We start from the raw sequence: 72,089 nt of genomic DNA, 5'->3' as shown, positions 1-72,089 counted from the left end.
TCTCTCCTTAGGTGGGTCTCTGAGGTCATTTTCTTTAGTTTCTGAGTCTTGTGCGAGTCAGTAATTGAGGTGACACTCTCAGGAGGACCTTGCAAGAGAGTGGGCGAAGTGGGATAGGACAGGGCGAGAAGCTAAGCAAAAAGTATGGCTCCAGAAAACATCTAGGCACAGATTGTTCTCTTTGCAGGACCCTGGAGAGGGAGTCATACCAAGAGTTGTTCTGGACAGAGGCAAGGGGACCAGGCCATTTCACCCCTTGCACTGGGCAGTCATTGGCCCATGAGCTGTCTCTGGGGAAAGGGGCATAACACCCCAGACACCTTCTGTGGAGTCAGTTCCCCATCAGCCAGATAGTCTTCTGGAGAGGTTTGCAGGTATGAACTTTTAGGGCCAACACCTGAAGCAGGGAGGGGGTGGGTGCATGATGTGGTAAAGGGGAATCCGAGCAACAATAGCATCTTATGCATAAAAATAATGACCTGTAAATCTAAAGTGATAATGATGTTAATAATAATGAATAATCATATCACATTTCGTGTATGTCAGACACCGTTCTGAATGTTTCACACCTGTTCACTCATTTAATCCTCCCAAGAGCCCTATGAGGTAGGTAGTAGTATTTTCCCTATTTTAAAGATGAGCCAACTGTGGATGGTTGTGGTCTCAGAAATAATGTGGGAAGTGAGGGCAAGCAAAAGCCAGGCACATGGAAAACGTAGTCCAGGCAGTGTGTCTGTGGGTAAAGAATGGGATAGACCTGGTGTTTGCCCAGAAGGTGATGATCCAGACAGATGGGATTTTGATACAGGCAAAGGTTGGGAAGTACACTGTTAATAATGAGGCTATGGATGGTAACTTTCTGCTATTTGTGAACCTCACTTGCTAACAGTCTAATCAGATTTCCATAATAACCTGGAGAGAGAAAGAGTTTGGGTTTTAGAGAAGTAAAAATTAATAATTAGTGTTTCTGATAAACTCAGTGGCGCTGAGGAGAGGTGCCCCAGTTAGGTCTCCAGACCTGAGCTTTACTGTCCAGGTGGGAATGATTTCACCTGTTATAACTATAAGTAGAAAAAATTAAGTACGTTTGAAGAGTGTTAGGAACTGAATGGTATCTCTGCAAAATTCTGGTGTTGAAACCCTAACCCTCAGTTCAGTTCAGTTCAGTTGCTCAGTCGTGTCTGACTCTTTGCGACCCCATGAATTGCAGCACGCCAGGCCTCCCTGTCCATCACCAACTCCCAGAGTTCGCTCAAACTCATGTCCATCGAGTCAGTGATGCCATCCAGCCATCTCATCCTCTGTCGTCCCCTTTTCTTCTGCCCCCAATCCCTCCCAGCATCAGAGTCTTTTCCAATGAGTTAGCTCTTCACATGAGGTGGCCAAAGTATTGGAGTTTCAGCTTCAGCATCATTCCTTCCAAAGAAATCCCAGGGCTGATCTCCTTCAGAATGGACTGGTTGGATCTCCTTGCAGTCCAAGGGAGTCTCAAGAGTCTTCTCCAACACCACAGTTCAAAAGCATCAATTCTTCAGCGCTCAGCTTTCTTCACAGTCCAACTCTCACATCCATACATGACCACAGGAAAAACCATAGTCTTGACTAGACGGACCTTTGTTGGCAAAGTAATGTCTCTGCTTTTGAATATGCTATCTAGGTTGGTCATAACTTTTCTTCCAAGGAGTAAGCATCTTTTAATTTCATGGCTGCAGTCACCATCTGCAGTGATTTTGGAGCCCCTCAAAATAAAATCTGATACTGTTTCCACTGTTTCCCCATCTATTTGCCATGAAGTGATGGGACCGGATGCCGTGATCTTAGTTTTCTGAATGTTGAGCTTTAAGCCAACATTTTCACTCTCCTCTTTCACTTTCATCAAGAGGCTTTTTAGTTCCTCTTCGCTTTCTGCCATAAGGGTGGTCATCTGCATATCTGAGGTTATTGATATTTCTCCTGGCAATGTTGATTCCAGCTTGTGCTTTTTTAAGCCCCTGACCCTCACTGTGACTGTATTTAGAGATAGTGCCTTTAAAAAAGATAATTAAGATGAAATGAGATCATAAGAGCGGACGCTAATCCAGTATAACTGGTATTCTGATCAGAAGAAGGCACATCAGGGATGCACATGCAGAGAAAATGCCATGTGAGCACCACAGCAAGAAGTATCTATATGCAAGCCAAGGAGAGGGGCCTCAGCCAGAAACCGATGCTGCCAACCCATTAATCTAGCAACTCCAATTGCCAGAATCATGAGAAAATAAATTTTGTTGTTTAAGCCACCCAGTCTGTTTTATTTTGTTATGGAAACTCCAGCGGACCAACATGAAGACCACTGTTAGAGCTAATGCCTGAAACGGTCACCGCTAAGTACACGATCACATGCCTTTGAATTTCAGAATATAGATAATCGGTACATAGAGTTCAATCTAATACACTGACCATATTAATTTTCTAGGGCTGCCGTAATAACGTACTACAGACTAATAACGACAGAAATTAATTTTCTCACAATTCTGGACACTAGACATTTGAGATCAAGGTAAGGTTGCTTTTCCTGAAGGCTTCCTCCTTGGGTATAGACCAGGGCCACATGGTGTTTTCATGTGGTCTTTTCTGTCTGTATCCTATTCTCCTTCTCTTATAAGAACCCCAGTCATATCAGATTAGGGTCCACCCTATAGACCTCACATTAATTACCTCTTTAAAGATCTTATCTCTAAATACATTGTGAGGTAATGAGGGTTAGGCCTTCAATATATATGAACTGGGGGAGGGACACAATTTATACAAACTCAAAGTGCTTTTGTAGATGCAATGTCTCCTGAGAAAATTAGCTGCAGATGTTTTCTTTTGTAATCGTTGTCTTGCTTTGTACCAAATAACTGCCAAGAAATGGATAACTGATTGGATCAGTGGCTGAATCAGAGACAGTCCTGAAGAGGGCTGCCTGTTGTGAGAACTCTCCTTACTAGCACAGATTGCAGTTGAGCAGGGAAATCAACCCAAACATACTTTTTCTTTTGATGTGTTTGACTTCATAGCCTACCAAGGGACAGAAGTTAAGAACAGAAGGTAAAGCAGAGACAGAGAGATGCTGAATGAGGAAGGGGAGAGTAATGGCGCTGGGAGCCACAGTTGGCCCTCAGTGCTGAAATTTGCCTCTTTGCCCTCAGGTTTTCTGCCTGGCTTTCCCCTGCCCTGATCTGTATCACTAACTTCAGTTATGTAAGCTAGAGGAAGGCACTAGTGAGAGGTCTGACTGCAGGAGGAAGGGAAAAACCAAGGTATTTTCCTCACTCTTCTTATCTTGGTTGATGTATCAGGCAGAGGCTATATTACCTTCACAATTCCAGTTCTTCCTGAAAATATCTTCTTCAAGAGTCCCAGCTTCCATTAGGCAGGCTCACCATGGCTCCATTTCCCCCCGGGGGGCCACTCTCTGTGGATTCTATAACACCATATCCTCTCCTTTGTTTCTTCAGCCCTCAGTGATAGCAGATTATTGCTGTTTTAATGAATTTTGCCTTCCTTGTTGGACTCTTTATCACCTTTGTTATTTGTGAAACCAGTTACTCTATTAGATTCTTTCTACTTCAAGTACCTAGCATAATTTCTCTTTCCCTGATTAGACCACTGCTGCTGCTGCTGCTAAGTCACTTCAGTCGTGTCCGACTCTGTGTGATCCCATCCCTGGGATTCTCTAGGCAAGAATACTGGAGTGGGTTGCCATTTCCTTCTCCAATTAGACCACAATTCCATCTTTTCTAAGGAGATGAATTCTAAAATTGCTGTCAAGGCGCCATTTGTTTTATCCTAAACAGTTATGAATAGCATTCTGTTTCCCGCCTTTGGTGTACATTGTGCTAATGGTTTTGGAGGTTCTTTTCACCCCATAGAACTTTACAATGTATCCATTATTTGAAATAGATTGAGCAGATTTCTGATTCTTGCAGCCTGAAGGAGTCCAGCATAACTTAGGCAATGACCTATAGAGAAACAGCAATTTTATAAAAAAGGCAAATTGTTAAAGTGTCACAAAAAGGTTTAGGATAAGGGTCGCTCCCTTGATAGCAGTCTTCTTATCATTTACATGGGTGTTTTTCCTGTTTACCCATTTACCAGCTAGAGTTCTTAGACTGAGCCCCAAAAGGAAAAGCAGACTCTGATGAGAATGTGGACCTATTTCTTAGCTACTGTAGCATTTAAGATTATCTCCCTTTCATTACTCAAACAGTAGAAATGTTCAAGGTTATTTTTAATTATCCATATTCCTATAAAAGTCTCAGAGTTAATCTTATAATATTATTGCAACAGAACCATGAAAAATTCTTGAATAACTTGATCTGTTGAAAGAGAGCATAGGCAACCTGGGGCCAAGGCAATTGTAATTTTTTAAAAACCCCATAGTTGACTCTGATACACATTCAATGCTGAGAAACACTAGTATTAGAAACACTAGTATAGGTTGGTAGAATTCTAGTATATGTTAAAATCTAGTTGTTGTTGTTCAGTTGCCCAGTTGTATCTGACTCTTTGAGACCTCATGGACTGCAGTACACCAGGCCTCCCTGTCCCTTATGGTCTCCCCAAGTTTGCCCAAGTTCATGTCCATTGCACTGGTGAAGCCATCCAGCCATCTCATCCTCTGATGCCTTCTCCTTCTGCCCTCAATCTTTCTTTGCATCAGGGACTTTTCCAATGAGTCGGCTGTTCATATCAGATGACCAAAATACTGGAACTTCAGCTTCAGCATCAGTTCTTCCAACGAGTATTCAGGGTTGATTTCCTTTAAGATTGACTGGTTTGATCTCCTTGCTGTCAAAACTAGTATATGTTAGTAAATGTCTTTCAACATTTTTTTTTTTCCCCCTCTAAGAGTCATCTTGGCTGTGTGGGAGATTTTCATGCTCTAAGTTTACACATGATATTAGAAGCATATTTGGAAAAATAAATGTGATTTGGCATTGTTTCAAATTAAGTTCATGTAAAGACAGTGCTTCAAATTGAACGCACATAAAGGGATTTAACGTGTTCCATGGGATATTGGATAGAGCACAACACATAAATCTTAGACCAAAGTCCAGGCCAAGAAGAAGGTGGTCGTGTCACAGTCCCAGGCTGCCATATGTCAGAGGCATGAGTCCGGAGTTTTCTAAGCAGTTGCAGCATTGCCACTTAGAAAACATCCCCATTACATCAAATGATAGGAGTTTCCGTGTGGTCGCCTGGAGTATTGCTCGCTGACAGGTTTTAATGCGATGCTTCTTGTAACACAGCTCTGCTGGGAGGAGGGGGGCAGATCAAGCCATGTGCTGTACATCATGGTGAGTGGAGTCACCAACATGGAACTGAACAGAAGAACTCCTTTCAAGGCAGCCAGAGCTGTCTGATGGGAGAAGATGGATGAGGAGGAAGAACTAACAAATCTTCCCATGCTTGGGGTGGACAAGGGGAAGAGCACTGACTCACTGGAAAAGAGTGTTAGGTTTGATTCTTCACTCTGGAGGGAGACCAGCTTGGGTTGATCTTCTCTCAGTTGCAGACCAGTGTGGCAAACCTGGAGCGGGATAATGATGGGAGTTCTGGGTAGAATTTTACTAACATAGAAGATCTGAGTGCTTCCTGGAGACAGCACATTCTGAGGGAATGAGAGAATCAAGAAGTAGGAGGAACAAGAAATTCACCCCCGACGCCCCTGTTTGCATTACCCAGTGATGATGGCTCTGGGTGGGTTTTTCACATCGAGTCAGATTAGTGGCATCTCTGGGGAAAGGAACACCCAAGGGATGGTAGAACTGGAGATTCCAAATGGACAGAAGAGAGAGTGCCAGGAGAGTGAGCCTGAGCATTTTCACAAAGACGCTGGATGCCTGTTACCTTAGCGTGGTCAGTTTTGTTTATGTCCTTCTAATTTTTCAACTCATGCTTCTTTCTTACAAAAGGGAAAATGCAAAAATCATGTTCCTCAAATGATAACTGATTCCAATGACCTATTTAATGTTATTTCAATATTAATGCCATCATGGTGATTAAATAGAAAATATCTTACTGGTATTTTGGGGAATAGCTATTTGTGCAGTTACTTTATTAACATTTTCTATTTATGGTGAAAACTAGTAAGATAAATCATTTCAGTTGGATGAGGAAAATAAGGGAAAGACTGTAGTTTTTTTTTTTTTTTCTTGAACTTTAATACTTTCCATGAAAGGACCTCAAGGCATGTGCTTCTTTGAGATAAAATACATTTTACATCACTGTCTTTCCCCTCACATCATGGGTCTCTGCCTTCACCCCATCGGATGTTGGCTCAGCGGCATGTCTTATCTCTTCCTAACATGCATCCTGCCATGTTATATTTCTTAAATGAATGGAAACTTTGTTTAAACAGAGGAGAAGTATAATGATCACCTCACCTGTTTAAAATGGCTGCATGAGTATGCTTTGGTCATCGTCATTAAAAATGTATTTGCTTGGCAAGTTCTACGGCTGTATGAATTACTTTATAAGAATTCCCCACAATAGTTACTAGGAGATAGAAATAGAGTTAAATGACCACTTCCACACGTATTTTAAAATTAAAGGCAGCAGTTTAATAAAATGAAAAAGAGATACATTTTGGAGTTAGAGCTTCATTCTGGTTCTCGGTTTCCCATTTATTTTTTGTGTGACCTTGGGCAAGACATATGACTTTGTTAAGGCCTCCAGTGCTTCATCTGTAAAATGAGAACAAAATCCATTTCATTAAGTTATATTGGGAAAGAGATGCTACATGAAAACACCCGACAGAATACTTGGCATAGAACAGAAACATAAACATAATTGTTTGCTTCTTTTTAGGGCTTTCATTGTCATGTTTTTAATTCTACTTGAGAACTCATTGGTAAAACTATGTTATATAGATGTTTAAAACTGATTTTGTTATTGTCTTCCAAGAGTGAGTCAAATTTGCATTTTCTTAAGATAACAGAAAAGAGAAAGTTCAGTGAGGATACAGCTGTTAGGTTAGGGCAAATCATCTTAGCACTTGCCTTTTTGATCATTTTGCATTATTTTTCCATTTTACTTTTAAAACTTCCAAATGTTATCAAAATGAGCAGTTTCTAGTTCCATAGAAGCTGTTCAGATTTTATATTCTCAAAAGGACTAAATCGGTGACAACAGTCTGAATACTCAGAAAAACAGCTTGACAAGTTCAGTTGAAAGAGAAACAGACATAAGTAATGAGCATTAAAAAAAAAAAAACCTTATAGGGATATGAATTCAAGTTGCTTGATTTTTTCAGAATGACTAGGTTATGGTTTTAAAGGACCCACATAAAGAACACTTTCTATGGAGGAAAATAATGATATCACTCTGTCTGGCAAGGTCAGCTGGGACATTGGCTAGGTAGCAAAAAATACATTTCTTGGCTTCATTTCCTTCCAAACAAGGGCATATTCCATATTTTGCAGAAAAAAACTATCATTTCATAGCTGTAAAAAGAAATAAGGTTTAGAAAGAGTGTGATGTGGTAAAAGGAAATGAGTTTTGGAGTCTGATGTACTCAGCTGAGGTCATATGACAGCTGGACACATTTGAGAAAGTCATGTATCCATCTGTACCTCAACATTTGAAAAAATGGGGACAGTGCCATCCAATCTGCTGGCTGGTTGTGAGAATTTTAATGAGATAATGCATGTGAAAGTGCCTGGAATATATAAGACTGCTAATAAGAGTCACTGGGTATTTTGGCCACCTCATGCGAAGAGTTGACTCATTGGAAAAGACTGATGCTGGGAGGGATTTGGGGGCAGGAGGAAAAGGGGACGACAGAGGATGAGATGGCTGGATGGCATCACCGACTCTATGGACATGAGTTTGAGTGAACTCTGGGAGATGGTGATGGACAGGGAGGCCTGGCGTGCTGCGATTCATGGGGTCACAAAGAGTCAGACACGACTGAGCGACTGAACTGAAGAGTGACTGGATTTGTTTTGTTTTGTTACTAATGATATTCTAATTTAATGGTTAAAACCAACCAATCCTAAGAGGCCAAGAAAATTTAGAAATCTCAGAATTCTCATGAAGAAACCTTTTAAGAACTTCTATAAAATAATATCATGAACATATGGAGTAGATTTCCAACTCAAACACACTGTGGCCTCAGAATTAAGATGATTGACTTTTACCTACCCTGGAAACTGTGACAGGAGTTCTATGCATCTGAGCTCTCGCAAACCTAAGTTTGCCAAGACTGAGGAGGCACGAAGCATTCATTGAAGAAATATATCTGCTTCCAAGCCTTCAGAATTCATCTGATTTAAAGTTCAGGGTTACACGTACAACTCACCTACTGTGAGAATGACCATGGAGATTTCTTAATACTGTGACCATTTTAATTTTTTTTCTTCTTTCCTCCATTTACATTTCTGGTGGTGCTTCTCAGAGATTAAATCACTAGCTCAACCAAAGCATTTTCTCCAGTATTTTCTCTTACTCATTAGCTCATTCCCAAAGTTATGCTACAGTTGGATGAGGTTCAGTTGCTTCTGAGAGACTTGTTGTTTGACGTTTGGATTCCATTCACATGACTTTATCCTTCATAACTCATTTATGATCAACTCATAGATGATCATTTATAATAAATACTGTCAGGAGCATGCTATGTGAAAAGTCGTATTTAAGAGGCTCCACTCCTAAGGCAAGACCTATTAAGCTGTAGTAAGACATCGAAGTTACAAGGAAACTGATTGTTTCTCTGAAATATGCTCAATCTCTTTCTCAGTCTTTCTGATGAGGCCTTTCATCTTAATGTGTTTGTATAATAGAATTAGAGATTTGGAAAAGGTCAGAATTGAGATGTGAGGGTTAGACTATAAAGAAAGCTGAGCATCGAAGAATTGATGCTTTTGAACTGTGGTGTTGGAGAAGACTCTTGAGAGTCCCTTGGACAGCAAGGAGATCCAACCAGTCCATCCTAAAGGAAATCAGTCCTGAATATTCATTGGAAAGACTGATGCTAAAGCTGAAACTCCATACTTTGCCCACCTGATGAGAAGAACTGACTCACTGGAAAAGACTCTGATGCTGGGAAAGATTGAAGGCGGGAGAATGGGATGACAGAGGATGAGATAATTGGATGGCATCACTGACTCAATGAACATGAGTTTCAGTAAATTCCGGGAGTTGGTGATGGACAGGGAGGTGTGGCGTGCTGCAGTCCATGGGGTTGCAAAGAGTCAGACACGACTGAGCGGCTGAACTGAACTGAGAGTTCATTAGTCCAACTTCCTACTTTTACTGGAAGATAACTGACAAATTTAATGGTTTTTGTTTTCAAAACATGGAGGATAATGAGATTGTGTTGATGTATAAAACGATACTTCAGGCCAAGGCCAATTCTAAGAACAGGAAGCAAAGTTGCTTCTGTGCCCGTTGAAGGTTGGGGAATAGAGAAAACTATGATTTAGTGGAAAACATCACTCAAAGCTTCAGATTACACATCTGTAAAATAGTGATGTTAGTAGTGGGTCTAAGGGTGGTTGTAAAGTTTATGTGAATCAACTCATGCAAAATAGTCCAGTGCCAGACACCTGCTAAGAAATGTGTTTTCTCTCTCTCTCTCTATATATATATATATAGTTGTGTGTGTGTGTATATACACACAAACGTATAGTGGCATAGTATACATAACATAAAAGCTACAACTTTATTTTTAAGAAGTAGTTCAGTTGTATTAAATACATTGACACTGCTGTGCAGCTAGCAATGCCATTTATCTCCAGAACTCTTTTCCTCTTGCAAAACTGAAACTTCGTACCATTAATAATACCTCATTCCCCCTGTCCCCCAGCCCTCGGAAACTACAGCTGTACTTTATCTCTCAATGAATTTGAATTAGCCACTTTAGCTAGCTCATCTAAGTAGAGTCATACAGTGTTTGTCCTTTGAGGATTGCCTGATTTTACTTAGTATAATGTCCTCAAGGTCCATCTATCTGGAGCATGTAGAGAATTTCTCTCTCTTTTAGGTTGAATAAGATTCCACTGCATGTCTGTGCCACATCTAGTTCATTTATCTGCTGATGGACACTCAGGTTGCTCTCCTATTTTGGCTACTGTGAACAAGACTGCTACGAACAACAGTATTCTCAAGATTTGAGACCCTGTTTTCAGCTAGTTCCATTTTATATCCAGAAGTGGAACTGTCAGAATGCTGTGAGTTGAGAAGTGAAGAGGGGGTAAGCATGTCATGTCAGCACGGAGAAGGCTTCCAGAAGGAGAAGGAGAAAGAACACAGAAATCTAGCAGTAGCACTCACGTGATAGTGCACAGGTCTAGATGGGCACTGTCCACTGCAGTGGTGATAACGCCATTTGAGATGTGGCTGGTGCCACTGAGGAACTGATTTTTTAAAATTTTATTTAGTCTCAATTAATTTGAAGAATTGCTTGTGTCTATGGCACCCCACTCCAGTACTCTTGCCTGGAAAATCCCATAGACTGGGAAGCCTGGTAGGCTACAGTCCATGGGGTCGCAAAGGGTCGGACACGACTGAGCGACTTCACTTCAGGGGCAACCGTAGAAGACCCAGCAGAGAGCACGCAGTCCACGGAAAAAGAGGTCACTGAGGGGTATTGAGGAAGGTTTCTGTTTCTGGTTTTCTCAAGATATTAGAGACTTACAGGATTATACAAATGATGAGCACCAGGCAGAGGAGCTTTTGAAGTTGAAGCACAGGAACAGGGAAGTAATCAATAAAGTTTCTGAGAGGAGGTAAGGTTGATAAGATCTAGGGCAGGAGGAATTCTTCAGCCTTTCACAGTACACAAGATTATTATGATCCTATGGGAGGAGAGAGGAGGAGTATGATGGGGTTGGCAGTTGTCAGGAGTGTAGGCTGGTGGCAGGAAGCTGAGTGGGTTTCCAACAGACGGATTCCGTTTTCTTCCCAGGATGAGAATTGAGGTCATCTACTGCAAGGGAGGGAGAGAGTTAGTAAGCTAGAGATTGCAGGAGTTGAGAAGATTTAAAACAGCTTTGTGGAGAAGACAGAATGCTGATGATGCAAACCTGTACGTTTGTTGAGCAGTCCTTATTTTTCAGAAGGGGAAGCCAGACTTAGGAAGGTGTCCATGTCGCTCAGTTTCCTTCAAGTCCAGAAAACAGTGGAGCCTTGAATCTTTCTGAGTCCACAGATTCAGTTCTTACACTGCCAGGAAATTAACCTGCCTGTGCCAAGCTCCAGCGCCTTATATGTGCCTCTTCTGACACTTTTCACCTCCATCTTTTATGGTATTTATTCATGCAAAGGCTCTGTTTCTCTTAGTAAATTCCAGGTGTGCAAATCCATCGTCTTAAAACATCTTAGCCTCTCCACAGTGCCCAGCACAACTCCACACACACAAAGGAGGCTCAGTAAATATTTGTTGAGTGGTGCATGGCTGGATAAAGGGAGGCAAGATGCATGAGGTGGAAGAAAAGGCCCTTTCTCATACCCGGGTTCACCTTCCCCATTCTTATGCATGACTGACTCCATTCATGCTCTGCATTTCTGCCTTAGACGTAGCTGGAGCCTCTCCCCATTATCATGATGGTTTGGAGAGGCATACTTGAAAATCAAGTGAAGCGATGCAGTGTGAAAAAAAAGGGCTGTTATTTTTCTGAGATTTTTTTTTTCCTTTTTTAAAAATTATTTAATTAATTTATTTTGGAGTCCAGACGTGGCAATAAAGCTGACACTTGGGAGGTTCCTCTTTTCCCCAGTATAACTGACATCACAGAGTTCATGCCCTTATCTTTCATTCTCAAGGTTATAAACAAACATTGAGATTGGCCAGAGCCCTGACCTTGTGGGTGACTAAGGCCCCTTGGAGTTAAAATCTAACTAAGATTTCCCCCTGGGACTCCAATTCTATCATATTGTGCTATATTTACCGATGATGTTACACTTTATCTTAGCAAATATTTAATTTGTTGAGAGAAAACATGTCATGAATGTATTACTCATAAGTTTCCCTGTTTCCCAAAGATTCTGGCAAGTGGCAGAGCTGGGATTTCTGGGGTCCTATTCATACAGCTGAAACAAAGCCAAATGCCAAACCTTAGTGAATTCAAAGGAGAAGAGATGGGTGTTGTACCGAGGCTGGCAGCGCTATGCTGAATGATTTGATGTGGCCAGTTGATCAGTAGGCATTTCCCATGCGATGGTTAGCTTAATTCTGAAATCAAATGGAATTAGAAATAAATATCTAAGAATCAAGAAAATGTATCTGACTCACTGAAAATATGGGAAGCTCACTTTTATTTTCCCAATTCCATTGTCCTCTGTTCAGTTAAATATACATGTCACTGACAATGGGTAAATCTAAAGATTGATGCAATTTTGCATCACCAATATTTATGCTCATGCCAGAGCTTCTGAACTGAAACACCTCTGAGAGAATAAAATACCTGTTGGCATTGATGGTTTTGAGATTATCGAAACATATGCTATTTTAGAAAATCAAAATACGCTGTTTCAAAGAGGTTTTTTTTTTTTTTTGATAAGCATCCTTAAACCCTGGTTATTTGTACTGCGAGCTGAAACCTGACCATAGAAGCTGTTTTCTTGATTTCCCAAGTGACCTCATAAGGGGTTTGGACTAACTTTCTCTTAATTCCAAAATCCAACAAAAATAAATTTTATCCAGATGTTGGGCTTGGAGATTCGTGTTACATTACAAACATAACTGAATATTTGTTTTTGGAAAAATTTACTACTGTATATCATTTAAAGTAAAGGTTATATGTGTTTTTTCAATCTTGTCACAGCTTCTTATTCCTTTAGCCTCTGAAGCCACTATCCCATTCTGAGTATCTGACGTTTCTGTGTTTGTCGACAGTGCGCATGATTAAAATGATATTTTCATATTTCAATGTAGTTGGAGCTCCTTAAAGTAGAGGGTTGTAAGTGCAAAAAAAAAAAAAAAAAGAAGAAGAAGAAGAAGATATGCAGCTCCCTAATGGCTTATTACCATCACATTTGCAATTCAGATCAGCTCTAAATTGACTGAAATTTTTAAACACATAGCAGGCAGTTTAAACTAATGATTGTCTGGAGGTTCACATCTGACATGAACTAAGCTTCTGTTCAAAACAAATTGCAAATAATTCCTCCCTTAGAGTCAAAATGTCACTTTTAAAACTCCATGTTATTGCTAGATTTTTGTCAGTTACATACCAAAAAAAAAAAAAATCTGCTTTTATAGTGTGTTCTACCTTTGAAAGGACTGAGTGACACCATTTCCCTATTAAAATAAAAACCACACTACCACCTATCTATATGTATGGCTCTCCATCAGTTTCACTAGGAATCACCTCCCCCCTTTCCCCCTCTTCCCCTTCAAAAATCCTAATTGTAAAGTAAAACACCCTTGGGGCAGTGGTAGGCCCGGTTGCTAAGCAACCCTCAGCAGGTAGCGGGATTCAGCTGCAGATGTCCTGATTCTTTCCTAAGAACCTTCTTATTACTGTTTGTGTTAATCTTTAACCAGGCTTTTAAACCACAGCCTTTCTCTCGGATCTCTTGTTGTTAGATTGCGCAGGCCTCCTCAAATGTTGTCTCAGAGGTAATGGTATTAAGGGGTGGCTATTGAATGTTTGAAGAGTGATAAGCACTGAAAGGGATTAGAGTTGCATGTTCCAACCAACCTTATTCTACCGTTCTTAAAAAATATCGTGAAAATTGGACCCTAATAGGAACAATGGTTGGTGTTGACACACAGCTCTGAACCTGCTTTCACTCTGAGCTTGTAAATATGGTGAGGCCACCTCATGATAATTGTTCTTTTTAAAAGATCCACATTCTCCTACCAAGACCACGTATGGGATTCATTTAGCCTTTGTCGATACCCTTAGACTGAGTCCTAAGTCATTCGGTTTAATTACAGGAGAGCCAGGTACGGATGGGTTGATGGACAGACAGATTTAATACCGGGTTGAGAGAGTCTCCTTTGGAGAAGTGTTTCTGCCTCCACTGGGGAAGGAGGGTCTTCACAGTCCTGAAATTCTGTGATTGGGCTTGAACTTGACCAGTTCTTCAGGGCTGTGTCAGTGACATGTGAAAAGAGAGGTGCGTTTAACAGTGTGGAGATCTCTTCATTTCCTCTGCTGTGAGGTTTGGATAAATTTCACAGACCCCCCCCCCCCCCAATAAATGTTATTAGCCAATAGGAATAAGCTCATAAAACATGTTAAAATAAGCCTATTTCTGCATCCTCCTTACACAACACAGGGCAGAGTAAAGATGACACAGTTTCTCTGAGGCCTTTTCACTCCCTTTTAGTAGATTAAAAAAGTCATCACAGATGATTCACTCCCAGGACCTGCATTCTGTGTCATTTAAAAGGAATTCAGCCCTTTTCCCAACATAACATTTGCTTACAGACCTGATCCTATTATGCAACAGACTATGTGCCTATTAACACTGATTAACTGACTTGGAAATTGGAGAAAGTTCAGAGCAAATGTGAGATATAATATTTTTGTGTTTTCCAGACCTTATTGAAGTTAATCTATATCGATACAATCTTCAAATTTTGGATTCAGCGCACACACACTCATACACAGACAAATAAGATTTTAGTCTCCTGCTTTCTGAACTCCATTGATATTCTCCTTCGTTTGAAGCTATTTAAAAGATATTTTGATCTTAAGTTATAAAAAGAAAAAAAAGTATAGCTGCCTCCAAAAGGTTGACAGTTGATTGGTGTCCACTATCTCCTAGGTTGTGTGTGGACTAGTTCATTTTTTTTCCTCTCAGTCAGTTCAGTTCAGTTGCTCAGTTGTGTCTGACTCTTTCTGATCCCATGGACTGCAGCATGCCAGGCTTCCCTGTCCATGACCAATTCCCAGAGCTTGCTCAAACTCATGTCCATCGAATCGGTGATGGCATTTATTCCTCTAATTCCACCAGACATCAAACACTAGGAAAATACTTTATATTCCTGATGGGGAGACTGAGACAGGGAGCTTGTTATCCAGTTTTTGGACTGTCATGTTTGAATGACCCAAAAGTACCATGATATCAGATAAGTGTTCTCCAATGTATGGTGGCCTGAAGGCTTTCATGAGTTTCATTTTGCTTTTAGAAGACTAGCTCATTTTCTTTCCAGGAAACCTTGGACATACCATTAAGAAATGATAAACCTTTTCAATAATTTTGAATTGTCTTCTATTTAAGCTCCAACCTCTGTCTTTTATCTTTCTCTTGCTCTAAGAGAAGTGATTTTGTTACATGATGATTGGCCAAGTGGGTCAATTAAATTCTGACTACAGCTGGTGTTGATTATAATTCTGCTAATGAAAGTATCTTTGTGCCATCCTGAAGGCAACTTATAAAAATAAACTGTTTGATGAACCTAAGAAAATTTTAAAATGTCTACTCATAAGCATGTTGATGGATTCCATCCTAATCAGTCCAAACTTTGTTTGTCAAACAGTAGTTTGTCAGATGCCAGTAGAGGAGAATATTAGTTTAGAAAAGGGCAATTTGAAACAGTGTGCTCATGCCTAGATTGTAGAGACATTTTTACAGGGTTGGGTTTGGCCTTTGTCTCTGCAGGTAGTGGGAATATAGGCTCCACCCTTTCAATCACTTGCCAGGTCCAGGCAGCTACCTGTGTCTACTCAGGGCAGACAGATTCACGTACCTCACGGCTACTCCCCATTCACGTCCAGGATCTGTGGCTTCAAAACCATCAATCTCCATGCCAGAAGTATAACTCCAGCTGTGAAGGGTATGCCATTGGGGTGACCCAGTGTAGGCTCTATGATTTTCATTGTTGTTGTTATTGATGTATGAACACACACTTTTAATATTTCTAGTCCCCCAAATTCCTTCTTTTTGACTTCTGAATCTAGGTATGAATGAAAAGGGCTACCCTGGTTGCTCAGATGGTAAAGAGTCAGAAATGACTTAATGGCTAAACAGCAACAACAAATGGTTTACAGTAAGTGGTGAAGATTTGTTTAGTCCAGGGCCCCACTGATATTTGGGTATTACTGAATTTTGAACCTAACAGTTCTTTAGGACGAGGGCTGTCCTGTGCCTTGTGGAATGTTTAGCAGCCTTCCTGGCCTTTACCCGCTGGATTTCTCTCCTCATTTGTGATAAGCAAATGTGTATCTGGGTGTTGCCAAGTACTCCGTGGGAGTACAAAATCACCCCCTGTTGAGAACTACTGGTTTATTCCCTTGCCTCAGTGTGTAGTATTGGCTAGCGCATCAGCCTCACCTGTAAGCTTGTTAGAGATGCAGAAATTCAAGACCCACCCCAAACCCACTGAATAGAAATCTATGTTTTAATAATATCCTTGGGTGATATCATATGAGCGCTAATGTGTGGGAAGTGCTGGTATCATCTTGAACAAAAGTCTGGCCTTATTTATCTCTTAGGCTAAGGTAGCACAATTTCAGGAGTGGAAATGTGATCTCAGTGGAATTCTCATCCTGCACGTTGATGTATATACTGGCAGGTATATTTAGAACATGGTTCATTGAAATATTTAAGGAAAATCAAAGGGCAGTGACCAACCTAAAAATCTTTCTTTTCTCCCAATAATTATCATGTTGTTTTCTGTTTTGGCCCACTTTGTACCATATGAATGCAGATTAATGATACTTAGGAAATGTTTGCATCTCTCAAGCTAATCCATAAATAACACCAATAATAATAAATACTGAAATTCATCCTAGTGTTTATTATGTATTAAGTGCTCTATCAGGGTCTTTAATCCTCACAACTCTGTGAGGTATTAACCTTGTTTGACAGATGAAGAAGCTAAGAGAGAAATTAACTGCCTTTGTCTTTATGTCACATTTCTACAGAGTGAGGAGGGTCTGTGTTCTTTCCACCCTTTTCTTCTACCTTCCCATCTAAGGAGAGCAAAAACAATGAATATTTTTTCCCGCTTATTATGCTTAAACAGCATCCATGCAGATTCTCAGCCCCAGGAATAACAGGGGGAAAGAATCGTTATTTTTTTTTTTTTTTAAAGCCTCTTTTGTTCTATCTTCTTAGGCAGTGTTCTCATTATACCTTGAGAATGTCTGATTGTTGCCAACAGCTTGAGGTGAAGCATCCGCTCACCCTTCCCTCCCCTTGCCCTGAGAGAATTAGCGTCCAGCAACAACAAAGCCATGTGGTACATTGTAAGAAGCATTCTTGGAAAGGACCGTTTTGTCTCGTTTTTGAGATCTGCCCACTGATTGCTAGGACGAGGTACTATGGACTGATTCTGTAGCCCAAGGGTTTGATGAGTAGACACAAACAGAGAAAGAAAACTAAATGTGGCGTTCACATGATTTAATTGAAAACTAATACTTCAGTAATTCTTTATTTTTCCTTCATTAGAGAAACCCTCTGCTCTTGCTTCTGATCCTTTCTTTGGCTGAACTTCTGCTGTATCACCAGCCTATTTTTTAATTCAACCTATATTCTATCAGACGGTATTCCCAGCTTCCTTTTATCACCATGGTGACACCATACGCTTATGCCTTTATTAAAAATTTATCTTAAATAGATCTTCTAGGAACTAGTCTTTTAGGCAGTGACAGGTTTTCAGTTTCAAATCCACCATAATGTCCAGATACTGGGAATTTGTGTGCAAATATTATTCCACTATTACTATAAAGGGAAATAAAGCAAAATATTTAAAATTGGATAGCTACTATTCCTACTGGATGCTTATGCATGGAAAAAGACATTTTATATGCATTCCAATCTTACTTTCCAAGTGCACTTGGCACACAGTCTTTTTAAAGAAGAACTTAATGTAACCTTGAATTAGCTTATATGATCATCTACATTTGGTCAATTTTTAACTTTTAAACTTAATGTCAACTTTCCAGAAATATGTCCTATGAGAAAAATCAGAGATGCTGATGAAGATTAACATGCATATAAACAGCTTAAAATTACTTCTATATCCAGTAATGAGAGAAGAAATAATAATATAGTAATTTATACTTCTGATATAGTATATTATATACTATAAGTAACTGGTATGGTACAGTATCATATTATTGCTATACTACAAACTGCTCAACTGTAGTACTGACTGAATAATAAGCATTTCCTAAGAAAGATATTGCAAATAATTTTAGTAATGAGGAAAGGATTATAATGCAGTAATTGAGAATATACTAAATTTATTTGTGACACTGCTTCTGTCTTTATAGCTATGTCTATAGCTCTTTAGTTAATTAAACATCTTTAGTTATATGTCTATTTATAAAATTGAAAAAATGCCAAATACTAATAATGGCTATACCTGGTTGGTGAGTTTATGGGTGATTTTTATCTTTTAAAGCTTTTCTCTGTTTTCTGTAGTTTTTTTTTTTCATGAACAGAAAATACTTTTGAAATCAGAAAGAAAAAAGTGAATATTTAAATATGAAATTAAACTAATTTAATTCTACCTGGATTGTAGTAATATGATTAAGAGGTCCTTGGGATTTGCATATTTTTCTTGTATTTAAAGAGTTTATTGTTACAGAAACTACTCTTAACCTGATACTTTTGTTTTAAAAGAGGATTTCAAAACAATTATTCCAATTGAAGGACAGAGACTATTGTCTTCACCACAGATAATGAAAAATGAGTTACAAGGAGATAGGAACAAAATCAGGGGACATTGTCCCCAGTGTGTATAAATTAAATAGCTATTTTTTCAAAAGGTCATATCTGGAGTTTGCAGATGGGCTTGACAAAAGAAAAGATTGCCTGAATATTTTTCATTGTACTTAAAAATATTTAAGCAAAGTATAAAAAGATGATTTTTATAAAGAATATGATTAATGGGTGTTTTACGAGGAAAATCCTCAGAGGATGGTGCTGGATACTAAGAAAAAAGCACAGGATTTGATCACAGCAAACATGGGATTCTTGATTTAACTTTCTTTACCAAGACGTGGATAAATAATTTCATCTTTCTTGGCCTCCATTTCTTCACTTGTAATATAGAAGCAATCTAAAATCCCTTAGAGGTGAGAGTGTGCTTTATTCTACTGTTTTACATATCCTTGTGGCAGAGATCAAGTTATGGGAGTTAATATTTCTGAAACTTGGGTCAAGGTCCTGGCTGATCCTCAACAAGAACAACTGTGTGGGCATCTCTTGTGATGATAGGAATTCTTTGGTAGCCAGTCAGCTTTGTTGTTCTCACCGACTAAATGAAGCCAAGCAACATGGAAAGTAAGTCCAAGCACACAAAATCTCTTCTTGGTTTCCACCAAAACAGTGCTTTTTCTTTTGGAACACTCTTTCCACATGTGGAAGTGTTTCATCTTTCATAAAGTGCTTAATGTAAACTTGTGACTAGAAACAGCAAACGGTGATAATAGCTGTTCTGTTTTATGAATCCAAGTGTCTGTTAAATATATCTAACATATACTTGTGTATGTGAATGTGTGTATTAAAAAGACATTTAAGTAATCGATAATAATAGATAATGTATTAGGTTTTTAAAACAGCTTTATTGAAGTATACTTGATATGCAACAAATGGTACATATTCTAAGCACACAAGTTACTGTTCTGATGTGTGTATGTGTGTGTGGTGTATGCCCTCACCAAAACCCATAACATCACCCCCAAAAGTTTCCTTGTCTCTTTTTGTAATTTCTCCACAAACTCATATATGGTATGAAGGATAGGTGAGAAGTTTTTTTTTAAGGTTTCCATTTTTTGTCATTGTGTATATCCAATTCTTCCAGCACTATTGAAAAACTTCCCTTTCTTCCCCTTGCAACTGTTAAAAGTAAATTGTCCACATACATTTGGGGCTGTTTTGATTTATTTATTAATATTTGGCCATGCCACTAGCAAGATCTTAGTTCTCCAACCAGGGATTGAACTCAGGCCAAGGCAGTGAAAGAACCGAGTGCTAGCCATTAGACCACCAGGGAGCTCCTGTGGGTTTATTTTTGAAGTAACTATTTTGTTTCACTGATATAGTTCTTTGTTTGCTAATACCACACAGTCTAGATTGCAGTTTTATAATGAGTCTTGAATTTAGCTAATAAAATTTTAGGTGTTTTGAATTTTCATATGAATCTTAGAATTAGCTTGTCAATTTCTCCAAGAAAACCTGCTGAGATTTTTATTGGGACTGCATTGAATCTCTCAATTGATTTATAGAGAACTGATATCTTAAATTGTCTTTCCTGATTTATGATCACAGTATATCACTTCATTTACTCAGGTTTTCTTTATTTTCTCTCTGCAGAGTTCTGTAGTTTTCATTGTATGGGCCAAGTACATCTTTTATTATGTTTATACTTTAATATTTTGTATTTTTGACACTGATGCAAATGATATTCTTTTAATTTCAACTGATTATTCATTATTCAGCTATAAAAATACTCTTAATATTTAAGTGTTGATCTAGGATCTCATGACTGTTAAACTCAACTTTTAGTTCTAGTAGATTTGGGGAGTATATTTCATAAGGTTTTCTTTGTGGGTGATTGTGTCATTTGCAAATATTGACAGTTTAAGTTCTTTGTTTCCAATCTGGATGATTTTTATTTTGTTTTTCTTGTCTTATTACATTGACTTAGCACTTCAGTAAAATAATGAGTAGATGTGGTAAAACAGACATCATTTCTTTGTTCAAGATTTTAACGGAAAAAGCACTTAGTATTCTACCACTAAGTAGGATATTACTGAACCGAGGATATTAAGTGTACATTTTTGTAGATGTCCATTATCTTGTTGAAAAAGTTTCCTTCTGAGAAATGCTACTTTCCTGAAAGTTTTTTTAAAAATTAGGGATGGATTTGGATTTTGCTAAAAAAATTTTCCATCTATTGATAACTGTGTTGTGGGTGTGTGTTTAAATCAGCTAAAGCTTCCCTGGTGGTTCAGTCGATAAAGAGTCTGCCTACAATGCGGGAGACTCAGGTTGGATCCCTGGGTCTGGAAGATCTGGAGAAGGGAATGGCAACCCACTCTAGTATTCTTGCCTGGTGAATTCCATGGACAGAGGAACCGGATGGGCTACATGGGATCGCAAAGAGTTGGGTACGACTGAGTGACTTACACTTCACTTCACATGGTGAATGATATTGACCGATTTTCAGTGTGAAACCAGACTGGTATTCCTGGGATAAATCTCATTTGGTTATAATGCATTATATTTTTAAAATTCTATATCACTGGATTTGATTCAGTAATTTTTTTTTTTGCACCTCTGTTCACGAGGATGCTGCTCTATAGTTATTTTTCTTGTGTTTGTCTAATTTTGGATTTAGAGTAATGCTATTACAGAATGAATTGGGAAGTACTACCTTCTCCTCACCTAGTGGTGGTGGCTCAAATGGTAGAGAATCCTGCTGCCATTGTAGGAGACAGAGGAGATGCAGGTTTGATCCTTGGGTCAGGAATATCCCCTGGTGGAGGAAATGGCAACCTATTCCAGTATCCTTGGCTGAAAATGCCATGGACAGAGGAGCCTGGGGGGCTATATAGTCCATGGAGTTGAGCACTTGTAAGAATAATACCTTCAAATTTCTAGAAGTTGTGTAGAATGTTTTATTTCTTTCTTCACTGTTTGATTGAATTGACCAATAAAATGACAGGTGGTAACTAGGCTTATCATCACGATCATTTAATAATGTATGATAATATAAAATATAAAAAATATCTACTGTGTTGTATACCAGACATTAATATAATATTGTATGTTAGTTATAAATTAGTAAAGAAAGAATTGACCAATAAAGCCATCTATGTGCTTAGTCACTCAGTCGTGCCTGACTCTTTGTGACCCCATGGGCTGTAGCCCACCAGGCTCTTCTGTCCATGGGGATTCTCCAGATAAGAATACTGGAATGGTTGGCATGTCCTTCTCCAGGGGATATTCCCAACCCAGCGATCAAACCTAGGTCTTCCACACTGCAGGCGGATTCTTTACCATCTGGGTAACCAGGGAAGCCGCCAAACCCATCTATACATAGAGGGTTTTTTTTTTTTTTTTTTTTGTGGGAAGATTTTAAATTGCAAATGCAACTTCTTAATAGTGTTAGATTATCTGTATCCTCTTGAGTAAGCTTTAGTAGTTTATGTCTTTGAAGGAATTTGTCATTTTCATCTAGTTGTTGGATTTATAGGCATAAGTTTACAACATTCCTTTATTAGCTATTTTAGTTATCAGTTTATTACCTCTCAGCTCTGGATCCACTCTTTACCTCCTCTGTGATCTGTTGTTTAGTTGGTAAATCATTACCAACTCTTTTGCTACCCCATGAACTGTAGTCCACCAGGCTCCTGTGTCCATGGCATTTCCCAGGCAAGAATACTGGAGTCAGTTGTCATTTCCTTCTCTAAGGGATCTTCCTGACCCAGAGATCAAACCTGCGTCTCCTGAGATTCTTGACCACTGAGCCCAGCTGGGAAGCCCCTGCTCTGTTATAATGGAGCTTTAAGCATGTCTCCCTTGCAGCAAGCAGGATAATTTGCTTTGTCAGTAGAAGGCACGGGAGAACATTATAGAGGAGGGACTTGTCTTCCTTCTTTCTGGTGGGAGTCAGTGTTCTATGTATATTCTCCAGTTTTTGCAGTTAGGGCTTTTGAGCAAAAAACATTGGCACCTGGGTTGAAGGATGATTGAATAGAACCATGAAGATAAAGGCATCTGGAGAGAGACACATATTGATCTCTGCAGACCCATCTGTTTACATTTGTTTATATTCCAGGGTGGTAATGTAGAGGGGAGAGGATGGAATCCTTAGAGAGCATTTGCTTATGTTCTGGAGCCAAGGTTTCTTTAAAGAGGAGCATGGCAGGTGTGCCAACAGTCCTCTGTAAGCTCTGAGTTTCATAATGTTGGAGAGCCCATCCTGTGGTGCAAAACTCATTTTTATGCCTAGGGTACATGGGCTCTGCCACATCACACCCTATTCTCATTGGGAACAGTTTCCACACGTGGCAACAGAACGTGTGACATTCTCCTGCATCCCCCTGTGGGAGAACTGAGTCGTGAGGAAGGGACACACACTGCTGTGTATGTGAAAGTACTGTTCCCTGAAAGAGAGATTTTATGTGCATGCGCATTTACGCATGCACACACACACGTATCTACATCTATACCCGTGGCAAGCTTACTCGCTAGTTTGTGGATCTCATTGCATATCTTTCCAGTTTCAGGCTTAGTTCCAGTTTGCTGCTGTTCTGCCACTTCTTTGCCCCAGCTGCACGGCTGTCAGCAGGGCACTGACACATCCCGAGCACTCAGTCCCTCCGGGAGCTCGCCGCCCTGGCCACTGCACTCACTGTGGCCCCGCTGACTCGGATGCCACATGCTCCAGGTGCTGCTCTGTCCTTCCGGTCAACAGGCTCCCCATACTCCAACCTCCTCTGCACAGTATCCCACGGCCCTGACCCATCCGCACCCTGTCGGATTGTTTCTCACAGTCCTCCTGACATTGACACTGTTACTCCTGGCTGATACCACACCACAGCGAGTGTGCTCCAGTCACCTTGACTCCTTCTCTGCTGTGTGGTGTCACCTGCAGCTGGGAGAGGTTTTTAATTTCCCTATATATTTTTTTTCCTGCTTGCTCTGCACCTGTGGACCAGTTCAGGTTTAGCCAATGCAGTGAACTTCCCTGTTATGTGGTGGGCTGCAAGACCAACTTTTCTAAGGTCTTAATTCAACCTTGAGAAGGGCACCCCTTCCAATTACATTCCTCTCTCCCTCAAGTTTATATTATTCTTTAGAGATTTGTTTATACCTTTATTATTACTCTTCATTATAGTTCATTATTTTATGGGCTTTCCTGGTGGCTGAGACCATAAAGAATAGGCCTGCAATGCAGGAAACCCGGGTTCGATCCCTCGATTGGGAAGATCACCTGGAGAAGGGAACAGCTACCGACTCCAGTATCCTTCCCTGGAGAATTCCACGGACAGAGGAGCCTGGCAGGCTACAGTCTGTGGGGTCACAAAGAGTCTGACAAGACTGAGCAACACACACACACACACATTCCTTTTTATAGTTAATTTGACTTTACTGATAGAAGACTCTTATGAAATCAGTTGTATCATGCCATGCATTCATACAACAATCTCTTGCACTATAGGGGGGAGAACTCACAAACTCAGTAGTTAAGTATTCTTTATATCAAATCTTCTCTGCTCAAATCATCATGTGTTTATGTTGCCTGATGAGATTCTGACTGATATATTATTTAAGAGAACTGATTTGTATTCAGTATACAATAAACTGCACATATTTAAACTGTACAATTTGCTGTTTGATACATGTGTATACCTGTAATAAACTATCAGGATAATCAATGTATATTGTATATGTTACGTCTAGATGTTTCTTTATGTCAAATATTATTTTGGTACCTTGGGATCAGTTTATGGGATTCACGGTCACTTTCATGTATAGTTAAATCACTGCTGGTCATCCTGGTTTAGGAATGGTTTCTGGAATTATTTCTACTGACAACTACTTTCACTAGCATCTGGATAGGAAGGATCAGGGCCAAATGAACATATCCTGGGGTGCTGAGCATGGACCATGTGGCTAATGGAGAAGAAATAAGGTTTATATTAAATAAATATTTAGATTTAGAACTTTGGCTGTTAATTCACATGAACAAGGCTTGAGAGAGTTTTTCCAAGTTAACAACAAAACTTTTATTTCAATTTGCTAATAATGCATCAAGAAGCTAAAAATCATTGAAAAACTATCAGTAGTGAAAGAAAATAGATTTTGGTTAACTATGCTCAAGGAGAGTTATCTAGCATCTTTGCGAAAGGGACAGTCAAAGAGGTTGAAGCTAAAAATGTAGGCATAACTTATTGTAGAGGTGGGTCTGTCAGGTTATGAATAGAAATGTTTGCTCTCCTTCGGTTTATAATGTTTGTGGTATGTCAGTTTTTCTATGTTGAAATCTGTTGCCATTTATTTTTATCCCAAATAAATATTCAATTTTATATCCATAATTTGTTTTTTTTTCTTATAGTGGAATCTCCCGAAAATGCTTGGAGTCCCACAACCTGGATTTGCCTATGTCTCCGGCATAGTTTTTCCTTAAACACGTGAAAATATACATAAAACACTGACTCTCACCAGGAAGTAGTAAAAAGCAAGTCCCTCCTCTCTAATGTCTTCCAGTACTTTCTGTTCACAAAGCTAACGATCATGCTTGCTGCTAAGGAGAAATATTTAAAGCTCCATTCTCAGAGAGTGGGCAAAGAAGAGTGGATTTGGAACTGACAGTCAATAAATTGCCCAGTGTATGGAGATTTCTTATGGTAACAGAGACTCTATAGGGATTTTGAAAATATTGATGATGATGATGGTGGTGACAACAATGGCAGTGATTGATGGAGGTGGTAGTGATAATTAATGGCTGTTCCGTTTATTCTTATAGACTGAGCTAAATCCCCTAACTACTTTTCCAGATTTTTCCAGCATATCAGTATTTCTTTTTCATTCTCAAATTTACACCACCTATGGTTTAAACTTCATCTTGATCTATCCTACTAAAGAATGAGAACACTTGGCAGCATTTATCATCTATTTCTTTAGGTGGTCAATGTCTGTTAATAATTTATCAACCCCAAATCAGAGCACGCAGTTTTTCTAGTTTATACATTTCTAATATTATACAACATGATGTTTAATGCCTTATACAAGTAAGTATCCAGCTAATTTGTATTTATATTTATACTTAAGTAATTGCCTTTATTGTAAACAAAAAAAGACAATTGAGTGTATATTTTAAGTAAATAAATTTCACATGCAAATAAAAGGATATGAAAATTGTACTGGAAAATTAACAACAGTTTAGAAATGCTCTTGTGTAATATGCCTTAAGAATGATTCAACTTAGCATGAAGAAAATCATAACTATTCTTCTATTATATTTTATTTACTTCTGTGGCAAACGTGTTGGTTTTCAGATGTATGTATTTTGCTTTTGTTCTTCATGTGTATCTTCCTAGTTTGAATCAATGCCTTTCCGTCCTTTCTTAGTTTGTCATTTTTTTCACAGTTAGGTTGCTCAAGACAAAGAGCTCTTTGATAATGGGCAGGACAAAGGGTTAAAAGATGGTTTAGAACTAATTCAAGAAAGAACAATCCGATCCCACTTGGAGAAGGACAGAGACACTGAATCAGATGGGGCCGGGGAGCCTGGGGAGGAAATTGTGAGTATTTGCTCTTGATTGAGTATCATTATCCTCCTGTGATCTAGGGAGACGATTGTTATAATTAGCAACAAATGTCATGGGCAACTATAATTTACCTTTCCCTGTAACAACTGATAGTTTACCTTTTTCAGTGCTTTCTTCTGCCGACCCACCATGCCCTTCTCTCTACTCTTTCCTAACGATCAAATGCAGAATATTATATATTTGTCTTATAGTGTTGGATCTCAGTGTATACTAACAGTAATAATGTGACTATTAATTGAATGAAAAAGCCATTCAATAACTAGTCACCCCACTTTGGGGCTCTCTTAAAATTTCTACAGGGGGAAACTAGAAACCACAGTATCACATAGTAAGCATGCCGGAGACACTTTAGAGATATCTTAGGACTATTTCTTATTAATCTTTTTTCTAAGTGTAGTATTATATTTAGAAAGGAATATTATTTACTATATTGCATAGTGTCTTTTAAGTGAATTTTAATATTCTTTAGATTTTATTTATAGTATACTTTTTAATCTCATTTGAATTTATTGCAGTAATTCAGTAGAAGTACTTGTAACTCAAGTTGAGTTTTAAAAATAGAATGTAAACACAATACTTTATAAAACATCATGGAATTAATTGTGAAAAGTATTTAAATAGTATATACCTGTACTAGTTATTTGTTACATGATATCAGAATTGTTGAAATGCCTTTAAATGAAAGTAGCTCAAGTCCTCTTTTTAAAGTGTCCTATTATTTTGGAATTTGCACTAAATCTATATAAATAGGCCCCTTTGCAGATTTTAAATAACATAGAATATCATATTAAGAATAGTAATTAAGTAGTATATGCAGATGACACCACCCTTATGGCAGAAAGTGAAGAGGAACTAAAAAGCCTCTTGATGAAAGTGAAAGAGGAGAGTGAAAAAGTTGGCTTAAAGCTCAACATTCAGAAAATGAAGATCATGGTGTCTGCTCCCATCACTTCATGGGAAATAGATGGGGAAACAGTGGAAACAGTGTGAGACTTGATTTTTTTTGGCTCCAAAATCACTGCAGATGGTGATTGCAGCCATGAAATTAAAAGACGCTTACTCCTTGGAAGGAAAGTTATGACCAACCTAGATAGCATATTCAAAAGCAGAGATATTACTTTGCCAACAAAGGTCTGTCTAGTCAAGGCTATGGTTTTTCCTGTGGTCATGTATGGATGTGAGAGTTGGACTGTGAAGAAAGCTGAGTGCTGAAGAATTGATGCTTTTGAACTGTGGTGTTGGAGAAGACTCTTGAGAGTCCCTTGGACTGCAAGGAGATCCAACCAGTCCATCCTAAAGGAGATCAGTCCTAGGTGTTCATTGGAAGGACTGATGCTGAAGCTGAAACTCCAATACTTTGGCCACCTGGTGTGAAGAGTTGACTCATTGGAAAAGACCCTGATGTTGGGAGGTATTGGGGCAGGAGGAGAAGGGGATGACAGAGGGTGAGATGGCTGGATGGCATCACCAACTTGATGGACATGAGTTTGAACTAAACTCATGTCCATCTGGGACATAAACTCTGGGAGTTGGTGATGGACAGGGAGGCCCAGCGTGCTGTGATTCATGGAGTCACAAAGAGTCGGACATGACTGAACAACTGAACTGAATTAAGTGAAAAAAAGTCATTGAAATAAATAACTGATAGATCATCTGGCAAAGATGAATATTCCTAAAGCTGAGGAGAGTTGAAAATAGTATAATGATATGTTTTTATCATTATTATATGTGTAGCTGCTGCTCTGACATTTCTCTTTTACTACCACAGTTTTAGAATGAATGGTCAGCATTTCTCATCTACATGTCTACTCTGTATCCTTGTGTGTGTTAGTCGCTCAGTCGTGCCCGACTCTTTGCGACCCCATGGACTGCAATCCACCAGGTTCCTCTGTCCATGAGATTTTCCAGGCAAGGGTACTGGAGTGGGTTGCCATTTCCTTCTCCAGGGGATCTTCCCAACCCAGGGATCGAACCCAGGTCTCCTGCATTGCAGGCAGATTCTTTACCGACTGAGCTACAAGGGAAGCCCTTCGATGACGAATTAATTCTGTGTCTTCCCTGAGACTGTTCTAGAATACCATTCATACGTTCTTTTAACCGTATATGATGGCCTTTGCTCCGTGTTCGTTCTCTATAACATCTCTGTCGATGTTCATGTTTTAGATCACAGAGAGTCTTCCTGAAACAGTGTCTTTTGTGGCTTTGATTCTGGGTTTTCTTCTGTCATCTGGACTGCTCCTTATTTCACTATTTTTGTCCACTCTCCTAAATGCAATTATTTTGCTCATTTCTAGAACACCTGCTCTTTTCCTCCTTCTTTGGGAAATATTTTCTTAAATCTCATTTCTCTGAGGACAAATCCTTGAAAACTAACATTTTTCCATCTCTGGACTTGTTTTCTTAAATATCCTAGAGTCAAGGAAAATGAGAACTAATAAGATAAAGTAAGTAATTTTTTGGTTAAGATCATAAAACTATCTAGTTAGAGACCTAGAACTATGGAATTAATTTGAAAGATGAATCGTCTGTTAGTAAAACCAAAACAAAACTGGAGTTTGATTTTTTAGTTTTGGCTCTCTTTTGAAAGACAGTTTTTTAATTTTTAATATTTATTTTAAGTTTTTTATTCTTTATTTGTAAAGGTGGTCCTTGTATTGTTGCATAGCTTTTTGCTAAAGGTTAATAACATATGTACTATATCTAACAGTCTTCAAGTAATTAATTTAGGTGCTAAGCAAAAGGTGCATAGTTTTTGAGATGATGGGAAAATTCAGTTGCTGTTTATACTGAAAGTTATATTAAAGGCACTGGAGCAAGTCCATTATATTAACACCACTTGCCAATTTTGCTGACAGTGACTACAGTAAAATATGACAATAAATTTTATTTTTAAAGGGCTTTTAAGCTGTATACTTAGAGTACCTGTATCTCAAATGACATTCAAGGTGTCCCTTCCTTTGTATGTGGTTGATAATTTCACTTTCTCAGGCCTGTGTTTGCATAAGGTTCATTCTGCTGACTACTGGGATCACAAAGACCAAATTTACTGCTTGTGTTCAAGTTATCCTAGGACTATCCGAAAAAGGCTTGATTTTTTTAAACCATGTTTTTCTTGTATAAGCTTAGGATTTAACACAAGCAATGAGGAAAATGTAGAAAACTTCTGTGTCAATGTCCTAAACTAGAGCACAAATCAAATTTTTGTGTACTAGATAAAATAGAAGATAGAAGGCAATGCACCTGATTTTTTATATATGATTGTGAAATTAGTCTCATCTTAAATTCATACCTGGCTGTTCTTGTTACCATGGAAAAAAGCAAAGAATATTTTGCTGCCTAAAGCTTGGTTTTACTAATGAAAATATTTCTATGCCACCTCTTGGCTGTTAGAAGGCCTAAAGAGACCCCATAGTTGCTTCTTAGAAGTTCAAGCATATTTAGTTAAACAATTTAATTCTGTTCATATGCATTTGCTTTTTATTTTTTACTTTACTATTATTATTATTATTTACTTTACAATATTGTATTGGTTTTGCTTTTTATTCTCTACCAATTTATGTCTTTTCCAAAATGTTTGTATAGTGATTATTCAGCACATTTTTAATTTGAAGGACAATTTCACCCCAATTTTTTTTTCTCTTATTACCTCATCTTCTGAACTGAAAATATCTACATATCTGCATATGTCATTCAACATACTTGAAAACTGTAAAGAAAATGTTATACCAAGTGTTTGATGGAAGTAAGAAATAAAATCTTAAAGTGATAGAGCATATGTAACTAGACAAAACCATTACATGTTATTCAATATTTGTTATTAAAACATTGAAATAGAAAATTGATGCTGCTATCAACACTTAAAAATATGACTATATTGGAAATTTGGGGATTGAAATTTAAGGAATTTGTTTGAATATTTTTATTTGAACTATTCCTGTTAAACTTTTGTGAAATCTTCTATTCACATTCTTCCTGTTCAACCTGTGAGTAAATTGGAGTACTTGAGTTCCCAAATATTGTAAGACTTTTAAGAAAATCAGCATATTCATATTTTTGTTAAATTCATCCTACTGTGTTCTGGTGACTGCCAGAACATTTAGTAAGATTATGACAAATCTATTGAGGAGCATTTCAAAATGTATGTAATAGTTGAAGAAAATTATTTCTGCATGATATAGTGCAAAATAATGAAGATATTAAAAGTAAATACTTTCACAAATGATTCAAATTCTATTAAAAATGATTTAGGAAGTCCCATAACATGAGACTAATTTATATAGGTACTAACATTTTTGAATTTGGTTCCAACTCACAATTAGACTTTTCACAAATAGTTTTAGATAAAACAACAGTAGCAGCAGCCCCTCCTTCTCCCTCAAAACTCTCAACACCTTGAAAGAAATCAATTTAATTTTATTTTTAAACTTCTAAGGATATTTGGGAATGATGCCCACATCACTAACTCTGTTCCAAACTAGTAATACAGAAGTCCATTTTGGGGCTTCTCTGGTAGCTCAGCTGGTAAAGAATCGACCTGCAATGCAGGAGACCCCAGTTTGATTCCTGGATTGGGAAGATCCCTTGAGAAGTGATAGGCTCCCCATGCCAGTACTCTTGGGCTTCCCTGGTAGCTCAGACAGTGAATAATCTCCTTGCAGTGCGGGACACCTGGGTTTGATCCTTGGGTTGGGAAGGTTCCCTGGAGTAGGGCATAGCAACCCACTTCAGTATTCTTGCCTGGAGAATCCTCATGGAGAGAGGAGCCTGGTGGGCTGCAGTTCATGGGGTTGCAAACAGTCGGACATGACTGGGCAACTAAGCACATGGTTTATTTATTTTCTCCTCCTCCAAATGTTAGACTAATTATATGGTTAAATATGGTTTAGTCATCTGATTAAAAATGTACACCAGATTTGTTTTTTTTTTTCAATAAAACAGGTATTCAATCCCGTATTTTTCCTGAAGACAAAACAGGTTTTGACAAGTCCATTATACTACTGTAGATTTAGATGAGACTTTAAACACAACAAGAAAATAAAACATAACAGTCAGAATAAATTAAAAATAATTTAAACTTTAAAAGTTAAAGACAAACAATGATAAGGTTATAAAATGAGTGTTATAGAAATCTCTACACTGCCTTAAGTATTAATCAACCAAAAATCAGCACTAAACTTTTCAACAATTGACTGAAATATTGTAATCTGAAAAATTCCATAGTTCACAGAGTTGATGTGTTTTAAAAATAGACCAATTGTTTAAGAGGTACAATTATTTTGTATACTAATCCCAAAAAGAAATTTCTTGCAAGGTTTCTCATTGAGGATAATGTAAGTAACGTCCTGCATGATATTCCTAGAGAAGAGTTCAGAAGTTCTATTTTTTTAAGAATTATATGCTAAATATTGAATATTTATTATATATTTAATTTGTTATATATAAATATGATGATCATGTAAATATATTAAATACATGTAATATTCTCTTAGAGTATTATAACAAAGCAGAGAGGTAACCTTATTTTCTATAAGAGTGCATAGTATAAGTACCATGAACCAGCAGTGGCCTTGGTAGACACCTGCTGCTGCTGCTGCTGCTGCTAAGTCGCTTCAGTCGTGTCTGACTCTGTGCGACCCCAGAGATGGCAGCCGACCAGGCTCCCCCGTTGCTGGGATTCTCCAGGCAAGAACACCGGAGTGGGTTGCCATTTCCTTCTCTAATACATGAAAGTGAAAAGTGAAAGTGAGGTCGCTCAGTCGTGTCCGACTGCTAGTGACCCAGTGGACTGCAGCCTACCAGGCTCCTCCATCCAGGAGGATTTTCCAGGCAAGAGTACTGGAGTGGGGTGCCATTGCCTTCTCCATAGTAGACACCTAGCCATGCAGTTTGTTGCCAGGCAGGAGGTTTAGGTGCACCACTCCAAAACAAAAGTCAGTAACTTGGCAAGTTATCCACATGCATGCATATGTGCTCAGTCATTCAGTAGTATCCGATGCTTTGTGACCCCATGGACTGCAGCCCACCAGGCTCCTTTGTCCATGAAATTTTCCAGGCAAGAGTACTGGAATGGCTTGCCAGTTCCTCCTCCAGTGAATCTTTGTGGCCCAGGGATGGAACCTACATTTCTTGTGGCTTCTGCATTGGCAGGCAGATTATTAACTGCTGAGCCACCTGGGAAGCCCAAGCTATCCATTCAACTGCCTTATAATTTATGATCTTATGTGGTAAGTTAGCTCATTTAGTTCTCCTGGCATGTATTTTGTAAACAGTGCTCTACAGAACAGCCTGCTATTCAAGATTAACTACTCTAAGGGTACTTTCCTGATACTTAAAAAAATAAATACGACCAAGGAGTAGGTGTGATACTGGGAAAGACTGAAGGCAGAAGGAGAAGATGGTGACAGAGGATGAGATGGTTGGATGGCATCACTGATTCAATAGACATGAACTTGGGCAAACTCTGAATGATATTGAGGGACAGGGATACCTGGCATGCTGTAGTCCATGGGGTTGCAAAGAGTCAGACATGGCTTAGCAATTGAACAACAACAACCTTCATTTTCAGGCTAACTCTTTTTGCAACCATCTACTCTTTCATTCTTGCCTGGGTAATCCTGTGGACAGAGGGGCCTAGGAGGCTATAGTCCATGGGGTTGCAAAGAGTTGGACACTGCTGAGCATACACTCACAACCTTCTGCTGCAGAACTTTGGGGAATTTTTGGTCCCTTCATCTGCATATGCAAAATTACATCCCTACGAATGTCTTACATCTTCTCAGAGGAAGAGAAAGCCTTTCTGTGCACCCTCCATACTGTTGGGCAGGCACACAACTCTTCTAAAGTGAAAGTGAAAGTTGCTCAGTTGTGTTCGACTCTTTGCGACCCCATGGACTATATAGTCCATGGAATTCTCCAGGCCAGAATACTGGAGCGGGTAGCCTTTGCCTTCTCCAGCGGATCTTCACTATCCCGGCATCAAACCAGGGTCTCCTGCATTGGAGGTGGATTCTTTACCAACTGAGCTATCAGGGAAGCCCAACTTTTCTAAAAGTCCATCCCAGTTTAGGTATAAGATTCCAAGCTAAGACAAAGCATCGGACACTTGTGCCTCAGGTCCATGTTAAGGAATATCACCTTAAGGTCCGTGCTGCACCAATTTTATGAAAAACTCACTTGAACAGAAGTATATTTGTAAACACACACACATCACTGTAAGAGTATGTGGTCCAGCTGAGAACTGCATTAATTGACTTCTTTATTGCTGTGACCACTCATATAATTGCTTTTATTGAGTTACTTCTTTAGTGCAATGCCCCAGCCTACAGTGAGTAATTTTATAAGGAAACAGTCTTATGAAACTTAATGCTATATCTAGTGTAAGAATGTTGAGTTTGTTTCATCACCCAGTGCCATCTTTATGAGGACCCATGGGAGAAGAGTTTCTTGGATTTCTAAACTAGGAATGCCTGCCCTCAGCCACATGTGCCCTCTTCATCCATGTTGTTAATAAGGTACTTGACAGGGCCACTTCTGAATCCTGAACTTCCTGGCTCTGTCCCCCAAGGCCTGCCCTGGCACTGGATTCTAGAAAAGCTAGGGTCAACATATGGCCTTCTAGTGAAGGTCCAGATCCATAGGAAGCTTACGTATTTGTTTCAGTCCTGGTATCCACTAATTTCTTCTAGTATTGTTTTTTCTTGGTTTCATTTCTTTATCCTCTTAGTTGAGATTTTATTTTTTCTTAATATATAGATTTTGAGAGCTACGTTAAATTTATGGAAGTGAGGGTGAGAGTTTGCAGAAGAGTTAAGGCCTTAACCTTTCATTCTTCTGTGTCCTTTTGAGTCCAGCGATTCCTGTGTTCCTTAAGCTGACTCTCTGTGTAGTCATGCTGCACTCCAGATTTGCTCACTGTTCCATCTATAGGGTTTTTTCCTATCAATAAAATGATATTATACCACTTTCCCCATGGAGGACATGAAACATGGTTTGTGTGGAATGTCACGTGTGCTATGTTCTTTATGCATATAAATTTTCATATAAATTTTAATGCTTCTTGGAAGTATTGAATTTGGTGAGCTCAATGTTTTTGATGACTCATATTGTCACTCAGTTTCTTGGGTGATTTAATAAAAGATCTGAACTCTTCTCTGAAATGAACATGCTCAATTAAAAAAAAGAAATGTTTACATAATTATCTTGATAGGAGTTGACAGTAAAGCAGAAATTCTGAGAAATGCTAGTAAATATTGTCAGTAAACTCATTCCTCCATTGTCTGAAAATACTTAAGTGGCACAGCAGACATTCAGTATATCCTGTGATTCACTTTACCATTCACATTTTTTGAATAACTAAGAGGAATGTAGGCAAATCTTTTTGATTATGTTGTCATTCATTCACTCGTCCACTTATTCCTGTTGTTAGTAACTACTCTGTACCCTACACTATTCTCAGTATTGAAGATACATGAAGAAAATTAAAAATCCCTTCCCTTGTAGAACTTATATTCTGTTAATCGCTAGGGGAGACATAATAAACACGCTAATAAATTCATAAACAACCAAATGATATAATCTCAGATGGTTTTGGATACTATGAAGGAAAAGAAGTGGCTAAGTGTGGTGATGACTTTAGTGAGAGGAATCAGGACAGGACAATGACCTTTGATAGGAGACCCAAACGTTGAGAGGGAATCAGCCACACAAAGATCAGGGAAAGAATCCTCCAAGCAAAGAGAACAGCTGGTGCAAAGGATCTGAGATGAGAAAAGGGTTGCATGCTCTGGGTCCAGGGAGAAGGCCAGTGTGCTTTGAGCTGAATGTGGTAGACCAGGAGGATGATGGGCAGGCAGGTAGTGGGTCACTTGGGGTTGTTAACTATTCATGTCTAGTTGTCCTGTCTTAGTTTCCAGAAGCAAATGGGGTGGATTAAAGCTCCTTCATAGGCTTGTTTGTGAAGATTTTGTGTGTTAATCGCTGGTAAATGCTCAGGAGCATGCCTGGCACTTGGTAAGAACTATCTGTGTTGTCTACTATTCTTATGTGTATGTGCATGGGACAGTTTTCCTCTAGCTAACAATTTATTGTCCTGATAGACTTTTAAAGCAAGTGTAGGTCTTAGTAATCATATCCAGTCTTGATGTTTTACAGATCATACGTTAGCTCAAAGAGGTCAAATGGACACGCAAACTCCCACAACTAGTGAGTAAATGTTTAGACAAGAATCTTGGTCTCTTGACTCTCAAGCCAAGAGCTTTCTCTGTTAGATTGTGTTAGCCTTCAGTTATCAACCTAACGGACATAGAATTGTTTTCCTTAGTATTTGCCTTATAGGTTTATATTTAGAAATGTATAATTAAACCTGACTTTCTTTGTATAGAGATCAAGATAGTTCCCTGAATTTATAAGTTAATGACTTACTGATAATTGAAAGATATTTGGAAATAATTCAAATTTCAAATGATTCTAACGAATTAGCTGCAGATTTAAATATTCCATTTGTAGCTTTAGCATTTACACTTTTTTGAGTAAGATGGATCTAGGAAAATAGTTTCATTTCATTCATTCATCTCAGCAACTCCTCTGTGCCTATACCCAATACAAAGTGCCTGCCCTCATGGAATCTGTACTTAAAGAAGCAAATAATAAACACATGAATAAACAAACACATGACTAAAAAGGCAATTTCAGAGAAGTCCCCAAGATACTTTAAAATGAGGAAATCAAGTAGTCAGTGATTTGTTATTATGATAGATAAGAATTTTGTCACTAAAATTGGAAAACCTAATCACACTTCAAACCCATTAAAAAACATTTTTTTTTGAGCACTTCTTACCGGTAAACAGATGAATGGTTTATGTAAATTCAAACGTAGTTATGTACATGGTATTATTGAACAGTGGCATTTAAATTAATATGTAGCGTAGTCTTTGTTAAAGCATCAATTTATAGGGCTACATTTATTTTACCCAAAATGTATGATTTGGTGGCTTAGAATAATTTTAAATTTTAACTTGTCTCTTTTTACAACTTTGTAAGTTTTCCTAGTCATAGGAAAATTAGTTTTGGGGACATTTTTTTCTCCCTTTGCTTGCCTTTTTATAGGAGATCCATTACCTGGGAAAGAGTTTGTTCTGAAAGTTCATTTGTAAACCATTTTGAACTCATTTGTCATAGAAGCAGGCTTAACATGATGTTTAGTTTCAAATGCCAGTTCACAAAAATTTATTCCTCATTTTTGAAGCTGAGTGTCTGTAGTTATGATGCTTCCGTGAGTTCTGAGCCAGTTTGGTTTGGAAGTAAACAGGGGAGAGACATACTTTTCTCCTTCTCTGAGCTCGGACCTTGGACCTAGTCCATTCCTTAAAGCTGAGAAGCTCTCCCCTTTGCTCCTTACTCACTTCCTTTCTGCACTCCTGCCTCCTATGGCACCCTTCTCTTTAGGCTCTTATAAAATTAAAAGGATTTTTTTTTCCCAGTAAGAATACGTGTTCCTTACTGTTTTCCATTTCATTTGGAGTCATACAAAATTGATAGTTGGGTACACAAAATGAGTATTTGATTTTCAAAATACCAAGCATATATTTCACACTGTTGAAATGATTTCTTTTAACGTTTGTTCAGATACCTGTTTTTAGGAGCTAAGAACTTATATTCTCAATGTTATCTCCTTTTGCTCCCTAACAGCACTGTCCATTCAGTTAGAGCTGCAGTTCACACATCCTCAGATGTTCACAGAATGTCCTTGTTTTTTGCTTTGAGATGGTGTGTTTGTTGTTGTTTAGTCGCTAGGTTGCGTCCGACTAGCACTTGCAACGCCATGGACTGTGGCCTGCCAGGCTCCTGTGTCCATGGAATTTCCCAGCAAGAATATTGGAGTGAGTTGCCATTTTCTTGGGGATCCTCCTGACCCAGGGGATTGAACTTGCATCTCCTACATTGCAGGTGGATTCTTTACCACTGAGCCACCGGGGAAGCCATGAGATGGTATATAGGATTTGAAAATTTAAGAGATTTCACTGAAGGCAAGCTTAGTCCTGTAAGGAAAGGCTGACAAATTATAGCAGTATTATTCGATTAGTTTGGGTCTGCCCTGCTTTTGGCATCTGCTTTGTTTTCTATATTGTCTTTGTGCCCTTTGCTGTCAACTTAGAGAAATAGACTACATGGAATCCTTGCCGAAGCAGAAACCAAACGGAAGTGGTGAGTGTTTCCTGCTCGACTCTAAGGACAGTGCATAGGTCTGTTGCCCGCCAAAAATAGATGTAGTTCATAGTATGTTCAACTCCATGGCTCATATTTTTTCATTTCCTCTTCCCAGATGAATAAATTGGGAGGAAAGAGAAAAAATTACCCCCATAAAAAGTACATTTTCCCCTCTATGTTCAATTATGGAGGGACATCTATAAACACAGGCATAGAGCCCAGAGGAAAGGAGATATTTTCGAAATGTTGTCTGAGAGTCACTTTAGCTTCCAAATAAAAATTGTTTGAAAATACATTTAGGACATCTAAGCAGAAATATTGACATATGGTATGGGATATTTGGCTGAGTTCGTGGATGATATATGGGCCTGCCTGAAGGAGTTTGCTGGTAATAGTATAACCTAGGAAGAGACTGATTGTCAGAAACACAGACATTCAAGGATCTGTGGAAACTTAATGGTCATGTAGGAGAATTTATTTGGTGATTAAAGGAGTGTAATTTATACAGAATAGAAATAAAATTAATGAGACTTTTTAGAAATAGCTGAACTATTTAGTTTCTGTTTTTGCAAATTCCAAAGGATGCTATTTGCTAGGTCTTCAGGAACCACAGCAGAAATGTGCCCTTTGTCAATATCTACTGTTGAATTCTGCCTTTCAGGCTGTTTAGGGTATGGCACGCATTTGTCCATTGCAGTTTTGCCTCTAAAGCACAAGTCATATATGCTTGTAGCATATTTAAAGTTATACAACCAATAGATTTATGAGAGACAGCAAGGATTGCAACAGTTCATGCTCAAACCTGTATGTACTTGAAAAGTAAAGTGTCAAAGAGATAGTATAGTTTATTGGAATGTACATTTAGTTAAACCTAGGAAACTTGGTTTCTACTTTTGCCATGGAGTTTTATGAGTTTAGATAAGTGACATAACCATTCTTGGATTTATTTATATATCTCTAAAATACTACATATATATATCTAAAATATAAAGATAAATATATATCTAAAATATTAAAAAGCAGAGACATTACTATGCCAACAAAGGTCTGTCTACTCAAAGCTTTGGTTTATCCAGTAGTCATGTATGGATGTCAGAGTTGAACTATAAAGAAAGCTGAGTGCTGAAGAATTGATGCTTTTGAACTGTGGCGTTGGAGAAGACTCTTGAGAGTCCCTTGGACTGCAAAGAGATCCAACCAGTCCATCCCAAAGGAAATCAGTCCTGGATATTCATTGGAAGGACTGATGCTAAAGCTGAAAGTCCAATACTTTGGCCACCTGATATGAAGAACTGACTCATTTGAAAAGACCCTGATGCTGGGAATGATTGAAGGTGGGAGGAGAGGGGAATGACAGAGGATGAGATGGTTGGATGGCATCACTGACTCAGTGGACATGAATTTGAGTAAGCTCTGGGAGTTGGTGATGGACAGAGATGCCTGGTGTGCTGCAGTCCATGGGGTCGCAAAAAGTCAGATATGACTGAACAACTGAACTGAACTGAAAATGGGAGGAGAGTCTAGTTGATGTCCATGGTTTCTCTCTTTTCTGACTATCAAATGATTCCCACTGGGATCAAAAAACCTGGAATAAAAAAACCCATTTTCCATGCCAAGAGTAATGGCTGCAAAATCTATGAAATTATATAAAAAGTATCTAAATCAATGATCTGTTTCTTTTTTTAGTGTTATGGAAATATAATTAGAAAATAAAATTGCAAGATATTTAAAATGCACATGATGATTTAAATAGCTATACATTATGAAAGGATTTTTCCTATCAAGTTAGTTAACACATTTATCACCTCACCTATTTACTACTTAAAAATCTTTTTTGGTGAGAACATTTGTTTTACACTCTTTTGACAAATGTCAGTAATACATTACAAACCATCATCACATCACTATGTTATATATTAGATCCTCAGACCTTATTCATCTTAGAGGTCAAAGTTTGTACCCTTTTACTAAATTCTTCCTTTTGTCATTGATTTTTTTAGCATTTATTTTTATGTGATCTGAGACATATTCTTATATTTATGGTTTTGAATTTAGGAAAAAAGATGTCCCCCTCCTGTTGTAAACACTTTAGTGATAGGTCCTTGAGGAACCATCTTTATCTAGCAGCTGTATCATAACCACCTGTATCATTGTCCAAAAGCAAGATGATTTACACAGGTAAGGAAAATAAAGAGAGCTTAATGGACTTAAGCAGTTATTGGAAGTTGTACTAGAGTAAAGGATAACTGAAAAGGAATAGCAAAACCTGTTGGAGACAGGCAAGAACAGGGAGTGATGAGCACATTTAGGTCCACAGGATAAAGGAAGAGAGCGGAGATTGCAGTCTCTAGAGAGACTTGTATATAGCTGCAGCTGAAGGTGGAGGCCTCTGACCAGGGCTTTGGTCTTCAGTGAAGAAACCTGGCCACATCTCAGCAGAAGAGGAATCAGGAAAGAATCAAATCTACTAATCTCTTTCTCCACTGACTCCAGTCTCTTGCTGCTGCTGCTGCTGCTGCTGCTGCTGCTAAGTCACTTCAGTTGCGTCCGACTCTGTGCGACCCCATAGACAGCTGCCCATCAGGCTCCCCCGTCCCTGGGATTCTCCAGGCAAGAACACTGGAGTGGGTCGCCATTTCCTTCTCCAATGCATGAAAGTGAAAAGTGAAAGTGAAGTCGGTCAGTCGTGTCCGACTCTTAGTGACCCCATGGACTGCAGCCCCCCAGGCTCCTCTGCCCATGGGATTTTCCAGGTGAGAGTACTGGAGTGGGGTGACATCGCCTTCTCCACCAGTCTGTTGCTAGTGTCTCCCATTGGCCAAACTCCAGGAGAAGTCAAAGGTTGGGGAGCCAGAGGGATGCAGTCTGGTCTGGTCAATCTCCAAAGGTTCATGACATGAAAGAAAATGCTCAAGAGTGGTTCTAGAGGCACAAAAACAGAATATCAGATAACTCATCATTTCTACATGCTAGAAATGTTTTCTTTATCCTGTAAATGTAGTTATACTTGATTTTGATAGGCCTTTAGAATGACCCTTGTCATGATTAACTGTAATGGGAAAGGTCAATTTCTTTGGCTTTGACTTGGGTATTTGTCACTATATTGGTGTTGTGATAATATTATTACTGGGACCCCAACTGACTGTATTGCTGATCTACTTACACCCTTTGAAGAGATAGGTATGTGACCAGACTTAGGAAGGAAGGGACTAGAAATGTATCACAATGTATTTTTATATATTGTTGGATTTAGTTCAGATTACATGCACATTCCGTTCTGAATGAGTATGCTTTCTGTTTCAACAAACTGGAGTATGCTTTCTGTTTCAACAAACTGTAAGTCTTGTATCTCTTCATTATTTCTCGTTACAAATAGATGTATATAATGATACCTATACTATATTTTACTTATTCTTGTAGGCCATTGCTCTGCTTCTGTTAGGACCTGAGATTTGAACCCTTGAAAAAAAAACAAATCTATTGTAGAGTTTGAATTATATTGCAGTTATCTGAATTGATGGAATAATAAAATGACTAATGATGATTACTTATTTCAACTTACAAAATTTTATATATACATATGAAGAGAGATATTCACATATAATTTTATTCTCAGCCCCTTGTGGTATTCTGAGAGCTTTGGTTTAAATTATATGTAAAAGAAATTATTTTATTATGACAGTTAAACAACTGTGGTTGTTATAATTATGTGTGGGCATACTGAATCCATTAGTCCACGGGCCGTAAAATTGCATGTCCTCATCCCTTTGAGAAGAGAATAATAGCATTTCTATGACTCTTTATCTCACTCATTTAATTTATACTTTGTGTATATTTTTAAAATATCAAAATATATTAGAATAGCAATGCATATATAATATTTTTGCATTATACAATTTGAGTCACTGACAATGTGTTGAAAAATGAAAATAATTTGGAAATTAACTCTTTTGGAAACAGAAAATCATCAAAATTTGCTGCATAAAATGTTACTTAATTTGGGAGTAGTGTAGTTTAGAAAGTAGTTTGTTAGTTGCTCAGTCATGTCTGACTCTTTGATATCTCATGGACTGTCGCCTGCCAGGCTCCTCTGTCCATGGAATTCTTCAGGCAAAAATACTGGAGTGGGTAGCCATTCCCTTCTCCAGGGGATCTTCCCAACCCAGGGATCAAACCCGGGTCTCCTACATTGCAGGCAGACTCTATCATGTGAGCCACCGGTAAAGCCCAATTTACCCCCAAATTGTTTATGAAATCACTTCAACTGAAGAGAGGGAAAATGTTCAAATTAATCATGTTTGCATGAGTTTGCATAAAGCCTCAGAGATGGAAATAGTTTTGAAGTTGGGCAGAAGAGCAAGAGATTGGATTGTACAGGGTAAACCTTGAATCTGGAATGTAAGAGAGCAAGTTTGCTGCCCTCAGTGGGTTCCTCCTTGTTTTTTTAAATCACCTCCTTTTCTTACCTTTACTCCCTAAATCACCTCCTCTGCTTTACTATTTCTTTTTCCATAGTACAGATACAGATCGCCTGTTAGCATACTATACAGTGTACTGGATCCATGTTTTTTGTGGGTTATCTGTCTTCCCCAGCTAGCATATAAGTTCCATGAGGACCAATGTCTGCCTGCCTTATTTACTGATGTAAACCAAGCACCTATAAGCATGCTTGAGTCAAGTGGGAATTACGAAAATATTTGTTACATAACCAATGGCTGAGTACTTTGGGCTTCCCTGGTGACTCAGACGGTAAAGAATCCACCTGCAGTGTGGAAGACCTGGGTTTGATCCTTGGGTTGGGAAGTTCCCCTGGAGGAGGGCATGGCAACTACTCCAGTATTCTTGCCTGGAGAATCCCCAGGAACAGAGGAACCTGGAGAGCTACAGTCCATGGGGTTGCAAAGAGTTGGACATGACTGAGCGACTAAGTACAATGTAGCACAGCAGAGTACTTTAGTGACTGAACAGCAATAGTAGTTTCAGAATTTAGAGGTTTTTATTAGCTATTGTAACGAAACTGTTCTGCAGTTAATGATGCAAGGTTAAGGCATGTTTCTGTTTTCTTTATCAGCATAAACATAAAGTACATTTGGAGATAAGGTTTTAGACACAATATGCTAGCTAGAATGTACCTTTGAAAAAAAACCAAACAATGTTAGTAGAGGTGCTTTCTTTATCAAAAAATAAGTATATTCCTTTAAGAAAAGTTTCTGTATATAGGTGTGTGTACATTTGTTTATACATATATGTATATAAACCAATGTTTTAAATCTATGTTTTAGATATAAAACATAGAGATTGTATGATCATCATACATCTATAACATATATAAAGTTATATTAGTTTCAGGTGTACAGTGTAATTATTTGATATGTATATATCGCAGAATGATCACCACAGTAAGTCTGGTTAACATCTGTCACAATACAGTAAAAAGATTTTTTCTTGTGATGAGAATTTTAAGATCTCTTAGCAACATTCAAAAATGCAATAAGTATATTCATTTTTCAATTTAGTGCGATTAAGTGGGACAAGTCATTCCGAGTCTTAGCATCAAAGAATCATGTTTGAATAGTCGAACTGAATAAGATTTCTCAGTTCTAATTCATATTGAGCTTTCTTGAAAAATCCACCCCTGATTAGGCCCACCTGGCTCCCATCACACTTGGTATGGTGTGTAGGCAGAGATCTGTCTTTAAAGCATATGTTTCTTTTCTACTTGTCCATGCATTTCTGCCTCAACATCTTTCATTGCCTCATCTGTCTTCCTTGTGTTTATTATCAAAATAGGTTATAATTATGGCAGAAGATGTCTAAGTAGCTAGAGTTTCATCTGCTGCCTACTGGGCATTTTGGAAAGAGGCTCAGAGGGAGTTCTTCCAATATTAGAGTTTTACTTTCAGGAGATTAGAAAGATTTTCACTTTCAAGAGTCCATCAATGTGAATATTATCTTAGGACTGAACACTTTTAATTATTTGATTAGTGATTAGCTGACCTTCTGCTGAAAGTAAGACAATGAAGGGATAGTAAACAAGGGTGGATTCAGGTGAAAGGAATGAGAAACTCTTGGGGGAAGTAGACACATGTTTAAGGAGGGCATTACTTACGTTTTGTTTAGGATTTGGGTCAGTTTGGCTCTATAAAGGAATGGGTTGTTTTCATTTTATTTCCATTCATCCTGTATGCTTTACAGTGTATGTCTTATTTAAGCATTGGAAGGGTCCAGTGACTTACTGCTTGTTATCACTGGGTAGTCGTGCTTTGGTTCAGAGACTTGTGGAGAAGGCAATGCACCCCACTCCAGTACTCTTGCCTGGAAAATCCCATGGGCGGAGGAGCCTGGTAGGCTGTAGTCCATGGGATTGCTAAGAGTCAGACACGACTGAGCGACTTCACTTTCACTTTTCACTTTCATGCATTGGAGAAGGAAATGGAGACCCACTCCAGTGTTCCTGCCTGGAGAACCCCAGGGACAGGGGAGCCTGGTGGGCTGCCGTCTACGGGGTTGCACAGAGTCGGACACGACTGAAGTGACTTAGCAGCAGCAGCAGCAGCAGAGACTTGAGTGTACTTACTTCTGTGATTTGCTGCAGTGACTTAACATTTTTTGATGATTTCTGGTACAGAGTGAATGAAATACAGGAAAATAAAGTTCAGATGCTTTTGGACAAAGCCTTAGTTTATCTCCTCCCTTGTCTCTGACTTTCCAGCCATTTATTTCCTCATCTAGGCCCATGTTCTTGGATGCCTTTTGACTCTTAACGTCTGCCTCATTCTGTCTGTGTGGTTAAGGCCTATTTCTTTTCCTGTGTCTTTCCTATCCTTTGCTTCTTTCAGCTTGGCAGAGCCCTCTTTGATTTTCCTTTAGTGTCATAATATTCCCAGCTGTTTCTGGGCTGCTGCTTTTTCTCTATGAGTCTCAACACCCACAACCTGTCAGTACCAGTTAATGTTTCTTTTTGTCAATTCTGGACATACTGCTCTCTTGCACTAAAATGTCCTGGTTTCCTGTTGCCTTGCAAAATAATCACAGACTCTCCAATTTGGCATAAATGATCCTCCCTAATGCATAAACAATCCTTATGGGATTTTCTCCAGTGTAACCCTACAATAATGTATGTAGCACATCATGGCAGCATAATAATGAGAGATGTATGTGTGTTGAAAAAATGAATGTTTCTTGTGTTTTTGTCAGACTTGATTATCACTGATACCGTATCAGTTCAGTTCAGTTCAGTTGCTCAGTTGTGTCCGACTCCTTGCAACCCCATGAATATTGCGGCACGCCAGGCCTCCCTGTCCATCACCAATTCCTGGAGTTCACTCAGAGTCGCATCCATCGAGTCAGTGATGCCATCCAGCCATCTCATCCTCGGTCGTCCCCCTCTCCTCCTGCCCCCAATCCCTCCCAGCATCAAAGTCTTTTCCAATGAGTCAACTCTTCACATGTGCTATATATATTAATATCTCAGCTCCTTTGCTCCCTGATGTAGTAGATATGTACATCATAAGATGATCCTAAATGAATTGACAGGTACTCTTCCTATTTTTGCATATTAATATCCCATCAGTCTCTCAAAACTCCATCATACAGTTATTACAGTGGTGTTACTCCAAAAACTCCTTGTTCTCACATCAAAATGGCTCCTAGCTGGGCTTCAATCCATTGGAACACCTTGTTTGACATCACTTCTTATCCTTACTTTGCTCTGCCATCAGTTCAGTTCAGTTGCTCAGTCGTGTCTGACTCTTTGTGACCACATGGACTGCAGCATGCCAGGCTTCCCTGTCCATCACCGACTCCTGGAGCTTGCTCAAACTCATATCCATCAAGTTGGTGATGCCATCCAGCCATCCCATCTTCTGTCATCCCCTTCTCCTCCTGTCTTCAATCTTTCCCAGCATCAGGGTCTTTTCCAGTGAGTCAGTTCTTCACATCAGGTGGCCAAAGTATTGGAGTTTCAGCTTCAGCAGCAGTCCTTCCAATGAATATTCAGGACTGATTTCCTTTGGGATTGACTGGTTTGATTTCCTTGCTGTCCAAGGGACTCTCGAGAGTCTCCTCCAACACCACAGTTCAAAAGCATCAGTTCTTCGGTACTCCGCTTTCTTTATGGTCCAACTCTCACATCCATACATGACTACTAGAAAAACCATAGCTTTGATTAGACAGACCTTTGCTGGCAAAGTAATGTCTCTGCTTTTTAATATGCTGTCTAGGTTGGTCATACTTTTTCTTCCAAGGATCAAGTGTCTTTTAATTTCATGGCTACAGTCACCACCTGCAGTGTTTTTGGAGCCTCCCCCTGACACCCCCAAATAAAGTCTGCCACTGTTTCCATCTATTTGCCATGAAGTGATGGGAACAGATATCATGGTCTTCGTTTTTTGAATGTTGAGTATTAAGCTAGCTTTTTCACTCTCTTCTTTCACTTTCATCAAGAGGCTCTTTAGTTCCTCTTCACTTTCTGCCATAAGGGTGGTGTCATCTGCATATCTGAGGTTATTGATATTTCTCCTGGCAATCTTGATTCCAGCTTGTGCTTCATCCAGCCCAGCATTTAGTATGATGTACTCTGCATATAAGTTAAATAAGCAAGGTGACAGTACAAAACCTTGACATACTCCTTTCCCAATTTGGAAACAGTCCTTTGTTTGGTTCTAACTGTTGCTTCTTGACCTGTATAAGATTTCTCAGGAAGCAGATAAGGTGGTCTGGTATTCCCATCTCTTTAAGAATTTCCCACAGTTTGTTGTTGTCCACACAATCAAAGGCTTTAGCAGAGTCAGTGAAGCAGAAGTGATGTTTTTCTGGAATTTTCTTTTTCCATGATCCAGTGGATGTTGACAATTCGATCTCTGGGTTTCTCTGCCCTTTCTAAATCCAGTTTGAGCATCTGGAAGTTCTTGCTTCATGTACTGTTGAAGCCTGGCGTGGAGAATTTTGAGCATTACTTTGCTAGCGTGTGAGATGAGTGCAATTTTGTGGTAGTTTGAGCATTCTTTGGCACTGCCTTTCTTTGGGATTGGAATGAAAACTGACCTTTTCCAGTCCTGTGGTCTGCCATATAATATAGTAATTTTTGTGTTTATGTTATTCTTTCTTTCTGCACAACTTGAGAGCCATCTTCTGGAAAATAGAGATTTTTTTTAAAAGCTCAGTTAAGTCCTTGTTGTCTCCATGACACGTGATTTACTAATCTAATTGGTCACTGAACTTTAGGGTTTTTCATTTTTTCTTTCCGTTCAATAACCACTGCTACTGTTCTTGCTATAGCAGGACCATTTCTTCAAGTGCAATCTTACTTTAAATCTGTAAAAGAAGGAAAAATCGATGCACTCTGTATAGCAGGGGAATGATTGTTAGATCCACCCCCAATATCCTCTTTTCAGCTACTCCTTGGTGTCTCTACAGAACACCTATGACTCTGCTCAGTATTGTCTGAAATCTCTAGTATTCTGTTTATATGTCATGATCAAGCAGGGAGACACCTTTCAATATCACCACCTGTGTTGTTGATCCAGAGTCTTAAATTTATACTTGGAATAAGCTTTATAAGAGATGAATACATGAAGACGTGAGGGCTATTGGTGAGTGTATGTCTCCTACAATTGCTTTGTTCCCCTTTATTGCCAAATTTCTCCTCTAATAAATACCATCTTCTTTGCTAGAATACCTAGACATTGAAGGAAAGAAACTTAAGAGGGTCACACAGTGAAATTAGATATTTCCAGCAATAAATGATTTGGAAAGTGCATACAGGTCTTTCCCGTGATCTTCTGCAAGAAAGATGGCATTTTGCATGCATGCAGGAGCAAAAGGAGAGATTAATAGATTTTTTTGAGGCAGAGTATTCTCTCATGTTCTGAAAGGTTTGGGTCATCACAGCTAGTGGCAGGAGCAGGACTCAGGCAAAGATAACCCTGGCTTTGAGGGAAGAGATTGATTTTGCTGGACAGTGTTCCTGTATATGTGTGAAGGGTGTGTATTTATGACGGTAGGAAATTTCCCTAGATTCTGTGCTGAAGAGGTAACAGATTTTGTTCATCCCTAGAACTATGTCAACTCAATTAGTAGCAACAAAAGAATACTCCTAATACAAAGGAAAGTTTCAGAAAAAGAGGAGAAAAGAGAAAGTGGAGGTAAAAGGAGAATTTGAGATGATATTTACTCTTGGGGTATAAAAGTTAAATCATATATATATATGCTGGTGCTGCTGCTGCTAAGTCACTTCAGTCATGTCCAACTCTGTGTGACCCCATAGATGGTAGCCAACTAGGCTCCTCTGTCCCTAGGATTCTCCAGGCAAGAGTACTGGAGTGGGTTGCCATTTCCTTCTCCAATATATATATATGGGTCTTTACCAAATACACTATTCTAGTATTAATAGCATTTAACTCTTCAAAACCCAAATCTTTTATTCATTTTCCCTCTTCTGCTTTTCTTTCCTGTCTTTCTCTTTCCTTCCTCTTCATTCCCCTTTCCCTTCTACCTTTTTATTTCCCATTGTCTTGTTTACTAGAAATTCCTGCTAAAGCCATAAAGATACTGCAAAACCAGCCCAGCAACACTACGGACTTCTCAGGAGAGCTAGCCAAGAGATGGGCCCTCATCACAGTTTGTCTGGAGGCAGTTGAATAAGGTGAGCAACCCTGATTTAGTCACGTCTTTTTAGTCTCTATAGAGACTTAGTATGTTTGGAGGGTTTTGTAATTCAGGGACCTGTAGGGGATGTTTGTAAAGCTAAATAATTATTTACAAAGATAGTTACTATAAAAGGAGGAAAGAATGGTATCTCACTCCTCAGGTAAATGTATCTTTATGGATCCAACTTTCTGATCTACTCTATGTCTATGTGACCAGACAGAGAATTGTCCAGAGACCTCAGGAAAGGGGTCAGATGCACACTAGTATTTCTACCATTCAGTTGTTTGGAATGTTTATGATACATGGGTTTCCTGCAGGTCAGCTAGTGGGTAGCTGACTTCAGGCTAATTAGTTTTCTCCAGAAGGTTCTTACAGAGCGGGGGAAACAGAGAGGCTGTGGTGACTACTGCAGGTGGGGAGCTGTGGGTACCAGAACATTTCCCCTGATTAAAAAAGAACATATAAAGTCCGATATCTCCAACCTGTGAATGTCCGGGAAAATCACAAGGGTGCCCCATAAGAGGGACATTTGTCAGTCAGGGGGAATCCCAGGTCAGTCCCTCTTGACCACCAAAGGGCTACTACAGCACCATGTAAGTCAGTGATGTCAGAATTTTCCCATCTCATTACCATCTACCCTGTTCCAACATGGCCCCAGGAATGACGATCCAGAGAGGGAGAGAGAAGGAACCTTGCAGAAATGGACACAACTGCACTTCCTGGTAGGTCCCCTGGGCCTCAGCAGGGGAGAGGGAAACACTGAATAGGCTGAATATGAGGTGGAGCTGACACTTGACTGACCTGGACTTGGGAAACCCAGAGTGATGGAATGTGTGGAATGGCTGCAAGGTGATGCAGGAGATGAGGATGCAGTGGAGTGTGGGTGACGACAGCCCCTGGAGGAGGATGAGCCAGTTCACCTTTGTATCTGCTATGGTCTCAGCCTTTGTGTCCCCCAGAAATTTCATATGACGAAACCCTGATTCCCATGGTTATGGTAACCCTAGGTGGGGCCTTTGTGAGGTGATGGAGTTACAAGGATGGAGCCTCTTCAATGAGATGAGTGCTTTTATATATGAGAGACACACAGAGCTCCCGAGCCCTCCCTTCGTGTGAGGATACAGTAAATTGTGTGTGACCAGAAAGGGCCCTGCATGACCACGCTGTGGAAATCCATTTCCATTGTTTTTAAGTCTGTGATGTTTTGTGATAGCAACCCAGAAGGACCAAGACAGCAGCCTAACAATCTTTAGACAGTTCAGTAAACCTCATGCTTTATACAAAGGTGCGAAGAACTTATCTTGTCTGGTGTAACACTGTGATAGTTGGCTGACAGTTCGTGGCTGGCTTTCATAAAGAATCTTGAGAATTCCATCTTTTTGGCGGCATGACCAGAATGATGAACAATTGTCTAATTCTTTGATTCTAATAACTTGACCAGAATAACTGGCTGTGATTCTTAAGTAATCTCTTAATGGTCTTCTTTGTAATGCCAGCTTCTGTTATTTGTGACTAATTCTAATAGGAGTTTCATTCTCTCAATTGTAGGAGTGGATTTTCTTTTGATTTTCTATTAAATGAAGATAAGAAATGTTGACAAATTGCCTTCTTAGATTTTGACATCTCTAGAGAGTCTGTGTTTATTTTTTTAAGAGGAAACCCATTTCACAGAGCATGCATTAAAAAGCTATAAAGGTCAAAGAAACTTGCTATGGTATAGATCATTACAACCATCTCAGAGCTGGATGGGATGGATGTGGATTTAGCACTTGTCATGGAGGAGTCAGCATGCCAGGAGTTTGGTGTAAATGTCAATTTTTCCTGAATCCCTACGCAGGCAGTGGAACAGGTTAAAAAATGCAGAATGACGCCTGTCTTCATTGCTTGACAGCAGGGATGAGAGTCCTCACCAGTGTTAGCTTAGGCCATCTTCCTCTTGACTGTAAGAATAACCTGAATGCCCAAAACATAATGACCTCTTTTGTGTTTTATTAGTATTTGCTTATCTTTGTCCCTTCTGATTATCAAATTAAGATTTGGGGAAGACACACGAATATAAAACTCTCTGGATATGGATTTTGGAGCCAGCCTATAAGAAGCCTATTAGGAATCTAAAATGTAGAAACATAACTCAAGTTTAGTTTTAACTTTCTCTTTTCTTCCTTCCCACTCTCATCCTTTGATCTGAGGAGAACAGAGAAAGAAGACAAGTGGAACTTCAATAGCAGATGTCCTGGGTTACTTTGAAGAAAATGCTGATCTTGGAAATTCTGTTCTCTAGTTCTCTTACTCTTGAAAACATTTCAACCACTGGTGCCCAGGAAGAGGCAAACTTTTGGTGAAATTGTGTGCAATGCAGGGAAGGCTGCCCATGTCAAAAACTGCAGTGAAATTCGGATTCCTTTACAGTAGAATCTATCACTATGAATGCCTAGGTTCCTGCTTTATGTAGTAGCAGTCTAGAATATAGAAGTCATGAATCTTTTTCTTACAAAATGAGATATTTCAAAACTCCTTCCGCATTACAGAGGTCACCTCTTTTGTTCATGAGCAAAACAAGAAAGCCCTCTACAGCATGCTCACCTGGCTGAACACCCTCTCTATGAGTACTTGAAGTTCTTTCACTTTTTTCACATTCTCTCTGAGGCTTGATAGGATAGCATCTGAAACTTCTTTCATACTCCGCAGGTTCGTGACTAGGTGGTACAGAGGTTCATTCCAGGAGTAGAGTAACATGAGTATCCACTTACTAAGAACTTCATTCTAAGCAACCATAAGAAACAGTCTCATTAAAATAATCATAATTCAGTGGTTTTGGTAACATGTGATCTTTGCTCAGAGCAGTTGACCTAAAGAACTCTTGGTTATTCCTATGTGTATGGCAGAGATTTTTGAAGGTAGTAAAAGTTGCACAAGTATAAAATGTAACCTATTAGTTCACACTTCGCTGAATTATTAAAAATCTAGGTTATTTTAGGAACTGATTCTGATATGTTCTAATTTATAACATGAAGAATTTTCTTTTTTCCTCTGAAATTCTACCACCACTCAGTGAGTTCTTTTATGTTTGTATATTTGCGTGAGAGAATCTAAGTATTTTATGGCAAGTCAGTACGTGCCTACAGTGCCTGACCCAGGAAAGAAGGATTCCATCTGTGCCCACATCACTGTCACCCAGTGATTCATTTGTATTAATGAATCAGATGAGTCCTTCATATTGATTTTTGATTGGTAATTTATTTTATGATATTACAACAAAGAGACAAGGAAGAAGACATGACATTCCTAAACAGGCTTCTCTCCTCAGCTGATCCCAACACCAGTCCCCTGCTGACTCAGAAGAGTCTGTTTTGTTGATATGTGTCCAGGCAGAAAATGGTACAGCGTTGTCTTTAGTAACAGCATCAGTGGGATTCACAATGGAGGGTTTCCCCCCTAGTTCACTACTACTAGCAGAATTGAGCATGAAAATCCTGAGGGCTGAAGATCTCTACTTAATATGCTTGATTTCTTTACAGCCATGAACTGTTTTACTGGTAAAGAACAGAAAACTGAATAGATTAAATATAGTAATGCACATAAAGTGCTGAGTAAAATGTGAAGCCATGTAGTAACTCTCAATAAACTTTAAATTTAAGCTTATTGACAAATCTCTCCTCCTCTTTGTCTTTGACCTTTTTCCTTTACTTGATCATCCTCATTATTAATGAGGTTAACAGAGGAAAAGAATGCTGGTATCATTAAGAAAGTTGTAGAGAGAGAAGATAGTATTTTAAAGGGAGATGCATGTGAAAATATTTTAAATAATGTTAGGAGGAAGGATAATGCAGGAAATCAGAAAGGAGAGATTATAATGATGAAAGTTTGGAGCCGCCATAAATGATTGAGGCTTGATATGTAAACTGTGTTGTCCTCAGAACAGAGGCAATCGTTGCGGACATGGGAAGCAAAACAATGTTTTATAGGCCATTGTGGGGAGACTTACAGATTAAGAATAAAAGGTGACAGAGGAGTCATTGAGAATGACGAATGAAGGTGTCAGAGAAGTAGAAGCAGAATCAGGAGAGCCTTGAAAGGCAGATGCGGGGGCTCTGGTGGTGCAGTATAGGACTCCCACATAGAACTCACTAGTAACAGGGAGTACGCAAAACTAGGGTGTGTTTCTTACATATTCATGAATTTTGCAATCTTATATTTTACCCATGGAAGTTCATTCATTTCATGTTTTGATACAGTATAATAGCTGCAATCCTGTGTCTAATGCATTGGTTGAACTAAAGTTGTCTGCATGGACAATTTATAGATCTGTTATTTATTTTGCTACTACAAATGTTTAGTCATCCCTTGATTTCACTCATGCTTCATCAACTGCATAATATAATTTCTCTTCAACTCTGATGGTTCTTCCACCTTTCTCTGCATGTACAATTACCATTGCCTCTAATAATCTGATTCTTGGTAACATCTGTATAGTGTCTCATTTGATCCAGTGAAAAACCCAGGGGTAAAAGACTCACGTGCATGTGCTGGACTTGTTCTTTTTCTTCAGGAGCATGGAGGGAAGTGGTGTGGCAGCTGTTGGTGGTATTGATATAGTACTATCTGCCCTGGGCATACTGTTCATCCTGAAAGTGATCAGGTAATTAGTTAGGGTTGTTGGGCATTCACTAGATGAACCCATTACCAGAACATTAACATGTTTGATAGATGTGTAATTTTTTTTAATGGGTGGGGTCACAAAATTTGAAAGTCATTCTTTTCCTACTTTTTCTCTACATTGTCTCTATAAAAAATGATTTTACATCTAACTTTTCTGAGTTCAGCCTCTGTTTTATTATCTTTTTTTTAAAATTTAGTATTTGACCCAATTATAGTACATATGTAGGGCTTCCCTGGTGGCCTGCAATGCGGCAGACCCGGCTTCAAGCCCTGGGTCGGGAAGATCCTCTGGAGAAGGAAATGGCAACCCACTCCAGTATTCTTGCCTGGAAAATCCCATGAATGTAGCCTGGTAAGCTACAGTCCATGGGGTCACAAAGAGTTGGACACAACTGAACAACTTCAGTTCATAGTACATATGTACCAATATTTGGTGCTTCTCAGGTGATGGTAGTGGTAAAGAACATTCCTGCCAACGCAAGAGATAGAAGAAGACTCAGGTTTGATCCCGAGGTGAGGAGAATCCCCTGCAAGATGGTATAGCAGCATACTCCAGGATTCTTGCCTGTCTATGGACAGAGTAACCTGTTGGGCTATAGTCAGTAGGGTTGCAAAGAGTCGGACACAACTGAAGTGACTTAGAACACATGCACGCACCTATATTTAACCATTTAATCTCTTGTTTACTGTGGGTTGAAGCCAATATATTCCCTTATAAGGAGTTATACAATTATAACTCTGACTTATCTCTGAATCCACACAACAAAAAACTTAGTGTTTATCCCACGTGCAGAATACAATGTTGTTTATGGTGACAAAATGGTACATCAGAAAAAGATGGCGTAAAGTTGTAGGAAACACTAAGCATCGACTGAGAATAAGAGTAGAAAAATCTAACTAACACATTGATAGAGAAAAACTAATCTTTAGCGGAAGTTATGAACATTTAAAAAGATTACTTGGAAGAGTTGGAAAAAACATGGACAGTCAAAAATGGAGGATAAAACAAAAACTAGTGCATAAAGCAGCCATGAAATTAAAAGATGCTTACTCCTTGGAAGGAAAGTTATGACCAACCTAGACAGCATATTAAGAAGCAGAGACATGACATTACCAGTAAAGGTCCATCTAGTCAAGGCTATGGTTTTCCAGTGGTCATGTACAGATGTGAGAGTTGGACTATAAAGAAAGCTGAGCGCCAAAGAATTGATGCTTTTGAACTGTGGTATTGGAGAAGACTCTTGAGAGTCCCTTGGACTGCAAGGAGATCCAACCAGTCCATTCTGAAGGAGATCAGTCCTGGGTGTTCATTGGAAGGACTGATGTTGAAGCTGAAACTCCAATACTTTGGCCACCTGATATGAAGAGCTGACTCATTTGAAAAGACCCTGATGCTGGGAAAGATTGAGGGCAGGAGGAGAAGGGAATGACAGAGGATGAGATGGTTGGATGGCATCACCAACTCAATGGATATGAGTTTGAGTAAACTCCAGGAGTTGGTGATGGACAGGGAGGCCTGGCGTGCTGCAGTTTATGGGGTCACAAAGAGTCAGACATGACTGAGTGCCTGAACTGAACTGAAAAAGAACTACATGAATTTAATAGAAACCTTTAGCGCCTTTTTTTAAAAATTAGTTGTCTGCTCTATTGTGTGCTCCTTGATTGACCTAAAAGAATTAACATATAACTTTCCAATACCATCATCAGGAAGAGAATAATTGTTTATAGTTGTAACCCCCCTTCTATTGTAGTTCTAAATTATTCCCTGCAAATCTTAATTTCTATTGTTTATTCCACTGAGTCTATTGTATTCTTTTATGACATTCCTAGCTGACGAATACAAAATCATTTATTTTGGAAATTTAAAAAAGAAAATGAATGAAAGGAAATAGAAAAAGTTATTGCACTTCTTAGGAGTCTTTGAGATTTCACAAAACTGATCCTTTCTTCGATTTCCACGTCTTATGAGCTGACGGCTTCTTTGACCTAGAGAGTATGTTATTTGAAGTTTGGCTGATGCAGCCTTCTTGTTTAAAGGATAGTATAATTCAGTCACTTATGCGAAGCTTCCTTCTGGGAGTCTGGCAGGCTACAGTCCATGGGGTCACAAAAGTCGGACATAACTTAGCAACTACACCACCACCACCACAGTACTTACAAACTCATTGAACATTTTCGAGGAGAGGTTATAGATGTCCTGGGACAGGTTGGTGGCACGGTTAAGCAGGTCTTTAAGGGAGTTCAAGCAGAGGTCATCACCATGAGGACAGAGGAATGTGCAGAAGTTGCCTTGGCACAAGAACAGATTTGACATGACCAGCAGCAGGAGCAGGCGGGACTCTGCTTAAATAAAAACATAAGCCATTCTGAGATTATCTAGTCACTTGCGGTTATCAAATCCATCCTGTGGAGGGAAGCCTTCTGTTTCCCTGTTGCTCTGAGCAGAAATTGGTGCTGTAGTAGCTCGGGTGGGGAAGAAGCAGCACCTTCTGTGTAAATTTAGATGGATGATTATATTTGCGCAGATAGATAGTTGGAGAAGTAGGTTACTACCCGCATTTTTGTATTGCTCCCAGAAGTGCTTCTGTGCTCTGCAAACATTTGGAACTTAATTCTGAGCCAGAGTGTTTAGGCCATTCTTTTAAGACCATTTAATGTTGGGACTCTGCAGACTCTGAGCAGCAAGGCCCTCTAGGAGTTTGTAATTTTTTCACTCTACATAGAGTAATGCTTGCATTTTAGACACTGAAATGACAAGAAAAGTCCAGTTGATCTGTGTGGTTTACCATCACGCTGGGGTAAGAGTAAACACACAACTGACTGATCGCTACTATTGAGTACAAAGAGAATACTAAGAGAAAAATGATACTGTACCTTGGATCTGCTCACTCACCTTTGTAACCCCATGCATGTCTTTAATACTTTCCCAAAAGCTTTAAAAATTTTAAAATTTGTGTTTCACAGTAACCCTGTGAGACAGCCTTAATCTTCACTATGATCATCAAGTTATGTTAATGAAGATGCAGTGACTTGGAGAGGGCAAGTGATTTTCCCCAGGTCCCATTATTAGCAGATGCAGGTGACTGGGCACCAATACACTCATCTGTTCACTTCCTGATGTCACATCACACATGCCTGTGGCCGTCGGTCTGCATGTGTGTAACCAGGACCACATCAGAAGCTGTGATGAATCTGCTTAAAGAGAAAAATATTTTGTCTTTGACTGCGAAACAAAGCGACCCTAGAACATTGGTTTTATCCACTTGTTCTGCTCTGTCTATAAAACACTCACTGTTACAGTCTCTGACAATTATGGTGGGGGCCTGGTTCTCCTGGCTAGCCTTTCTTCTAGGCACCTTGGCGGCTCTTCTACTTTTATGCATCTTTAATCTTCTCGTTAACTTTGTTTCTTTGGGAAAATAGCAAATAAATCTCCAGATGGTAATATAAGAATATTACCTGGTCAGCAACCAAGACAATGTCATTGGCTCTACAAACAAGGCCTGCCCTTTCCTGACTTTGACGTTTTTTACACAAAATTTATTTGTCTGGTTGGGAGTACATCCTGACAACCCATGGGGCTTAGGTTTTGAACCATCTCCAAGCATCTTCTCTTTGACAGTAGAACTAGACCTTCATGCTTCTGTGATGTATTGTAATATTTCAGAAATTATTCCTGGCCCTACCTTTGGCCAACAGAAGCATAAAATCATAGACTCTTGCAAGCATGGTTTTAATATTACTTTTCCTGTCCATCCTTTTTAAGGAAGCAGAATTTAAGAATGAAGTAAGCAAGAATTTAGTTTGGACAAGAGAACTGATAAAATAGAGATTTTACCCTCCTGAATGAGATCTGAACATGATTCTTCTTCTAATTTACTAGAAGAGTGGTAATTTAATTAAGGATAAGATATCAGCATTTACTAGATTTTCTCTGCTCTTATTTCAGAGGGGCATGGTATCTAAGAATAAAATGGTTATTTAAAATTAGGTGATGACTCATTATCAGAGAAACGCAAATAAAGACCACAATGAGATACCATTTCATACCAGTCAGAATGGCTGTGATCCAAAAGTCTACAAGCAATAAATGCTGGAGAGGGTGTGGAGAAGAGGGAACCCTCTTACACTGTTGGTGGGAATGCAAACTAGTACAGCCACTGTGGAGAACAGTGTGGAGATTCCTTAAAAAACTGGAAATTGAACTGCCTTGTGACCCAGCAATCCCACTGCTGGGCATACACACTGAGGAAACCAGAATTGAAAGAGACACATGTACCCCAATGTTCATCGCAGCACTGTTTATAATAGCCAGGACATGGAAGCAACCTAGATGTCCCTCAGCAGATGAATGGATAAGAAAGCTGTGGTACATATACACAATGGAGTATTACTCAGCCATTAAAAGGAATACATTTGAATCCGTTCTAATGAGGTAGATGAAACTGGAGCCGATTATACAGAGTGAAATAAGCCAGAAAGAAAACCACCAATACAGTATACTAACACATATATATGGAATTTAGAAAGATGATAATGATGACCCTGTATGCGAGACAGCAAAAGAGACACAGATGTATAGAGCAGATTTTTGGACTCTGAGGGAGAGGGAGAGGGTGGGATGATTTGGGAGAATGGCATTGAAACATGTATACTATCATGTTAGAAATGTTATCGCCAGTCTAGGTTTGATACAGGACACAGGATGCTTGGGGCTGGTGTACTGGTATGACCCAGAGAAATGATATGGGGAGGAGGGGGCAGTTCAGGTTTGGGAGCTCATGTACACCCATGGTAGATTCATATCAATGTATGGCAAAACCAATGCAGTATTGTAAAGTAAAATAAAAAATAAATTAAAAAAAGAAAAAAAAAAAGAAAATTAGGTGATGAAAATAAAAGAAGTGTTTCTCAAAAAGAAGACAAATAAGTTGGAGAAATTTAGGACTATCTGTCTCATCAACTAAATAGCTTATTGTGACAGACAAGGAGAGTAATAGCTTGTATAACATAGACATATTTGTGTGCATATATTTCTGTGCATACATGTATTATGCATAAATATATGCTTAATTCTGACATGGAACTTTGGGCCTTATCAAAATTAGATTTTATAAGAGGCAGTAAATATAGCAGAATACCCTAATTCCTAATGTAATATATTATTTATTGGTAGATGACTAACTATATGATTTTTTTTCTATTGAAATGTTATTTCTGTGTTCGCTTTGGTAGCACATATATTAAAAAATTGCAATAATACAGAGAAGGTTAGCATGGCCCCTGCCCAAGGATGACACACAAATTTGTGAAGCCTTCCATATATTTCTGTAACAGCTTCAAGGGTTGGGATGGGAAGGAAGGTAGGAAGGAAGGTGCAAATGTGGTTCGAGAGCAGGGGACATTGGTACACCTATGGCTGATTCATGTTGATGTTTGGCTGAAAGCAGTGCAGTATTTAAAGCAAGTCCCCTTCAATTAAACATCAATAAATTTAATTATTAAAAATATTATTGGGGATCATATAACAGGTTCAGATATCCAACATATGGCTAAAGAGGATCTGACTGGAAACTGATGGTGTCAATTATCATTGATTAGTGATTCATTAACTTTATAATTTATTGAGAAAAATAAACTAACAAACACTATGGTCTTGATTCAGTGTCATAGCAAGCTATAATCCTTGTCTGTGTTCACTTTTAGGTGGTATAGTGCCCAAACTTTGAAACTGAGGCTGTTCCCAGAAGCACACAGTCGTGAGTCCTGCCCAGGGTTTTTGTTCCTGATGCTGGAGGCTTCTGTTCACTGGTCACTAAGGCCGAAATTTTCTCTGCTGAGCATTTTCTGGTTCTATCATGTGCACAAGTCTTTATATTTTGGTTTTCTAATTTGACTCTCTTATTTTTTTAATCAGATGACCAAGTCCCTTTATGATTTATTTTTTAGACCCTTTTGTGCTTTGATGTTTCTGATGCTCATTCAGTTCAACTCAGTTGCTCAGTCATGTCCGACTCTTTGCGACCCCATGAATCACATCACGCCAGGCCTCCCTGTCCATCACCATCTCCCAGAGTTCACTCAGACTCACGTCCATTGAGTCCGTGATGCCATCCAGCCATCTCATCCTCTGTCGTCTCCTTCTCCTCCTGCCCCCAATCCCTCCCAGCATCAGAGTCTTTTCCAATGAGTCAACTCTTTGCATGAGGTGGCCAAAGCACTGGAGCTTCAGCATCATTCCCTCCAAAGAAATCCCAGGGCTGATCTCCTTCAGAATGGACTGGTTGGATCTCCTTGCAGTCCAAGGGACTCTCAAGAGTCTTCTCCAACACCACAGTTCAAAAGCATCAATTCTTCGGTGCTCTGCTTTCTTCACAGTTCAACTCTCACATCCATACATGACCACAGGAAAAACCATAGCCTTGACTAGACGGACCTTAGTCGGCAAAGTAATATCTCTGCTTTTGAATATGCTATCTAGGTTGGTCATAACTTTCCTTCCAAGGAGTAAGCGTCTTTTAATTTCATGGCTGCAATCACCATCTGCAGTGATTTTGGAGCCCTCAAAAATCAAGTCAGCCACTGTTTCCACTGTTTCCCCATCTATTTCCCATGAAGTGATGGGACCAGATGCCATGATCTTGTTTTCTAAATGTTGAACTCTCCTCTTTCACTTTCATCAAGAGGCTTTTGAGTTCCTCTTCACTTTCTGCCATAAGGGTGGTGTCATCTGCATATCTGAGGTTATTGATATTGTGTTTCTTCCAGTCCAGCATTTCTCATGATGTACTCTGCATATAAGTTAAATAAGCAGGGTGACAATATACAGCTTTGACGTACTCCTTTTCCTATTTGGAACCAGTCTGTTGTTCCATGTCCAGTTCTAACTGTTGCTTCCTGACCTGCATACAGATGTCTCAAGACTCAGGTCAGGTGGTCTGGTATTCCCATCTCTTTCAGAATTTTCCACAGTTTATTGTGATTCACACAGTCAAAGGCTTTGGCATAGTCAATAAAGCAGAAATAGATGTTTTTCTGGAACTCTCTGGCTTTTTCCATGATCCAGTGGATGTTGGCAATTTGATCTCTGGTTCCTCTGCCTTTTCTAAATCCAGCTTGAACATCAGGAAGTTCACAGTTTACGTACTGCTGAAGCCTGGCTTGGAGAATCTTGAGCATTACTTTAGTAGTGTGAGAGATGAGTGCAATTGTGCGGTAGTTTGAGCATTCTTTGGCATTGCCTTTCTTTGGGATTGGAATGAAAACTGACCTTTTCCAGTCCTGTGGCCACTGCTGAGTTTTCCAAATTTGCTGGCATATTGAGTGCAGCACTTTCACAGCATCATCTTTCAGGATTTGAAACAGCTCTACTGGAATTCCATCACCTCTACTAGCTTTGTTCATAGTGATGCTTTCTAAGGCCTACTTGACTTCACATTCCAGGACGTCTGGCTCTAGATTAGTGATCAGACCATCATGATTATCTGGGTCGTGAAGATCTTTTTTGTACAGTTCTTCTGTGTATTCTTGCCACCTCTTCTTAATATCTTCTGCTTCTGTTAGGTCCATACCATTTCTGTCCTTTATCGAGCCCATCTTTGCATGAAATGTTCCCTTGGTATCTCTAATTTTCTTGAAGAGATCTCTAGTCTTTTCCATCTCTATTTCTTTGCATTGATCGCTGAGGAAGGCTTTCTTATCTCTTCTTGCTATTCTCTGGAACTCTGCATTCAGATGCTTATATCTTTCCTTTTCTCCTTTGCTTTTCGCCTCTCTTCTTTTCACAGCTATTTGTAAGGCCTCCTCAGACAGCCATTTTGCATTTTTGCATTTCTTTTCCATGGGGATGGTCTTGATCTCTGTCTCCTGTACAGTGTCACGAACCTCATTCCATAGTTCATCAGGCACTAGGCCCTTAAATCTATTTCTCACTTCCACTGTATAATCATAAGGGATTTGATTTAGGTCATACCTGAATGGTCTAGCGGTTTTCCCTACTTTCTTCAATTTGAGTCTGAACTTGGCAATAAGGAGTTCATGATCTGAGCCACAGTCAGCTCCTGGTCTTGTTTTTGTTGACTGTATAGAGCTTCTCCATCTTTGGCTGCAAAGAATATAATCAATCTGATTTTGGTGTTGACCATCTGGTGATGTCCATGTATAGAGTCTTCTCTTGTGTTTTTGGAAGAGGGTGTTTGCTATGACTCGTGCATAATTCTTGGCAAAACTCTATTAGTCTTTGCTCATTATTTTATTTCCTTCCATGTCTACCTCTGTTTGTGATTTTCAGTATCTACATATACACTACCCTATTCTACTGTCTGGATTTTGGCTTTTAGCATTGTCATATTTTTATGAACTTCATTTTCCTTCTGGTGAGGTTTCTGATATACAGCTTAAGTTGGTTGGCTCACATCTTGCTTGTTTGTGTTATCGCAAAAATTAGAGAACTCTGCTTTCTTTCTAGGCAATACTGCCCCTGGTTTTGATACCATTGCTAACTTTCTATAATTTCAGTTCCTGCCTCATAAGCTTTGTCTTTCTCAATCTACTGTTACTTGAGTACTGTGTGTCTCTATGTTGGTATTAATATTTTAAATAAATATCAACCTAGTATAGCAGAGAATTAAAGGAAATAAAATTACAGTACTATTAGTAATAATACATTCCCCTGAATTATAATCCAGTAATGCTCCCAGTTTTAAATGAGTTTCTATCCATGTGTTGTTGAGGTCCCCTAACTCATTTTTCCTTACTAGATATTTCAATTTTGACATAGAATGTAGAAAACAATGGAGTGGAAAATTCTGCAAATCACCCTGTATTTTATGTTACTCAAGATTAAGTATGTAATTATTAGTTTTTTATAGTTAGTAGGGCTATTCTTAGCACATATAGCTCAGTGTAGGGTGATTGTTATTGAGTGTAGGGCGTATACTGTGAACTGTAATCACCAAACAGGTGATTGGAAATAAAGAAAGCAATGCTAGGAAGACACAGGCATTTGTTCTGGAAGGAAAACCTTACAGTGTCTGTCATCTGCAGTCTCATCTTCTGATTTTTCAAAATACTTACTCTTACTTTGCTCATTTAATAATTTGGGTTATTTACTTTTTTTATTCCTACTGAGTTGTATGAGTCTCTTATATGTACATGGATATGAAGCCCTTACCAAATATTGCCGGGAGCCAGCACGAGGAGTCCCACCCATGGCAAAGGTTATGAGGTTAAGGGGCCCGACAGGCAAAGGCAAGTTGGGCCTTAAGGGAGCCTCGCTGGGTCTCCTTGTGCATCTGCCCCCAAACCAGAGTCTGCCTGCTTTACTGTGTTATGCTTTCCACCTACTCTTCTGACATTAACAGGGGGCTGTCCCCCCACCACCTTTTTCTGGAAAAAGTTAATTTAGAGCTTTTAGATAATAAGTCTCCTGGGCATAATAAGTGTTTCAATCCAAAAAACCCTCTGATGGCTTTCTAGCCTGCCTGCCAGACTCTTACAGCTGCATATGTGATTGTTTGCGGCCTCCCCACTGCGAGAGGCACAGGAAGCTTAAAACATCCTAGGAATGTAGGGGCTTCCGAGGAATCAAAATCATTAGAATAGGACTGATTAAGGGTTTCATTTGTTGAGCCAATACTTGCTGCCAAGTTTCCATATCTTTTATTTGTAGATATAGTTGGTATATAGAAAAAACAGGTAGTAGCCCTGGCATTAGCAACATTAGATCTTTGAGTTAAGTACTTTCTTTGTTATAACCCACTGCACCTTTGTTCTACAGGAATGTAACTTTATTTAGTACTTTGAGGGTGATGCAGATTAAAGAAAAAACACTTCAGGGGAAAATGAGTTTTCTGGTTGATAGACATTTATCTAGGAAAAGAGCCATAAAAATGTTAACAGGCCCCCTGGCCAGAAGATAATGTAAACGGGAAGTTATGCAAAAATAAAGTCTGGTCTCCATAAGGGTCAGGACTGCTGCCCCTGCATAACTCTGCATATTCCATTATTTCTTTATGTACAACTTGGGGTATATAAGCTGCTTTTGAAAATAAAGTTGTGGATCTGGCACTGATGCTTGTCTCCCCCATGTCGTTCTTTTCTCCCTTTTCTGGCTGAATTCCCATAAGGAGTGTGGAGGCTCACCGAGTCTACTTATTTGCCCTGGCTTCTAAGACCCAGGCAAGAGGGAGCCCATGGCGGGGCACCCTCCGTTATTCAAGCGGGCGCCGGTGGCCTACATAGATGGTGCAAGTTCCTTGTCTTGGAACTTTATTGGTTTTCCACGTAAACCAAGTTATTCAGCCTCTTTTCTCCACTAATTATCCTACTACACTATTCTTCCCTAATCTCTCTTCATATTTCTAAATAAAAAAGTTTTCCCTCACTGACTCCATCCCTGCTTCGAATTCCCTGGATCCACTGGGGCTGGACCCCGGCAAAATATGTGATTTGCAAATATTTTTTTCATTCCGTAGGTTGCCATTTCATTTTATTGATGGCTTCTTTTACTATGCAGAAGGTTTTGAGTTTGATGTAGTCCCACTAGTTTATTTTTGCAGCCCTTGCCTTTGCTTTTAATGATTGAGTTGTATGAACTACTTGTATATTTTGGAAAGTAATCCTTTATCAATTGTTTTACTTGCTATTATCTTCCATTTTTACCAAAGACGCAGACTGGCTGAATGGATACAAAGACGAAACCCATATATATGCTGTCTACAAGAGACCCACTTCAGTCCTAGAGACACATACAGACTGAAAGTGAGAGGATGGAAAAGGATATTCCATGCAAAAGGAAATCAAAAGAAAGTCGGATTGGCAATTCTTGTATCAGAAAAAATAGACCTTGAAATCAAAACTATTATAAGAGATAAAGAAGGAAACTACCAAATGATCAAGGGATCAGTCCAAGAAAAAGACATAGCAATTGTAAATATTTACATACCCAGCATGAACACCTCAATACCTAAGGTAAACACTAACTGACATAAAAGAGGAAATTGACAGTAACACAATAATAGTAGGACAAGTTAACACCGCACCTATGCCAATGGACAGATCAATAAAACAGAAAATTAATAAGGAAGCATAAGCCTAAAAGGAAATATTAGACCAAACGGACCTAATTGATATCTTCAGCACATTCCATCCAAATGCAGAAGAATACACTTCTTAAGTGCACATGGAATGCTTTCCTCATCTTGGGTCACAAATCAAACCTCAGTAAATTTAAGAAAATTGTAATTATATCAAGCATTTTCTCTGACCACAACACTGTGAGACTAGATACCAATTAGAGAAAAAAAAAAAACTTTAAAGTACACAAACACATGGAGATTAAACAACACATTTCTAAATAATGAGCAGGTTACTGAAGAAATAAGGGAAATAAAAAAAAATTCCTAGAAACAAAGCACAATGAAAACATGATCTAAACCTATAGGATGCAACAGAAACAGTTCTAAGAGGGAAGTTTCAGTTCAGTTCAGTTCAGTCGCTCAGTCGTGTCCGACTCTTTGTGACCCCATGAATTGCAGCATGCCAGGCCTCCCTGTCCACCACCATCTCCCAGAGTTCACTCAGACTCACGTCCATCGAGTCCGTGATGCCATCCAGCCATCTCATCCTTGGTCGTCCCCTTCTCCTCCTGCCCCCAATCCTTCCCAGCATCAGAGCCTTTTCCAATGAGTCAGCTCTTCGCATGAGGTGGCCAAAGTACTGGAGTTTCAGCTTTAGCATCATTCCTTCCAAAGAAATCCCAGGGCTGATCTCCTTCAGAATGGACTGGTTGGATCTCCTTGCAGTCCAAGGGACTCTCAAGAGTCTTCTCCAACACCACAGTTCAAAAGCATCAATTCTTTGGCACTCAGCCTTCTTCACAGTCCAACTCTCACATCCATACATGACCACAGGAAAAACCATAGCCTTGACTAGACGGACCTTAGTCGGCAAAGTATAGCAATACAAATCTTACTTCAAGAAACAAGAAACACATTGAATAGACAACCTAACTTTACATATATTTATCTTTTTAAGAATTTCTCTTATCAATGTCTTAAAGGTTTTGTATAAATCTTTCAACATGTTGCTTAAGTTTATTTCTAAGTGTTTTATCTTTTTTTGATAGTAACAGTAAATGGGATTGTTCTCTTTATTCCATTTTCTAATAGTTCATTGTTGATATATACGTAGGCAACTGAGTTTCATATATTGGAATATAGTAAACAAAATGTATGCTACATCTTTAAAGTATAGACATTTTTCTACTAATAAGACATATAGATGATCAAGAGGTATATGACAAGATGCTCAGCATCACTAATAATCAAGGAAATACAGAACTAAAGCAGAAGAGATATCAACTCATGTGTTTGAATGGCTAGTACTAAAAACGTATGAAATGATAGATGTTATTGAGGATGTGGACAGAAAGAAGTGCTTATGCACTGTTGGTAGGGATGCATATTGGTGCAACTCCCATGGAAAAGTACTGTGGAGGTTCCTCAAGAAATGTGAAAGAGAACTGTTATGTGATCCATTATCCCACTTCTGGATATATACTCAAGGAAATGAAATCATTGTCTCAAAGAGAGATCTGTATTCCCATGGTCACTGCAGCATTATTCACAGTAGCCTTGGTGTAGGCAGAACCTGAGTATCTTTCAACAGGTGACTGGATTAAAACAATGTGATATGACATATATGCTGCTAAGTCACTTCAGTCGTGTCCGACTCTGTGTGACCCCATAGACGGTAGCCCACCAGGCTCCCCCGTCCCTGGGATTCTCCAGGCAAGAACACTGGAGTGGGTTGCCATTTCCTTCTCCAGTGCATGAAGGGGAAAAGTGAAAGTGAAGTCGCTCAGTCATGTCTGACCCTCAGCGACCCCATGGACTGCAGCCTTCCAGGCTCCTCCATCCATGGGATTTTCCAGGCAAGAGTACTGGAGTGGGGTGCCATTGCCCTCTCCGTGTGACATATATAGGTAAATATTATTTAGCCATCAGAAAAAGAAAGAAATCCTTCCATTTGTGGCAACATGGATGAAACTGGAGGGCATTATGCTAAGTGAACTAAGTCAGAGAAAGACAAATACCATATGATGTCAATTATAAGGAATCTCAAGAAAAAAATAAAAGGAACTCAGAGTAGAAAAATGATTGCCAGAGCCTGGTGGGTGGGGGAAATAAGGAGGGATTTTTAGAGGTTACACATTTTCATGTATAAAAAATTAGTAAGCTCTGAGGATCTAATGTTTGAGCCTCATGATCTAATCATGAGATCTAATCATGAGTTTGAGCAAGCTTTGGAAGTTGGTGATAGACAGGAAGCCTGTCTTGCTGCAGTCCACAGGGTCATGAAGAGTTGGACATGATTGAGCAACTGAACTGAGGATCTAATGTATAGCATGGTTACTGTTACTAATAAGATTGTGTTGTATACTTGAAATTGTCTGAGAGAGTAGACATCATCGAATGGCATCACTGGACTTGATGGACATGAGTTTGAGTAAGCTCTGGGAATCAGTGATGGACAGGGAAGCCTGGCATGCTGCAGTCCAGGGGGTCGCAAAGAGTTGGACATGACGGAGCGACTGAACTGAACTAAAGAGAGAGGAACTTGTGTTCTCAAAAAGCAAAAGTTAAACGTGTGGTGATGGCAGTGTTACTTAATAGACAGGGAAACTTGTTTCTAATACATGCACAAATGGGGGTGGACAAGATGACGGAGAGGTAGGTGGAAGTGGGGTACACCTCTCTCCACGGATGCATCAAGAACGTCTAAAGACGCAGCAGTTCTCACAGAAGACCACAAATATCCGGATCCATACAGAACTCAGTAGGACAAAGGAAAGAAGGGACAAGGAGGAAGGGGAAAGGAGGAGGAGAGCAAGCGGGACCAGCCTGCACCTGGGGGTGAGGGAGCTGAAGCGCAGGGGAGAGATCCCTGTGTCCATGGCCATCCACTGGGATGGGGGAGGCATTTAAAACAGTTGGGGAGTGAACTAACTAGTCTGTGACAGTCTGAACGGAGTGAGAACCACATAGACAAGCCATGCTGCAGCCTTTCATACCTTGGACAGGGTTGTAAGTCCACTGGTGTCCACGGAAGCTGGGAGCTGGAGCCATGGGTTTGAGGAATGATCCCAGGGTGAGGACTCCTGTTGACCATGGGGAGTCAGCTGGATGGGATGGGATGGGATGGAGGAAATCTGCTGCATGGGATGCTTCTTAAGGAAAGCCAGGAGGCCATAAAAGTAGGGTTCCACTGCCTGTGGAGTAGAGCTATCTCTTTCTCCATGCTGGTACCTGCAGGTTGAGCAATAGAGAAAGACTTCAGTGAGGGTGGTCCTTGAGAGCCTGATGCACTAAGCAATGGAGAATTGTGAATGTCTATATACCCACCCCTACCCTATTCTCTGGCCAAATTTTGGTTTTTAGCATCATAATGTTTTTATGAATATAAATTTCTTCAGGTAGAGTTTTTGGTATACAAATTAAGCTAATTTCTCACATCTGACTTGTTCTTGGTGTTTCAAGAAACTTTGAGAACCTTACTTTGTTTCAAGGCAATACTGCCCTTTATTTTTATACCATTGCTGACTTCCCATACTTTGATTTCTTGCCTAATATAATCTATGTCTTTCTCTATTCACAATAACTTTAGTAGTATTTGTCCGTATGTTGGTATTAATATTTGTAATAAATTACTAACCTGATGCAGCAGAGAATCAAAAAGAATACAGTTACAATAGTAATAATAAATTGCCTCCAAATTATAATCCATTAAAGCTCCCATTTAAAAATGATTTTCTGTGTATATATTATTGAGGTCTCAACTCATTTTTCTTTACTAGATGGCTCAATTTTGAAATGAAATATAGAAAATAATGAAATGGTAAACTCTGAACATTACCTTCCTTTTTATATGCCTAAATAGTAAGTATGCAAATATTAGTGTTGTTTTTTTTTTTTCCCAAGTGGGACTATTCTTAGCACATATCATAGCTCACTGTGCAGTGATTGCTATGAATTGAAGAATGTACACTGTGAACTGTAATTGTCATGGAGATGAAGAAAGTAATGCCAGGAAGGCACAGGCTGTTGTTGTTCTGGAAGGAGAACCTTGCTGTGTCTTTCATCTACAGTCTAATCTTCAGATTTATCGAAACTCTTACTTTTCTTATACTCCATTAAAAATTTGGATTATTTCTGGTTTTTTGCCCTTGAATTGTATGAGTATCATGTATTTTTGAATGTTAAGCCCTTATCAGATATGCGATTTGGAAATATTTTCTCTCAATCCGTAGGTTGCCATTTGATTTTGTTGATGTTCCTTTGTTTTGAGTTTGATGTGGTCCCACTTGTTTATTTTTGCAGCTGTTGCCTTTGCTTTTGGTGTGAAACCCAAAAACTCATTGCGAAGACTGGTGTCAAGGAAGATTACGCTGATGTTTTTTCCTGGGAGTTTAATTGCTTAAAGTCTTATGTTCAACTTTTAATCCATTTTTAGTTGATTTTTGTGTATGGTAAAAGACAGGGGTACAGTTTCATTTTTTTCATAGGACTATCCAGTTTTCCCAGTGCCATTTTTGACAAGCTTGTCCTTTCCCCACTGGATCGTCTTGGCTCCTTTTTCATAAGCTAACAGACAATATATGGGTATGTGTTTCTTTCTGGCTTCTCTGTTCTGCTCTGTTGATCTGTGTCTGTTTTCGTGCCAGAAGCAAATAATTCTGTTTTGATTACTATAGCTTTCTAACACAATTTGAAATCAGCAACCCTAGTCTTGAACTTTATTCTTCTTTCTCAAGATCATTTTGACTCTTTGGTATTTTGTGATTTAATAAAGCAGAATAGACCAAGAAGAGATGGAAAAAGTACACAGAAGAACCATACAAAAAAATATCTTAATGACCCAGATAATCACAATGGTGTAGTTTCTCACTCAGAGCCAGACATTCTAGAATGTGAAGTCAAGTGGGCCTTAGGAAGCCCTGCTGCCAATAAAGCTAGTGGAGGTGATGAAATTCCAGCAGAGCTATTTAAAATCCTAAAAGATGATGCATTTAAAGTGCTCCATTCAATGTGTCAGAAAATTTGGAAAAGCCAGCAGTGAGTGGCCAGAGGACAGGAAGAAGTCAACTTTCTCCCAATTCCCAAGAAGAGCAGTACTAACGAATGTTCAAGCCACTGAACAGTTGAACTCATCTCCCATGCTAGTAAGGTTATGATCAAAATCCTTCAGGCTAGGCTTCAGCATTATGTGAACCCAGAACTTCCAGATGTTCAAGCTAGGTTTAGAAAAGGCAGAGGAACTAAAGATCAAATTGCCAACATTTGCTGGAACATAGAGAAAGCAAGGGAATTCCAGAAAAACATCTGCTTCATTGATCTCACCAAACTGTGTGGATCATAACAAAGTGGAGAATTCTTGAGGAGATGGGCATACCAGACCAACCTTACCTGTCTTCTGAGAAACCTGTACACAGTTCAAAGAACAACAGTTAGAAGCAGACAAGGAACAATAAACTGGTTCAGAATTGGTGAAGGAGTCTGTTGAGGCTGAATATTGTCACCCTGCTGATTTAACTTATATGCAGACCATGTCACGCAAAATGCTGGACTGGGTGAGTCCTAAAAGCAGAAATCAAGATTGCTGGGAGAAATATCAACAACCTCAGATATGTGAATGATACCACTCTAATGGCAGAAAGCAAAGAGGAACTAAAGAGCCTCTTGATGAGGGTGAAAGAGGAGAGTGAAAAAGCTGGCTTAAAACTCAATATCAAAAAAGCTAAGATCATGGCATCTGGTCCCATCACTTACATGCAAATAGAAGGGGAAAAGGTGGAAGCAGTGACAGGTTTCCTCTTCTTGGACTCTAAAATCACTGTGGATGGTGACTGCAGCCATGAAATTAGAAGACGACTGCTTCTTGGGAGGAAAGCTGTGACAAACCTAGACAGTGTGTTAAAAGCGAAAACATCACTTTGCCGACAGAGGTCTGTATAGTCAAGGCTATGCTCTTTCCAGTAGTCATGTACGTATGTAAGAGCTGGGCAGACAATAAAGAAGGCAGAGTGCTGAAGAACTGATGTTTTCGAAAAGTGGTGCTGCAGAAGACTCTTGAGAGTCCCTGGGCACCAAGGAGATCGAACCAGTCAACCTTAAAGAAAATCAACCCCATATACTCTTCAGAAGGACTGATGCTGAAGCTGAATCTCCAATACTTTGGGCACCTAATGTGAATAGCTGAGTCACTGGAAAAGACCCTGATGCTTGGAAAGATTGAAGGCAGAAGAAAAAGAGGCTGACAGAGGATGAGATGGTTGGATGGCATCACCAATTCAATGGGCATGAATTGGGCAAATTCTAGGAGATGGTAAGTGACAGGGAAGGCTGGCGTGCTGCAGTCATGGGATCACAAAGAGTCAGACATGACTTGTCAACTGAACAAAACAACAGTTTTATACAAGTTGTAGAATTTTTTTTTCTGTTTTGTGAAAAACACCTTGGAATTTTGAAACAGACTGCAGTGAATATGTAAGATAGCTTTGGGTAGTATGGATGTATTAACAATATTAATTCTTCCAGTCAATAAATATAAAATACGTTTCCTTTTGTGTCTTTTAAAAATTTCTTTCATGAGTGTCTTGAATGTTTTCATACATAGATATTTCAACACTTTGCTTAAACTTATTTCTAAGTATTTTATTTTTTTGATGCAATTGTAAATGGGATTATTTCTATTTCTATAATTTGTTGTTGGTGTATGGATAAGTAACTGAGTTTTATATATTCAAATACAGTATACAAAAAGCATGCTATTTTTTATAGAATAGACAATTTTCTCCCCAATAATACATACAGAATGCTCAAGAAGTATATGACAAGATGCTCAACATCACTATCAGGGAAGTGCAAATCAAAAGTACAACAAATATCACCTCATTCCTGTTTAAATGGCTTTTACCAAAAAGTAAGAAATAAGTGTTGTTGAGGATGTGTAGAAAATGGAGGTCTTACTGGATTATTAGTAGGAAAGTATATTGGTGCAACTACCTTGGAATACCTTCTGGAAGTTTCTCGTGAAATTTAAAAAAGAACTGTTATGTGGCCATTACTTCCCACTTCTGGATATATATTCACTTCTGAATATGTATTCAAAGGAAACGAAATAATGATCTCAAAGGAAATCTGTACTTCCATGTTCATTGTCGCAATATTCATAGTAGCCTAGAAACAACCTATTATGGGAACAAGTATCTGTCAACAGGTGAAGAGATTAAAACAATACATGTGAATTTTATTTAGCCATTACAAACAGAAACAAATTCTTCGTTTGTGGCAGCATGGAGGGCCTTATGCTAAGTGAAATAAGTTAGAGAAATACACTGTATGATCTCAATTGTAAGGAATCTAAAAAAATGCGATACTCAGAAACAGATAGGAAAGTGATTGCCAAGGCCTGGAGGGTGGGGAAAATAGGGAGAGGTTTGTAAAAGGTTATACATTTTAACATATGAAAATTATATGGTCTGAGGACCCAATGTATAGCATGATGACTATAACTGATGAAATTGTGTTGTATAATTGATGCTGTCTAAGAGACTGGACGGAGAAGGCAATGGCACCCCACTCCAGTACTCTTGCCTGGAAAATCCCATGGATGGTGGAGCCTGGTAGGCTGCAGTCCATGTGGTCGCTAAGAGTTGGACACGACTGAGCGACTTCACGTTCATTTTTCACTTTCATGCATTGGAGAAGGAAATGGCAACCCACTCCAGTGTTCTTGCCTGGAGAATCCCAGGGATGGGGAACCTGGTGGGCTGCCGTCTATGGGGTTGCACAGAGTTGGACACAACTAAATCGACTTAGCAGCAGCAGCAGCAAGAGAGTGGAACTTACCTGTATTCTCTTCAAAAAATAAAAGGTAAACATGTCAAATGATAGCTATGTTACTTAAGTTAATGACAAGTGACAAGTGAAGTTACTCAGTCGTGTCCCACTCTTTGCAACCCCATGGACTGTAGCCCACCACGCTTCTCCGTCCATGGGATTTTCCAGGCAAGAGTACTGGAATGGTTTGCTATTTCCTTCTCCAACTTAAGTTAATAGAAAGGTAAGTTCTTTTCTAATACATACATAAATGAGGGTCAGCACTATGGCAGAGGGGTAGGTGGAAATGGCAAGTATACTGGAGTGGGTTGCCATTTCCTCCTCCAAGGAGCTTCCCGACCTAGGGATTGAACCATCTCCCATGTCTCCTGCATTGCAGGCAGATTCTTTAGCTGCTGAGCCATCAGGGAAGTCCTAACAAAACTACCATATGTCCTAGAAGTTCTACTATTGGGCA

The 72,089-nt window shown here is 39.1% G+C and overlaps 1 long non-coding RNA gene, 1 other non-coding gene and 1 pseudogene across 2 annotated transcripts; 2 read left to right on the top strand and 1 right to left on the bottom strand.

The window, feature by feature from the left end:
• The first annotated feature begins 25,987 nt into the window (after positions 1-25,987).
• Positions 25,988-59,173, top strand: LOC138425758 (uncharacterized). Its single transcript, XR_011251373.1, has 3 exons — positions 25,988-26,189; positions 47,947-48,066; positions 58,437-59,173. It is a non-coding gene; the product is annotated as an uncharacterized lncRNA (long non-coding RNA).
• Positions 49,855-66,859, bottom strand: LOC138425757 (placental prolactin-related protein 4-like; annotated as a pseudogene).
• On the top strand, positions 57,950-58,058 carry LOC138426114 (U6 spliceosomal RNA). Its single transcript, XR_011251538.1, has one exon. It is a non-coding gene; the product is annotated as a U6 spliceosomal RNA (small nuclear RNA).
• Positions 66,860-72,089: the final 5,230 nt, after the last annotated feature.

The sequence above is a fragment of the Ovis canadensis genome, chromosome 20 (assembly GCF_042477335.2).
Source record: "Ovis canadensis isolate MfBH-ARS-UI-01 breed Bighorn chromosome 20, ARS-UI_OviCan_v2, whole genome shotgun sequence".
In the NCBI taxonomy this organism is placed as follows: Eukaryota; Metazoa; Chordata; class Mammalia; order Artiodactyla; family Bovidae; genus Ovis; species Ovis canadensis.
This window is presented reverse-complemented; position numbering and strand designations above follow the sequence as displayed.